The sequence below is a fragment of the Oncorhynchus nerka genome, linkage group LG15, assembly GCF_034236695.1.
Source record: "Oncorhynchus nerka isolate Pitt River linkage group LG15, Oner_Uvic_2.0, whole genome shotgun sequence".
NCBI lineage: Eukaryota > Metazoa > Chordata > Actinopteri > Salmoniformes > Salmonidae > Oncorhynchus > Oncorhynchus nerka.
The window spans coordinates 44,263,266-44,335,354 of record NC_088410.1 but is presented as its reverse complement, the minus strand read 5'-3'; the positions used below and the strand labels follow the sequence as shown (position 1 = coordinate 44,335,354).

General features: G+C 41.0%; 3 protein-coding genes across 5 annotated transcripts; 2 read left to right on the top strand and 1 right to left on the bottom strand.

Annotated features, from left to right (window-relative positions):
• The first annotated feature begins 15,619 nt into the window (after positions 1-15,619).
• LOC115142764 (syntaxin-18) lies at positions 15,620-35,623 on the top strand. 2 transcript variants are annotated; one of them, XR_003865557.2, is made up of 12 exons: positions 15,621-15,837; positions 25,769-25,836; positions 26,970-27,085; positions 32,566-32,643; positions 32,751-32,817; positions 33,137-33,249; positions 33,699-33,796; positions 33,944-34,002; positions 34,131-34,200; positions 34,323-34,403; positions 34,628-35,272; positions 35,355-35,623. XR_003865557.2 is itself a non-coding variant. In XM_029682479.2 (11 exons), the coding sequence occupies exons 1-11, from the start codon at positions 15,685-15,687 to the stop codon at positions 34,721-34,723; spliced, it is 999 nt and encodes a 332-aa protein (XP_029538339.1). In that variant the 5' UTR covers positions 15,620-15,684; the 3' UTR covers positions 34,724-35,623. The 2 variants fall into 2 exon arrangements, 1 of the variants encoding a protein (XP_029538339.1); XM_029682479.2 differs by having other exon boundaries at positions 15,620-15,837; positions 34,628-35,623.
• A 255-nt stretch (positions 35,624-35,878) lies between these two features.
• On the bottom strand, positions 35,879-44,485 carry LOC115142765 (neuronal vesicle trafficking-associated protein 1). 2 transcript variants are annotated; one of them, XM_029682480.2, is made up of 5 exons: positions 44,307-44,485; positions 43,804-43,957; positions 43,385-43,501; positions 41,631-41,754; positions 35,879-36,232 (listed from the first exon to the last, which is right to left on the bottom strand). In XM_029682480.2, exons 2-5 carry the CDS (start codon positions 43,930-43,932, stop codon positions 36,009-36,011), a joined length of 594 nt encoding a protein of 197 aa, XP_029538340.1. In that variant the 5' UTR covers positions 43,933-43,957; positions 44,307-44,485; the 3' UTR covers positions 35,879-36,008. The 2 variants fall into 2 exon arrangements, with proteins under 2 accessions (XP_029538340.1, XP_029538341.1); XM_029682481.2 differs by having other exon boundaries at positions 41,644-41,754; positions 44,307-44,481.
• A 7,129-nt stretch (positions 44,486-51,614) lies between these two features.
• lyar (Ly1 antibody reactive homolog (mouse)) lies at positions 51,615-64,145 on the top strand. Its single transcript, XM_029682478.2, has 8 exons — positions 51,615-52,166; positions 55,341-55,455; positions 55,544-55,651; positions 55,820-55,903; positions 60,407-60,755; positions 60,888-60,953; positions 63,561-63,646; positions 63,888-64,145. Exons 1-8 carry the CDS (start codon positions 52,045-52,047, stop codon positions 64,023-64,025), a joined length of 1,068 nt encoding a protein of 355 aa, XP_029538338.2. The 5' UTR covers positions 51,615-52,044; the 3' UTR covers positions 64,026-64,145.
• Positions 64,146-72,089: the final 7,944 nt, after the last annotated feature.

Sequence of the window (72,089 nt, the reverse complement as noted above, 5' to 3'; positions counted from 1 at the left end):
TGCCTTTGCAACGCTTTTCCTTGTAGTCACATGCCCTGTCCTTCAGGAAACCCTTAGAGGTTGTCACGTCAAAACATGAAGGAAGGGAAACAAACGGCCAGCGGACCTGGTTCCATCTAACCACTAGGCTCTAGTCTAGTTGGTAATCAGGACAAGCTGTGCGAAGACTTGGCCAAGATCCATAAAAGTCCAACCACAATTTCTGGCTCCGGGTGGGAAGATGAGGAGAAATAGTAGAAAGAAAACAGTTGGAAAATAGTAAAGAATTATGCTGGAAGAGCAGAAAAGTAGCCATTCTTGTGATGTTTATGGAGAAGGCAAGCCACAGGTCTAGACTGGGGAGGTGGGGTGGTATGGAGACGTGCATCAATTCATTTTTCTTGCTGACGCAAGCCCCTGGAAAACAGAGAAGCTACTCATCAGATTCTAGGTCAGAAAGAGCCCAAATTGACTGTGTGACATACAGTGAAGGGTAGAGATGGGGGGGGGCAAAATAAATCTATGCTAAAGCCAAAAAGGCGGGTTCCAAAATGGTCATGGTTGAAACTAGTATTCACAGCGAATTTCCGGCCACAGTGCCATGTCTAAGTCCCCTGATTATTTTCTGGTTCAGAGGTTGCTTCATTTCAAAGGCCCTCTCTACCCTCATCTACAATTTGGTATGTTTAAGGGGCCTATAATTCATTGGAGAAACACACAGAGAGACTAAATTAAATTAAAAGTGACTATCAATCACACAGGGTCCACTGTACTCAGTTGCGGTGCAGTGTATACCTCAGTTCACAGTCTGTCTAACATATACTAATACAGGTATTTGCTGAGTGGGGTTTTGCAAGAGAGAGATATAATATATACATACAAAGGCTTAAATTCAACCATGTTCAAATATTCACTAGTGAGAGGGGTGATATATAAAGCGTGTTATAGAGCTTATTTCAGAGGATAAAATAAAAAATAAAAATAGGCCCTATCAATTTTGTCTATTCAGACCTAGGGCCAGATTAGTGGCAGTCGGTGCCGTTTAAGATCAGGTAGGACAATTCTTTTTTTTTATGAGCATGGCCTTATTTTAGGGTTAGTATCACATCCAATACTGCCTTGCATCTAGATGATCTAGGGTGTAACCATTAGTCCAACAGTTGCAAACAAGAGTTTCTATTGGACAAATTCAAGTATGTTCATCCCCGTTTCGTTCCATTTGCTTCTGTTTAAGAAAAGCTTTTTTAAACAGAATCGGCGGAATGAATACACCTTTGATCACACGCAAACAGTTCACTTTCATAACCACATATAAACAGCTTGTTGTCTTCCTTCTCGAATATACGCATTCTCCTCTTCTCACCTTTCCCTTCGCTTGTGGACTTTAATGCACAACCCATCAGCTGTCTGTGACCAGGTGAAAAAACCTTTCCAAGCCAATCCGTCAAATCATAACCGCTACCCACAGCCAGTCCAACTGGCCGTGCTGCTGCTCCAGTTTCAACTGTTCTGCCTGCGACTATGGAACCCTGACCTGTTCACCGGACGTGCTACCTGTCCCAGACCTGCTGTTTTCAACTCTCTAGAGACAGCAGGAGCGGTAGAGATACTCTGAATGATCGGCTATGAAAAGCCAACTGACATTTACTCCTGAGGTGCTGACCTGATGCACCCTCGACAACCACTGTGATTATTATTATTTGACCCTGCTGGTCATCTATGAACATTTGAACATCTTGGCCATGTTCTGTTATAATCTCCACCTGGCACAGCCAGAAGAGGACTGGCCATCCCTCATAGCCTGGTTGTTCTCTAGGTTTCTTCCTAGGTTCTGGCCTTTCTCTGGAGTTTTTCCTACCCACTGTGCTTCTACACCTGCATTGCTTGCTGTTTGGAGTTTTAGGCTGGGTTTCTGTACAGCACTTTGTGACATCAGCTGATGTAAGAAGGACTTCATAAATACATTTGATTGATTGATTGACATCGTTGTCACCATATGAACTAAAGTAACATCATAGTCAACATACCTAATAGATACTTCCGGCGCCGACAGAGATGGCCGCGGACGACACAACAGTGGTAGGCTTGATTACCAACAACGACGAGACGGCCTACAGGGAGGAGGTGAGGGCCCTCGGAGTGTGGTGTCAGGAAAAACGTCAACAAAACTAAGGAGATGATTGTGGACTTCAGGAAACAGCAGAGGGAACACCCCCCTATCCACATCGATGGAACAGTAGTGGAGAGGGTAGTAAGTTTTAAGTTCCTCGGCATACACATCACAGACAAACCGAATTGGTCCACTCACACAGACAGCATCGTGAAGAAGGCGCAGCAGCGCCTCTTCAACCTCAGGAGGCTGAAGAGATTCGGCTTGTCACCAAAAGCACTCACAAACTTCTACAGATGCACAATCGAGAGCATCCTGGCGGGCTGTATCACCGCCTGGTACGGCAACTGCTCCGCCCACAACCGTAAGGCTCTCTAGAGGGTAGTGAGGTCTGCACAACGCATCACCGGGGGCAAACTACCTGCCCTCCAGGACACCTACACCACCCGATGTTACAGGAAGGCCATAAAGATCATCAAGGACAACAACCACCCGAGCCACTGCCTGTTCACCCCGCTATAATCCAGAAGGCGAGGTCAGTACAGGTACATCAAAGCTGGGACCGAGAGACTGAAAAACAGCTTCTATCTCAAGGCCATCAGACTGTTAAACAGCCACCACTAACATTGAGTGGTTGCTGCCAACACACTAACACTGACTCAACTCCAGCCACTTTAATAATGGGAATTGATGGGAAATGATGTAAAATATATCACTAGCCACTTTAAACAATGCTACCTAATATAATGTTACATACCCTACATTATTCATCTCATATGCATACGTATATACTGTACTCTATATCATCTACTGCATCCTTATGTAATACATGTATCACTAGCCACTTTAACTATGCCACTTTGTTTACATACTCATCTCATATGTATATACTGTACTCGATACCATCTACTGTATCTTGCCTATGCTGCTCTGTACCATCACTCATTCATATATCTTTATGTACATATTCTTTATCTCCTTACACTGTGTATAAGACAGTAGTTTTGGAATTGTTAGTTAGATTACTTGTTGGTTATTACTGCATTGTCGGAACTAGAAGCACAAGCATTTCGCTACACTCGCATTAACATCTGCTAACCATGTGTATGTGACAAATAAAATTTGATTTGATTTGATAATACGTTAGTAAACCTGCCACAATCTTGCAGTACAGTGTACAGTCAGTAAGAAGTTCAGCAGTTACACCGATGGGTCCCGGTGGCAATACATTTGAAAATCCAAAAGCTTACCTTGACTTGGAAGAGTTCCAGTGTTGGAAAGTCAAAGCCAGCTAGCCAACATAGCATCCCTCTATTTGAGCTGGGTGTTTGAGTAGGCTAAACTAGCTAGCTGCATTTGCTAGCTAAGTAAGTGATAGTGAAAGTTTTAAAAAATGACGAAATATAGCTACATATCTCTCTTTCTCTCTCTTCACTCTTTTTATTATTTATTATTATTATTTATTATTATTGTTCATGAATGACTCTGACATGACACAGAATGGAGATTGCTCAGCTCTGAGGGACGGCCACGCTATATTGTCACAAGATTAGTTACTTTCTTACCAATACCCATATGGTTCTAGTCACATATTCGGGTTCCTCTCCACTCTCTGCCTATTTATAAATACATTGAGTCTCTAGCAAATATTTAGCCTTGGCCAGAGGGGGCCGGCCTGAGGTTAAGAATGAGAGAAATCATGTAAACACAAATTAGTTCTAGTTAATTTCCCTGTGCTGCAGAGGGCTTTGGTTTTGCAGCAAGCGATTTAGTCGAAAGTGTCCATATAACTTTAATATCAGTCATTGTTTTCTTAATGTTACTTAGGTCATGTTTCATTAAGAGAAGCCTACTGTGCATTCGTGGAAACAAAAGAGTCCTACTTTTACTGACCTCAACATGGGCCAGTTGTAGTCGTGGTAGATTGAAGTGCTGAAGTGACTGTGCTGTTCAGCGTCATGTCTTGACATGTCTTAACTTGTCCCGTCTGCTCTAATGGATCAAAGACTCAACATACAGTAGCTCATAAGAGGGGTGGCAGGTAGCCTAGTGGTTAGAGCGTTTGGTCAGTAACCAAAAGGTTGCTGGATTGAGTCCCCGAGCCGACAAGTTAAAAAAAAAAAAAAATTCTGTCCCTGAACAAAGCAGTTAAACCAACTGTTCCCTGGGTAGGCTGTCATTGTAAATAAGAATTTGTTCTAAACTGACTTGCCTAGTTACATTTTTATATTAATAGAATAGTATTCCATTATCAGAATAGATATAGATTTTATATGCACCTTGTGCTCTGATGTTTGACTACAGTCATACTTTCTGTATGTACGTTTTTGCAGCCATCAATGCACTGAACACTGTAGCTACCTTTTCTTTGTCACATACACACAGTGAAATGTGTTGTTTTACAGGGTCCGCCATAGTATTACGGCACCCCTGTAGCGAATTAGGATGAAGTGCTTTGCTCATGGGCACATGGACAGATTTCTGACCTTGTAGGCTCGGGGTATTTGAGCCAGTAACTTTAAGGTTACTGGCACCATGTTCTAACCGCTAGGTTACCTGTTTCCCATTGACTTCAGTAAATAATCGTAAGTGCCTAAATGAGTTCATATTTCAACTATTTGTTTTATGTGAAAGCTGACCTATTATGGTGAGGCAATGGGACAATCTATGATCCATTCTGTATATTTTTCTGTAGAACAGTTTTCCCTCTAAGGGTATTTTGTCATAATGAATAAACACTGTGTGCTAATTTAGTTGTTATACAGGTAGCTCACCAGAGACCTGTTAAGACGTAGCTGCCCTCCAGGAAAAAAGTGGATTGAGTCAACATTGTTTCAGCATTATTTCAACTCACCTTAGTGAGGCTAGTTGGTGAGAATTTGCAAGTCATCAATGCACACAGGTTTTGTTTAAATGAGATGTCAACCACAAATAAACAATAGGGTTTCAAGGTTTTATTTACATTATAGTTGAATTCCGCAGTAAAACAAACTTGCGGCAATACATGAAATGGCTGCATTTAAAATTGGTACATGAAGGAATGGAGGAATGAAGGAAAGAATGAGACAAACATAAAACTCAATACATTTTGTGATTAACAACTATAATGCGTGGATTAGTACACCACGTCTCTGTAAAACAAGTAAGTGTTGTTTGCAATTGTGAATGAAGGTAGTGCTCTCATACAAAGGCTCATGTCAATTACATGAATTCAGGACCAAAAACATGTTGCTATCGAGGATGTCAGACCATTTTCTCATGATTGCTTGATGAAAGGTATAATTTAGAACTGCCACGGGAACTCAAATTCCCCTAATGTCATACTACCTAGGAATGTGAAAAAAGACCATGCATAAATTCTGCTTTTTATTTGTACATACATTTTTTAAAAACATTATATAGGGGGAAATGATCTATTAGTTTAATTACAAAGAGGATCCCCTTTCATTGGTGGGCTAATTGCTGTCCAGTTTTAGGACTGACTATTCCCATTAAAGATCAAGTAAGGTACAACTGATCTGCTCTGCCTGGATGTATTGCATTGTACACTACCGGTCAAAAGTTTTAGAAAACCTACTCAAAAGTGAAAGTGAAGAGAAGAAAAAAAACGAAATATAGCTAGCTAGCTATCTCTCTCTCTGTCTCTCTCTCTCTCTGTCTCTCTCTCTCTCTCTCTCTCTCTCTCGCTCTTGCTCCCCCTTCATTTTTGAAGAAATTAATTTGTTCAAAACTGTTCAACTATTGTCTTTTTTCTCTATTTGAGTCAACTACTCACCACATTGTATATACTACAGTGCTAGCTAGCTGTAGCGTATGCATTCAGTACTAGATTATTTAATTGGGTGGACAGCATGTCAGTTCATGGTGCAAGAGCTATGATAGGTTGGAGGATGTCCTCTGCAAGTAGTCATAATTACTGTGTAAGTCTATGGAAGGGTGTGAGAACCATGAGTCTCCTAGGTTTTGAATTGAAGTCAATGTACCTAGAGGAGGTTGGAAGCTAGCTGTCCTCCGGCTACACCATGGTGCTACCCTACAGAGTACTGTTGAGGCTACTGTAGACCTTCATTGCAAAACAATATTTTTTAATGAATTATTTGGTGACATTAATATATTATGCATAGTTTCACTATTCTTATTTTTTATGGAATTCACTGAGGAGGATGTTTTTGTCCTTCCTTCTCTGAGGAGCCTCCGCTGATCTGATGGTGTTATTTTTGAACATGTGTGATATGTGACATAGTCAACATATTGCACATAGGACCTTTCGTAGATTTATTTATCGAAAGTTCCTAGAGTAAGATGTGTAGCAGAGGAAAAACTCATGGTATTGGAGACAATGAAGAAATTATCTTCAGGGTTCTTAATTAAACATGGGCCATTGGAAAGTTTGCATTCATATTAAGCATTTTGTTTGTGCGTGTGGTAAGGCATAAAGACACAACCAATAAAGTATAGGCATACTTTGTTGTATAACCTCGTGAAGGTTTTCTTTCATTTCATTTTTTTTCCCTATTCTTGGCTGTCACTGGGGCCAACAAACAAAAAAACGTATAAATTACAGTAAACCCGGAGAGCGACAGCAGTGCGCCTACAGTCTAATTGGTAATGTCTAGTAATCGAAGTAAAGCTAAGCATTTGTTACAGACACCCTTCAATGGAAAATCCTATTTGTGATTGCAACATCTGCTAACCTAAATGGTTAAGTTACAGATTCTTCGTTCATCTGAGCTGCTGAGCGACATGTCTTTTCCTTTCAAATTGTTTTACAGCACACTGTATGTCGCTGACCTTGCTCGCAGAGATTTGTCATACTGTACATGCAAAACACGTCCCAGTTATTGTGACATGACGCATTGTATTATTACATTATACAGTGTTATACATTATCGCGTTGCATTATATTACATTGAAAAACATGTAGACATGCAACAACAGACATGTATTCATACGCGTGGGAAAACAACTCGCAATTGGTCATACACTTTGTTTTTAAAAATAGTAATCAATGTGTCAATATGAACAGTTTGGGAGTTTACAGGGATTGGTGTCTGGGTACCTGACAGCTATGCTCGTGCCAACTCAGTTCATCTATGACCTAACTCTCTGAAATGACTACCATGACTTCCTTTCCTCATCTCCTTGCTGTCATGACAGTTGATCTGAGAGGACTATAGATGGGTTAAATCCCATGAAGGCAGGGCGGAGTCGCCACCCCCGCTCTCACCTGTCAAACACTGTCAGACCATGGGCCACGAAAGGAAGCAGACAGAGAAAGGAGGTCATTGTAAGACTATTGGGACTAAACCAAGAGTTGATTCGTCAGTCGCTGAGGCTTGAGGGGTGTGGCAACTAAGCATCCACCTCAACGTCAGTTGCCTTACCAGGTAATCGGTTACCATCAGATCTAACCGCATGGAATTCTTCAGGAGCTTGCAGAAACGTAAGGAAGCCATTAACTCAAACCAGGGAAGGTGTTGGTTATAGGGATCACTGTCTGCATTCCAGTAAAGGTCTTTGAACACCCATTTCAGTCTATGGACGAAGAAGAAACTCAACTTAATCTTGGGTTTAGATCGTTACCATTGTTTTAGCTATTATCAGGGATTGAAATGTGACAAAAGTGTTTTGGTTGAAATCATACCTTATTCCCAACTCTACCTCTACATGCTAATGTTCTGAAGTATGTCTTCACACAATTACATATGATGCATATATGCAAAATATGAGATGAACCAGCAAACAATATCCATCCCAAAACGTTGAGTTCAAATCCTGAAACCATTCCAACTGGTCAGAAACAGGAGAATATAGCTGCAGGGACCAAAGATAAAGGCCTTTGATATAATCTAGCCACGTTGAAACAGTCAATAGATGAGCCCTCTGAAGATAAAGTGGCCAGGACTGACAGGCCAGATAATAGTCCAGACAAAGAGAAAGTGAAGATTAAGGGTAGGAGTTAGGGCTCCTTTTCAGTGAGTTAAGTGGTCTGCCCAGAGGACACTCAACAACATGGCTCATCTGTCACAGAGAGAGTGACTGAATACTATGACCAAGCTACGCTTATCCCGCTTGTCAAAATAAAGATATACATCAGAGTATTTCTCTATCAAGCATATCACCTACTTTTCTTTTTGGCAGTTTGTGGATTTCATGTCACATGGTACTGTAAATCAGTCCCACTCAAACCTCGTAGAGGACCATTTTTGTTTGGGATTTATATGAAAATACTAGAAGGTGCAATTGATAGAATCCCTTTCTCTATTCAGCGAATCTGCAGTTGATAGCCTGTATATGGAATGTAATAGCATATCTTGATATCCTGCTCTGCAATTCATCAACCTTCTTTACTTAGTCATAGACATGACAAAGGCGGAGGTTGTATGTTGTCATGAGAAATACTTTGTCTGCAATCAAGTCAGATAATTAACAATGGTACAGTAGGTTAGGCTGCCAGTGCTAATTTGTTGCCAAGCTAACCACCCACCCTGACATATAGCCAATCATGACAGAACATAACTGCCACATCTACTATGCTAATGTCAAGCAGCCTTGAAGTTGGGAGTGATCATGTAAATAGTTTTCATTTCATTTTTGTCTTTATGTTCCAGGATGGTTATTTCTCCGCTGGGCATTCTTGACACCACTGAATGGTCAAGGTGGCTTAGCAAGAACTACCATGGCTCTTAAAGAATGCATGAGTTTCCTCTATTTAGAATACCATGGTTGGATACCCCTCCGATGAACATATTGTCACAGTCTTGCGTCCATATAGCCTCGGTTCATTAAAGGACTATCTCTTTTAACAGCTCTGGTTTTCTTTCAATATTTAAATACTTCCTTTTTTATGTGTTCAAAAGCATGACATTCAAAAATGTAAATTCAATCTAATATACTGGGTTTCATTTACTCCGTTTTCGTAATATTTACTCTCAACTTAAGAATTGTACGTTTTTGCAACAACTTTCCATGTGGCTCCGTTTTTAGAGGGTTGTGGGTAATTCAACATTTTTAGACTTTACTATACTTTTACACAACGTTATGTGCACGTTTGAAGAAACAAAAGCATACTTCTATATCAGTATTAAGCAGAATGTGTGCTATGAGGCAGTGTTGTATTACTCGAGTCCTAGACTAGGCCCCGAGTCCGTCTCAAGTCTCGATTTTCATGACTTTTGACATTTGGTGACTCGGACTCACTCGCCTTCCCGTGACTTGTATTTGTACTTGGACTGGATAGGCTACTATGATAAACAGAATATTAGCAGCAGTGGGGTGTGCAGCAGAGCAACAAGGGTTCTGTTCTCTTGCATTCATCCCTTCAAAACGCTAAATGACTTAAATGTTAAATGTTAAATGTTAAAACATCATTAGGCTACCGTTCAAAAGTTTGGGGTCACATAGAAATGTCCTTGTTCAAGAAACAAAAAACAAAAAATGTGTCCATTAAAAAAAACATCAAATTCATCAGAAATAGACTGCAGACATTGTTAATGTTGTAAATGACTATTGTAGCTGGAAACTAAATATTTTTTATGGAATATCTACAGAGGCCCATTATCAGCAACCATCACCCCTGTGTTCTCATGGCACGTTGTGTTAGCTAATCCAAGTATCATTTTAAAAGGTAATTGATCATTAGAAAACCCTTTTGCAATTATGTTAGCACAGCTGAAAACTTGTGTTCTGATTAAAGAAGCAATAAAACTCAACAGTGAAGAGGCGACTCCGGGATGCTGTCCTTCTAGGCAGAGTTGCAAAGAAAAAGCCATATCACAGACTGGCCATTAAAAATAAAACATTAAGTTAGGCAAAAGAACACAGACACTGGACAGAGGAACTCTGCCAGCATCCCGGAGTCTCCACTTCACTGTTGACGTTGAGACTGGTGTTTTGTGGGTACTATTTAATGAAGCTGCCAGTTGAAGACTTGTGAGGCATCTGTTTCTCAAACTAGACACTCTAATTTACTTGTCCTCTTGCTCAGTTGTGCACCGGGGCCTCCCACTCCTCTTTCTATTCTCGTTAGAGCCAGTTTGCGCTGTTCTGTGAAGGGAGTAGTACACAGCGTTGTACGAGATCTTCAGTTTCTTGCTATTTCCCGCATGGAATAGCCTTCATTTCTCAGAACAATAATAGACTGACGAGTTTCAGAAGAAAGTGCTTTGTTTCTGGACATTTTGAGCCTGCAATCAAACCCACAAATGCTGATGCTCCAGATACTCAACTAGTCTAAAGAAGGACAGTTTTATTGCTTCTTCAATCAGAACAACAGTTTTCAGCTGTGCTAACATAATTGCAAAGGGGTTTTCTATTGATCAATTAGCCTTTTAAAATTATAAACTTGGATTATCTAACACATTGGAACACAGGAGTGATGGTTGCTGATAATGGGCCTCTGTACGCCCATTTAGATATTCCATTAAAAATCAGCTGTTTCCAGCTACAATAGTCATTTACAACATTAACAATGTCTACAGTCTATTTCTGATCAATTTGATGATATTTTAATGGACAGTGAGCCCAGTGACCTCAAACTTCTGAATGGTAGTGTAATTATATTAAAATAAAATGTGTGTGAGCCTGTGTATGAAGGACTTCTTTGTTTCATAGGCTATTATTTGTTTGCGGGCAATTATGACCAGAGGAAAATCTTTGCTTGACTTCAATGGTCACATAAAAATCTTCCCGCTAGCCCGCCACTAGTCGTTGCTAAGCAGATTTTCTCTACCAAATCCAGGCCAAATCAATAAAAGTGTGAATCTAGAAACAGACAAGCATCGAACCAGCAAGCCGGCAGTATAAGCAAACAAAAAAACAGCAGTAACCAAACTACCAAATATGTCTAAAGTACACAGAATCAGTTGTTTTGCTTCCAAAAGTAAAAAAATATATATATGTGCACACAAACCAATGCTAATGTGGTATTTTTTGTTAAACAGACCCAGTGACTCAGACTTCAACCATAGAGACTCATGACTCGACTCGTGACTCGACCATTGATGACTCGAAATTGGACTCAAACTTAACCCGGACCCGACTCGAGCACAGGAGACTTGGGACTCGACTTGGACTGGAGGTTTAATGACTCGACTACAACAATGCTATGGTGTAACGGGTCATGATGAATGGATATCAAAACCATCCGGCAAATTGACATTCAAAGATGAGACCCCCCAGTCCCACCATCAACAACAAGCTCATTGGCACAACCACACACAACCTTTAATGCTAAAGGCACATGCAGCATCTTAAAATGCTTTCAGTTCTACCTCCACTGACTACTAGTGGAATGAGAGCTGTGTTCAGCAATGCCTGCTTAAGTGGGGAAAAAAGGCAAATAATTGAAGACAAACATTTTTTTTACAAACATTAAGACATGATCACTGAAATGAACTGATCAAAAAGTTTGAAGTAGATGTTATGAATAATAACAATTTTGGAATTGATCAAATTAAGTTGGATCTCAGCAGCAACAACAAATATGCTGGACTCAATATATTAGTGTTTGTGAAACACCAAAAGCTAAGTATATTATACACAAAGAACACCTTATGTTGGAAATACTCAAAAAGCTGATACAAATTGTTACCAAATTTTTTTTTTAGGTAAAAGTAAAACCAGCTAAATGTTTTTTTTTTACAGTGCAGACTCCTTTAGGGGGAAAAACATATGAGATGTAAAGCAGCTGAATGCTGAAGCTGCAGAAGAGGAGACAGTCGCACCACTCTACTGTTTGGCACAACACTAACAAAGGAAATGAGCAAACCGCACAGCAAATAACAGTATTTTATTCAACACGTTGGGCTCCTACACTTACATCTAGGTGCCAACCCAAGTGAGAAATATTATATACAAATTACTACATTCGTCTAGACAGGACATTCTTTTAGTTTTACTTAACTTGGTAGCGTTGTAGTGTCATTTTTTAAATAAATATCTGTATTGGTGTATGTCAAACATTTACAACGTCCAAATATGCACTTAAGTATACATCACATACCTTAGCAATTAAATGACTTCAGCATTCAAAATTCTACAGTGTACTTAGGTAAGAATCCTACAGCAGCACTGAAACTCTTTGTCAATTGCCTGAATTCCTAGCCTGGTAGCCTGTTAGCCTGGTTGCCAAGCTAGCAACAAACTGGTTACCATGTTCTCGGAACTTAAGATATTAATGTTCTAGAAATGCTTCATGGGTCATTTTGCAAGAACATTTATTTGTCCAAATTAAAGGTTATTACACATCAGGTATTGTTACTGGTAATACACTGATCTATTCATAGCTCCTTGTCAATACTCAAACACAGTGCTTTTTACTTACATTGTGTATGTATTTATTTCTCACTGTGTCCTTCCCTGGGATTTGAACTCACAACCTCTTGATTCACAGTAATTCTGAGCTTCCTGTTTAACCACTATGTCCATGTATCAGTTACTATTCTCATCATTGATTTGATTGACTTATTTCAGCAATTGAGGTGCTTTCTGTATAGTTGTCTAATGTTGGTGGGGGATATGAACCTGTTTAAATGACACTCCTAAATCCATATGATCAATAAAATATTTTTCTGGAGTGTACTTTTAGCACAGCTACGATATACAGTACTTCAAAGTGCATTCTCCCTATTGCTTGCACCTATCAAGCTGTTTCAGATCTAAACAAGTGCCTAAGGAGGATGGTTTCTGGTTTCTTCTGGTTAAATATAGTTAAATAAAGGTTACGTAAAAATTCAAAAAAATACTGGCCCAATAAGCACAGGGCTTAGATATACTGTGTCCCTTATTGGAACAGTGGTTAGGGTGTTTGTTGTTGGTTCTGGTGACCTTGGTTCAAGAGCTACTAGGGGAGTCTCACATTTTGATTGTTTAGTTGGAAATATTATTTATGCATCTTCGTTTATTAGCATAATGTGTATAGATTTCTCTTTTTTTTTATGTATATAACACGCCGGTAGAGATATGCATCTGAAAGTAATATACGGGTTACTTGAAAAAGTAACTAATAATATTACAATATTTGAAGACAGTAACTCGTTATAGCTCTGTTACTCATAAAAGTAATATATTGCCGTAATATATTCTGTTGCAATTTTGTGAAACTCTGTGTTGTGTATTGTTTTGGTATAACTGGTATCATCATTGCTTAAATGGCAAATGTGAGAAAGTACAAATATGCTACTGGAAATGTACACATTTCTGGTATTCTGAGAATATGGCAACCATGTTCTGGGTATGTTTCTATCAGGAAGACACACTACCACCTGGGCCATGTTTCGGCAACAAATTAGGAACGTTACAGATAGAAATGCAATGACGAGAGCTGATGATTCCTTGAGACACATGTTTGTTCTATGTGGTATTTGTGGTGTGGATTTCAAAAAGACGATAGAGTTCTCTGAGATGCTCAGCTATCTAGAATTCTACCAATTCCCATTTTTTTCAATGAGAAACCATTTGAATTATATCAGATAGGTGTGTTGTAACTGTTGTGAAATAATGACATGAACATACAGTATATTGCTAAGAATGTGAGAGTAAGGTGACTCAAACCCAGGCCAACAGCCCCCATGACAAACACCATAACCACTGTGCCAATAAGGGATATCATTAGGGTATGTGCTTATTGGGCCAATATAGTGAGGCCCTGTCCAGTATTAACCCTAACCTCTACTCCTTGGGCACTTGTGTAGATATGAAATAACTTGATAGGTGTAATCAACAAGATGAACACACTTTTAATTCAACCTCAGGTCTGTTAAAAGTACATTCAATATTTTTTTCTTCTGTATTTTATTGATGTTGAATAATAATTACTGTATAAATGAACATGCACAATGTAATCACGTGTCAAAGTCTGTCAAATATGTGTGTGTGTGTGTGTGAGTATCCCTTGCCAACAGACAAAAAGAGCTGTGAATAGATCAGTGGTTCACAAATCAGGGCTTGGCAACAGTAACAAGATGTGATGTGTAGTGAGTTTTTCTGGTGGTGGGGGGGGTTCTTTGGGACCATCAGGCGACGTCCTGACAACCGATACACAGAAATGTTCTTGCAACATTCCCACGAAACATGTCTATTCTCAGAACATTGTAACCACATTGTAGATAAGTTCGGCTTGACATTAAGGCAATGTTCTCCTAACTCTAACACCAAAACCTGCTAAAAAAGCTTCTCAGAAGGTTAGAATAGAATGTTCCCCTAACTAACAGAAAACTGGAGACTCAAACATTAGGGGAACATTACAAAAACATTATCTCCCTAGAATTGTTAGCTTGGTCTATGCTTTAGCAAAATGTCTTCATACATTTTAAAATGTGGTTAATGTACATTCTAAACATTAAGACCACCCTTGCATAATAGTCAGCAACTCTTCCACAGAATATTGGGGTGAAATACATGCTATTCATTTTATTATTGTTCTGTTGCACTTTTGATCCCTCGATAGTCTTTTACTGGAATGCTGCACACGTGTCAAAGATGTTTTATAACTCATTGTTCTACAGTATCTCTGCTTAATTATACAACGGGTGGTTCTAATCCTGAATACTGGTTGGTTAAAACCACATTCCCGCTTATTTACTCTGTTCTATCTGACTGCGCAATCCACTGTCCCATCAGCCCAGCCAGGCAATTTATAAACTTGATCTCCACTATGAAAAGCATCTAGACATTATCTCACATTGCACACTAACATTTAGTTTTCAACAGTGGACATTTGTGTATAAACCTTGCTATCTGTCTCTCCGACATTTGCAACATTGTTTCAATATTCAAATTTGATCTCCAGCTGTCCCATAGTAATGAACGTGTAGGCAGTTTTAATTAAAAAAAGGTAAAACAAAATGAAGTGCAGCTAGTTTGCATTCTTTCCAGCTTCAGTTTGAAGTGATTGTGTTAGCTGTGGATCACATTTTCTATATCAGGCGAAATTGCGCCTCTTTAGCTCATTGTAATGGATGCGTTGAAATAAATCTCACTAGAAAACAGGTTTAAACAAATGCAAATGCAGCTACTGTTGTTATTCTGGCTGCACTGTTTGACATGACTGTAAATTAACTGTAGTTGGCTAGCTAGCAAGCAAGGGATAAGAACGTTGGCAGCCAGTATGGCAATGGAACATTTAGAACGAATGACTGGGTCGCGTCCATAGATACAGAACAAAAAGACTGAACAACTGGGTCGCAGCTCTGGCAACTGAATCGATAGAACGAATGGCTTGGGTAGCAACCCTAAATTTGTGCCAGGACTGTATCATGTGGAAGGATACAATACTATGAATAAATTCAACAAAATAACATTTTTTTAATGAAAATATGTCAATCATTATTTGAATATGTTGGTAACCTTTTGTATAAAAGTAATAATGCCCTCGAACCTGGTGTTTGGAGGATATATTTGCACGGTTTGCCGACCATCGACTTAGTCTCGGGCCTAACAACATCCTGCCAATATATCCTCCAAACACCGGCATTGTCACTAAAGTGGCCAACCATGCATGTTTCGAACGCACCCATACGTCGCAAAAATATGACGTTGAATGTGGTGACGTGTCGCTGTTGACAGTGGCGTGTGCTGCCGTGCTACTGACAGAAATGGCTGTTGATATAACTGTACTGTTCAAAGCCAGTGTCAAAACGGTAAAAACACGAAATAAAGCTATCGGAGTAGGGTTTGATTTGCCTAAAGATGAAATCTTCAAGAAGAGCAGACCCAAACATGGATTTTCTCTCAAGGCGAAGGAAGTGGTGAGTGACATTCACTGCACAGGCTAACGTTTGCCTTGCTAGCTAACGTTAGTTAATGCAGCTAATGTATTTTAATAACAGTTGTGTAGAGATGGAAATTGATAGAGTTCGCGTGCCGTTATAGCTAATGGTAGCTAGCTAGCTCGTCAGTTCGATAACGTTAGCCTGGTCAGAGGCTAGCGTGCTAACGACATTAGTCAAATGTATCTGGAAGTCGTGAAAGTTAACACCTAACGTTAGCTAACAACTAGCCAGCTATCTAAAAAGGCCTAGGTCTATGATGTGCTCGCTACTTATATCGACCTCTAAGTAAACAATAATACTTTGCTCAAAACGTTCAGAACTTGGCATGTAACTTAGCTAACCACCTACTACTTTTTGCATTTGACAGGTTAGTGGTGCGTTCCAGATCGCTTACATACCGTCAGTGTATTCTACTAGCTAGATAGCTACACATTTTCTGCGCAAAAGTGGACAGTCACAGATTGTTGGACTGTTGCCTCATGTCGTTGTGGTTCATGAGACTAATATATATTCTTGAGCACAATTCGATTTACTGAGTACCACTCTCCATATTTTCAAGCATAGGTGTGGCAGCATCAGGTTATGGGTATGCTTGTAATCGTCGTGAATAAAAAATAAAAAAAACGGAATGGAGCCAATCACAGGCAAACTCCTAGAGGAAAACTGTTTACATTTTTTATATTGACTTTCAATTTTTTATATTGAAAGTCGTGTTTTTTGTTGTTGCTTCAATAGAGTTATCGGATGTACAACTATAGTTTTTCTTCACAGAAAATACTTTAGTGCAAGCACAAAATTAGTCTGATGCCGAGCAGAAATTACAATAAGAAGCATTTTAGATCTGCGTTTACAAAACGCAGCAAGATATGTATTATGCGTTTAGAATTTTTTTCCTGCATGAAAAATTAAGAATTCTGCGTTAACATGACCCCTAAATGTTTTACTTACTAGTTAGCTAAATAAGTGGCTGAATTAATAAGGTGTCAGGGCATCATATTGTTTCGTCTTTTTGCCGTGTTTGAGAAGTCAAATCCCTTTAGATAAGTTATCTTTTGATTTCCTTGCGTTTTTTTCTCCTCCGTTCTCAGCCCATCTGCTCGGCTGTAACACAACAAAATGTGGAATAAGTGGAGGGTATATGAGTACTTTTTGAATGCACTGTAGGTAGGGGTAAAGTGACTGGGCAACAGGATAGAAAATAGACAGTACCAGCATATGTGCTGAGTGGGAAAGTGTGTGGAATCAGTATGCATATGTCTTTGTGGGCATACAGTGCATTCAGAAAGTATTCAGACCCCTTTATTTTCCCCACATTATGTTACGTTACAGCCTTGTTCAAAAATGTATCAAGTTGTATTTTTCCTCATCAATCTACACACAATATCCCATAATGACAAAGCAAAAACAGGTTTTTAGAAATTTTGGCAAATGTATATATATATATATTTTTAAAGTATTCAGACCCTTTACCCAGTACTTTGTTGAAGTACATTTGGCAGTGATTACAGCCTCCCGTCTTCTTGGGTATGACGCTACAAGCTTGGCACACCTGTATTTGGGGAGTTTCTCACATTCTTCTCTGCAGATCCTCTCAAGCTCTGTCAAGTTGGATGAGGATCATTGCTGCACATCTATTTTCATGTCTGTCCGGAGATGTGCGATGGGGTTCAAGTCCAGGCTCTGGCTGGGCCACTCAAGGACATTCAGAGACTTGTCCCGAAGCCACTCCTGCATTGTCTTGGCAGTGTGCTTGGATCGTTATCCTGTTGGAAGGTGTACGTTTACCCCAGTCTGAGGTCCTAAGCGCTCTGGAGCGGGTTTTTATCAAGAATGTCTCTATGCTTTGCTCCGTTCCTTTCCCTCGATCCTGACTAGTCTCCCAGTCCCTGCTGCTGATCCTGCCACCACCATGCTTCACCGTAGGGATGGTATTGGCCAGATGATGAGCGGTGGCTGGTTTCTTCCAGATGTGACACTTGGTATTCAGGCCAGAGTTCAATCATGGTTTCATCAGTCCAAAGAATCTTGTTTCTCATGGTCTGAGAGTCTTTAGGTGCCTTTGGGCAAACTCCAAGCAGACTGTCATGTGCCTTTTTACTGAGGAGTGGCTTCCGTCTGGCCACTCTACCATAAAGACCTGATTTGTGGGGTGCTACAGAGATGGTTGTCCTTCTCGAAGGTTCTCACATCTCCACAGAGGAACTCTGGCGCTCTGTCAGGGTGACCATCGGGTTCTTGGTCACCATCCCTGACCAAGGCCCTTCTCCCGATTGTTCAGATTGGCCGGGCGGCCAGCTCTCGGAAGAGTCTTGGTGGTTCCAAACTTCTTCCATTTAAGAATGATGGGGATCTTCAATGCTAAAGAAATGTTTTGGTACCCTTCCCCAGATATGTGCCTCGACACAGTCCTGTCTCAGAGCTCTACGGACAATTCCTTCGACCTCATAGCTTGTTTTTTTTCTCTGACATGCACTGTCAACTGTGGGTCCTTATATAGACAGGTGTGTGCCTTTCCAAATCATGTCCAATCAATTGAATTTACTACAGGTGAACTCCAAGTTGTAGAAACACCTCAAGGATGTTCAATGAAAACAGGATGCATCTGAGCTCAATTTCGAGTCTTATAGCAAAGGGTCTGAATAGTTATATAAATAAGGTATTTTTTTTTAAAATATTTAATACATTTGCAAAATATTTTAACCTGTTTTCGCTTTGTCATTACGGGGTATTGTGTATAGATTGCTGAGGATTATTATTATTTTTTAAATCAATTTTAGAATAAGGCTGTAACGTAACAAAATGTGAAGGGGTCTGAATACTTTGCCGAATGCACAGTATGTAGTGTGTGTTGGGTTGTGAGGGTAAGTATGTGTGGGTGGGTCCAGTGTATGTACATAGAGTTGGTGTAAAAATTGGGTCAATGCAGATACTCCGGGTAGCCATTTAATTAGCTATAACCTGTCTCGTTTGGTAGTCTTATGGCTTGGGGGTAGAAGCTGTTCAGGGTCCTGTTGATTCCAGACTTAGTACTTAGTGCATTAGTACCGCTTGCTGTGCGGTAGCAGAGAGAACAGTCTGGCTTAGGCGGCTGGAGTCTGAAAAAGTTTTGGACCTTCCTTGATTAAAGCCAGTTCCAATGTTCGCCTAATAGGAAACACCCAGTGATGGACCGTCCTGATGAGAGGCTGTCCCCCCCCCCCCCCACACACACACATCTTCCTCTTTTTTTCTTACATGTCATTCAAATGCAGTAGATTGGGGATAGATCCGTGGATCTAGATCTGTGGTCTTCCCGGACTTTCAGACTCTCACCACCACATAGTCGCGACCCATCATTGGTGTAGAAATAAAGAGGACTCCTTGAAAGCGACTGGCAAATAGAATAAGTGCGCCACATGCAGCGTGACCACTATGCAGAAGTGAGTATCATGGATACAAGCCCTATCAAAGGCACCTTGAAGAACTCCTCTGGATTTCCCCAGGGACATCAGCTCTTGATCCATACCTGATGTCCCCACCAACCATAGCCAGGAGAAACAAGCCCAGTCACTCAGCTCCACACAACTATGCTTTGTTATGCCTCTCGCACCCCTGTTGCAACGATATTGGAAATGATGGTTTAATGAAAGCAGGGATGCTGATTTGAGGAAACTCAAACCTAGCCTGTGGTGCCCACCCCCGACCCTGGGCCCCCACCCTCCCGCTGTCTCCCCTGTGCTACCGATATCATCTGAAACGATCTTGGTGAACCAATGTTTGGAGAAATTGAAATGTTGGAATGTCCTCACTGCATACAGTTATGTGGTGGTTTTCATCTGCCCCCCACCCCCCCCATCCTTTTCTATGTAAGACTTCAGATACAGGATCCATTTTTTTTCCTGTGTGCGAGCCCTCTCTTCACATGTTTGATTCCATAAACATGCTGCAATAACATTTTCTTTCAGCTTTCTAACAATTTCTTGAGGAAAGCCGATCCTCCCAAGAGCCAGTGATTAAAGGTGGAAGATCAAAGCAGAGAAAACATTAAATTAGGTCCCAAGTAACAATGTTGACGGCCGGCCCCTAATGCTGAACATATGTGGGCGCCCTCCAAGACATGCACTGCCTTCTCAGTTCCCAGTGACACTTCACAAAACAGATAGGGAGGAAAAACTTCAAAGTAAACAAATATAAAGTAGCATGTATGGGTTGTTTTTTTTTCTCTTAAAACTTTACCCTTTGCAGCAAGTGAACCTTTTTTATGGCGAAGCAAAATGCTTGATGGACAAGTAAGAGCGGCTAGTAAGTGTCTGGGGTGCGGTGATCGGGAGGGAATCTTTTACCTCAGGGGTCGGTTTGGGGCACTGTGATCTCAGTTTCACCGCTCTCCTCCTCATCTCCACAGCAGGCTGCTCTTCTCGTGTTTAAATGCAGGAGGTCACCCCGAAATTGTTCAAATCAGGAGCGCCGTTCCACAATGGACTGTTTTTTACTGTGCTTTCTTTGAATGTCCGAAAAGTGAGGTGATCAGCCAGCACTTAGAAATATGTGTTTATTACCCAACTCGAGCGAGGTAGGGGTTGCCCTCTCATGGCGTATTTTGAAATGGAAATTATAATCTGGTATATTCTCAAAACATTGAGTTACATTTTGATAACCTGGGTGCATTTTCAGACTTTATTTTTCTGTTCGCAAGTGAACTGTCAATGTCTGAGAAATTCCCTAAAACAGTCTCTCCTATTGGGGGAAAAACACTTTCTGTCTAAATCTAAGGATTTGAAGTGCTTACACAGGGCAGTAAATGTGATGCTTTGATGGAATGTAGCTGCTCTAAAAATAGAAAGCCATAGTCTAACTGTTAGGCTAAGAGATAAGGTACAAGCCTAGGCTATATTTGTTGGCCCCATTACCTGAGAATCACACACCTAATTTGAACAAATCTCTTCACCCCATTTGCTTCCTCTTCTCCCTTTTGACACAGAGCAAGTTTTTGCATGTCACCCCACAATAATTGCCATGAACCTGCATCCGCTGTAATGATCAGTGATTTATGTTTTGTAGTCTCACTAGTCTTATCTCCCACAAAGTTTTTATTTTTAAAATTTTTTTAAAATAAATATATCTATATTTCTCTCACTCACTCAACTGCATTCTCTCACCATCAGGTTGGGATTTGAGGGGATTTACCTGATCTGAATGTCCTGCTAAACACTGTCTTTACCAGTTGGTTTAATCCCTGCTCTGTTTTCGCACGCCAGGAAAATATAATTTTGAGGCATCAAATGCAAGTGCGGAATACAATCTTATCTAGCATTTCCCCACGGACATTTCAAGAAAGAGGATTTTGCCAGTTTGGCAAAAAAAAAAAGTGTAAAATATGGAGACGTAAATGCACAAACACAGGTCTGTGGACGAGTGTCAAACTTAGGGGGCAGCGAGATGAAATCCAGATACTTGGCAGACTAAACAGTATAATTGTAACAAAAATACTGTACTGCTTCAGAGACACAGGCTTTATAGGCAAAGTTCAGATTGATATGAGCCATAACGTCATTATTTAATTATGCAATGAGGCTCATTCCTTGACAAATAGGCCTAGGTCACATAAGACAATAAGTAATCAATAGGATAATTGATTACTCAAACATTCTCAATTCAGTTATTATTTAACATATCTGTATTAAAATAGTCAGAAAAATGTCCTCAATCACAAACTAGGGAACATCCACTCTCAGGCTCAGGGACAACCAGAACAAACCTTAGAGGGGAAAGTGACTTTTCTCAAAACAATTGTAAACTAATTTCAGGGCTTTTGTAATAGGACAAACAAAAAGGTGTTGCATAAAAGCTTACTTCGTTTAAAAAATATATTTTCACCTCATTTGTTCCGTACAAACCTTTTTCACAAAGACACGATAAACATTGAACATGTGTCAGAATTAGGCAAACCTAATTACCAGTTAACATTTGCATTTGGGTAGCCTACATTAGTTTAATCTAGTCTGTTCTACCGTGGTCACCATATACACAGGCCTCGAGGGGAATGTGTCCATCTGTGTGTTTCATCAATGAATCCCTGAAGTGCAACAAAACCAAACATTAGTGTTGCTCAACTACCCAACAAACAACACAACATTCAGGTTTGTTAGTCATGTTTTCCATTAAAGTTCAAAACAAAGACTGGGCTAAAATAAGTGAAGGGGTAGAGGTTCTGAGGGGAAGTCTGATGTGTTCCCAATTCCTTTCTTTCTCAATGAAGCTCGAAAATGGACATTGTTCGCATCCATTGTAGTCAGGAGAGAGCGCTGCTTTGAACAGGATTAAACCTCAGAGCCTTTGTTCATCAAGTGAACACGTTCAAAAGGAAAATCATGTTTTTAAATACAGTGATGTGCACAACTTGGATGCATTTGCAAAACAAGATGCTGCTGTTGAGTTTTCAGAAACAATTTACTTGTCGAGGGCAAAAACTCGACATCTGACATTAGAGCAACAGGAGAACGACAGTGGTCTCCTCGTTAAACTTATACTTTGTTCTTTGTTTATGCTGCGTTGAAGTATGTGACTCAAAAAAGTCGGATTGGATGGCATGAAAACTCGTGGACTACCATACGTTGCTTGGCAGTTGGCCTGGCTAGCTGGTTAGAAGAACACGCTAACTTACGGCCAACATTTTTAACTGAATAAATAAAGCACTTTGAACCACAAAGTGGACCCAGTGGATGGTATTTTGTGGCAGAATTTGCTGTCGTCATCTCATTGAAAACAGTGACATCCGGTATCATCCTCCCGCCGTGAGTCTGCTATGGGAACACCGCAGTATTCATAGGCCTAGTTTGAACTAAAACAATAAAACTTATTTAGGTATTTAATGTATTTTTCTCTATTTCTTTTGAAATCTGAGATGTTTAGGAATGTTTGCTGTAGTCCAGATTATTACCCTACAACATGCACATTCTTTGACAATTTCTTTTTTTAAAGCGCCTAGATTGCCTTTGAATGCGAGTGTAGATTATTGACTGCGTTGCTGTGACTGACCAGAAATCTCAATTTCTAATACTCAAGAGTAAATGCAGTGAAAAAAGTCAATCTGGCGACGTCCCCTCCACTGCATAGAGCTTTAAGTGTTTCTCATAGTGTCTTCTTTGAACAATTAGGCTAGTTATAGTCTATAGATCTCAAATCAGATTTGGACAGGCTTCAAAATGGACAGCTCGGGGTCAAGCAATGGAGTCTGGGTGATCATTATCAAATTGTCTCAGTTACCTGGTTTTAGTCAAATAAAGAGCCTACCCAGACTGACTTAAGAAAAAATCAGCTGACTAAGTATTTTTTTACATTTTTATAATAATGGACTGTGATGGTTTGTTTGCGCTTCGTACAGGCTGAGGGGCAGGAGAGAGTGAGAAGATAAAGTGGGGGTCCTTGATGATGATGATGAGATTAGATGTAGCCCGGCAGACTGTCTCCTCCTGCTGCCTCGCTCCAAACACAACATACGCGCACAAGCACATTTCATATACATTCGCATACTTTGGCAGGGACACACACGCACTCTCCTCCAGCCGCAAGCACAAGGCTACCCCCTTCCTCATTGTTTAGGTATTACTAGCTCTTTAGAGTCTTAAGTTACAAGAGCAATTGATCCCGGTGACCCCCTGCAAACCCTGGAGGTTGCAGTGGGAATCTGAGCCCAAATGTATACACACAGGAGACAGATCACCCCCCCCGAACCAGCACTCTTGACATCTTCTCTCTTCTCCTCTGTTCTCTCCTGAAAGCCAGTGGGGATCCAATACTGGCAGCCTATTGCTACCTGCTGGTGAGAAGGTGTGATACAAAAGCAGAATGTAGCCCATTATTTCAAATAGCACATTAGTAATCTAGTGTATGCCAAAATAGCATGATATGGGTTTATAGCTGCGATTTATATAGTCAGTGTCTGGGAGAAGAGGAAAATAAAGACACTCAGGCCCCTGAGGATTGGAGTTGCCCATCCCAGACAGGGCATTCATCTTGAATCTAACGACACAGACAGCAGACAACAACACAGACAGCAGACAACAACACAGACAGCAGACAACAACACACTCCTGCCTTTCAACCATGGGAACATTGTGCTTCACTCAACCCCTTCACAAGTGCTCTGAACAACGATTAACTTTTGACCCCTGATAATTGTATTATTACAAGGGTCGACTCACCGCCACAGCCCTTTACTCGGTTATCTTAAACCTGCTCTGTTCTAATTGCTCTGAAGCAATGTCACACCTCCAGTCATCTATGCTTATTTGCTTCCTAGGAGAGGTGATGGGTTTCAAGCAAATTGTAGCTCGGTATTTAATTTTTTTTATTTTTAACCTTTTCTTTTCAAAGTCCTGTCGTTTCTTCTCGTTGATATTTTTAGAGTCGCCATTAGAGACCAAGACCCAGGTCGTGCTTTTACCACTGCAGCAATTTGGTAATTACGGTCATTAGAAGAAAAAAACTGGACCGAAGACGGCGTAGTTTGGCTTTAGAAAAATAATCCCGCTCGCCCTGGGTCTCTGTCACAGTCGAACTCATTGTGTCATTTTCAACATGGCGCTTGTCTGGATTCTCTCATAAGAAAAAAAGACCTATATTTTCACAAACAGAGCCTGCTGTGTGTGTAGTCTGTCCTTCTTGCGCTCCACTCTGTGGATGGGGAAGCAATTAAGGGTTTTTCGATGTTAACCGAATTATAGGAGCAAATATTGGATTCCACAGAGTTTCCTCTGGTTTTCCTGTGCACACATCTTCCCTGACATTTTATCTGTGATACATAGTCGACAGATTCTACATTTCAGGCGTATTTAAATGTTTTCTGTCAGGGAGCAACAGTGTATAGAAGAGTATAATTTTTTATTTACATGAGCTAGACTAACAAGAAAATTGCCAGTTTGAATTTGGTATGTCCTGTGGTAAACAAATATTAATTTGTCAAATTCAGAATGGATAGAGCGAGACAGATGGACAAGGTGGCCTGTCACAGTCAATGACTGCTAAGTTTGGTCATTTTAAAGGAAGGCCTAACTTGAGACATGCAAGCAGGGCCTGAAACGAACTCTTTGGTCTACCAGTGAATGAATGAAATCCACCAACCTCTCAGACGTCTTTGCAGCATTCGGCTGTGCGAGACATATAATATTGTCATCTTCAACCTAGCGTTGTTCCTATGGATACACTCATAATGGCTACCAGTCCACCCATTATGCCATTATTGACTTGAATGGGGACACCCGTTCTATTCATTCTATTTCTATGGCAGCACATGCAGTCAGGAGTGGAGAAAATGTGTAAAAAATAATAATAATTATATACATATATGCATACAGTACCAGTCAAAAGTTTGGACACACCTACTGAGTCAAGGGTTTCTCTTTTATTTTTTAAAACTATTTTCTACATTGTAGAATAAAAGTGAAGACATCAAAACTATGAAATAACATATAACATATAATTTAGTAACTAAAAAAAGTGTTAAATCAAAATATATTTTGTATTTGAGATTCTTCAAAGTAGCCAGCCTTTGCCTTGATGACAGCTTTGCAAACTCTTGGCATTCTCTCAACCAACTTCATGAGTTCGTCACCTGGAATGCATTTCAATTAACAGGTGTGCCTTGTTAAAAGTTTGTGGAATTTCTTTCTTTCTTAATGCGTTTGAGCCAATTAGTAGTGTTGTGACAAGGGTGGTATACAGAAGATAGCCCTATTTGGTAAAAGACCAAGTCCATATTATGGCAAGACCAGCTCAAATAAGCAAAGAGAAACGACAGTCCATCATTACTTTAAGACATGACAGGGACGAAATCATGAAGAGGAAAAGAGATGTGGCCCACAAATAGAGAGCGAGACATGAAGACATTGATAGACTTCTCTAATGTGTTTTCTCTTCATTGTGACAGATCTCCAACATCACCAAGCTGAAAGACTTTCTGCTGCAGCACAGGAAGGACTATGTGAATGCTGGAAGGTAAATCCTCGTCTCAGGTCACCAAACCCTGCCCTTTTGACTGTCTGTTTTCAACGGTGACTTTCATGTGGCTATAAGATGTAGGGCTAATCCCTTTTCACATGTTTGTCCTAAAGAAAATCCTCCAGGAAAGGTTGGCTCGGCCTCCACGTGGATTGGGATGTATCTAACCTTTTGACAACTTGATTGAGCTTTTTCCTCTTTGAAACATCAGTCTCATAAAGGATCCAAAAAAGGTTTTAACCTTCTCAACCCTAGAGCCTTCATTGTCAAAGAAGTAGATGGCATTAACTAATCACCATAAGCCTAAGCAGTAGTTATATAGGCTTAGGGGCCAAATTGGGCGGAGCGTCTGTCCTGTCTGGTCTCTCTGTCCTGTCTGTCTCTCTGTCCTGTCTGTCTCTCTGTCTGTCTCTCTGTCTGTCTACAGAGTTGACTGCAGGCTGTGTTGCAGGCTCTAAGGTCTGACTGGTCTAATTGAGGTGGGTGGTTGGGAAAGGCAGGCGCTGGCACAAGGTCAGTAGCGAGTGGGGTGGTCTTTTGGAGACTCAGTCTAATTGGGTGGAATAATTGAGCTGCAACCAAGTGAAGAGTAAATCACGCCCTGGGACTAATCATAGGCTTCATCTGGTCAAGGCCCCGAGGGCAGTGTGTGCGCGCTCGCAGGGCGGGCCTTGAAAAACGTTTTCACATTTTCTTGCCTTAGTTTAGAGCCATCAATTTGGATCTATTAGCCCCCCCCAAAAAAATAATTGTGACTAAAAACCTGTCACGTGCATTAAGAATGTAATAAATTAAAACATATTAGTTGACATGGGAAGAAGTACATTATGTGATCTTCCCATAGAATTGACTTAAGTATTTATTTTGATTTTTTAAATGTATTAAACACCGCAAACACAGGAAAGGTCTGGGTGCCTTTTTTCATGTTTCTTTGACAGAAAATGAAAAATGAGCATGTCAGTCATCCTGAACTAAGGGAATGATCTATGAGCTGTAAATTAGGAATCCACTAGAGGGCAACATAGGCTTAGCACTTTGATTTAACTGTAGAGAATCTGCAGACCTTCATTACAGCAAACCTGGGTCCAAATATGATTTGTTTCCTTTCAATTGCTTTGTGTGTTTTGTAGTCTCATCTCGTCAGACCTAACCCGGATGACAGACAATGAGCGAGACCAGATCGACCAGGACGCCCAGATCTTCATGAGAACCTGCTCTGAGGCCATCAAGCAGCTCCGCTCTGAAGGTGTGTGTGTGTGTGTGTGTGTGTGTGTATATGTGTATGTGTGTGTGTGTTTTAAGGCCATGGTGGCGAAGTAAATACAATATAGCAAGTGAAACACTGGAATGGTAGATTTGCAGTGGAAGAATGTGCAAAGTAGAAATAAATAAATATTTCAGGGGAAGAGGTAAATACAATAGGGGAAGAGGTAGTTGTTTGGGCTAAATTATAGATGGGCTATGTGCAGTAATCTGTGAGCTGCTCTAACAGCTGGTGCTTAAAGCTAGTGAGAGAGATAAGTGTTTCCAGTTTCAGAGATTTTTGTAGTTCGTTCCAGTCATTGGCAGCAGAGAACTGGAAGGAGAGGCGGCCAAATGAAGAATTGGTTTTGGGGGTGACCAGAGAGATATACCTGCTGGAGCGCGTGCTACAGGTGGGTGCTGCTATGGTGACCAGCGAGCTGGGATAAGAGTGGACTTTACCTAGCAGGGTCTTGTAGATGACCTGGAGCCAGTGGGTTTGGCGACGAGTATGAAGCGAGTGCCAGCCAACGAGAGCGTACAGGTCGCAGTGGTGGGTAGTATATGGGGCTTTGGTGACAAAACAGATGGCACTGTGATAGACTGCATCCAATTTATTGAGTAGGGTATTGGAGGCTATTTTGTAGATGACATCGTCGAGGATCGGTAGGATGGTCAGTTTTACGAGGGTATGTTTGGCAGCATGAGTGAAGGAAGCCAATTCTAGATTTAACTTTGGATTGGAGATGTTTGATGTGAGTCTGGAAGGAGAGTTTACAGTCTAACCAGACACCTAGGTAGTTGTCCACATATTCTAAGTCAGAACCATCCAGAGTGGTGATGCTGGATGGGCGGGCAGGTGCAGGCAGTGATCGGTTGAAAAGCATGCATTTAGTTTTACTTGTATTTAAGAGCAGTTGGAGGCCACGGAAGGAGAGCTGTATGGCATTGAAGCTCGTCTGGAGGGTTGTTAACACAGTGTCCAAAGAAGGGCCAGAAGTATACAGAATGGTGTCGTCTGCGTAGAGGTGGATCAGAGACTCACCAGCAGCAAGAGCTACATCATTGATGTATACAGAGAAGAGAGTCGGCCCAAGAATTGAACCCTGTGGCACCCCCATAGAGACTGCCAGAGGCCAAGACAACAGGCCCTCCGATTTGACACACTGAACCAAGTAATTGGTGAACCAGGCTAGGCCATTATTTGAGAAACCAAGGCTATCGACTCTGCCGATGAGGATGTGGTGATTGACAGAGTCGAAAGCCTTGGCCAGGTCGATGAATACAGCTGCACAGTAATGTCTCTTATCGATGGCGGTTATGATGTCATTTAGGACCTTGAGCGTCCTAAACTGAGGTGCACCCATGACCAGCTCTGAAACCAGATTGCATAGCGGAGAAGGTACGGTGCGATTCAAAATGGTCGGTAATCTGTTTGTTAACTTGGCTTTCGAAGACATTGGAAAGACAGAGTAGGATAGATAAAGGTCTGTAGCAGTTTGGGTCTAGAGTGTCACCCCCTTTGAAGAGGGGGATGACCGCGGCAGCTTTCCAATCTTTCGGAATCTCAGACGACACAAAAGAGAGGTTGAACAGGCTAGTAATAGGGGTTGCAACAATTTTGGCAGATAATTTTTGAAAGAGAGTGTCCAGATTGTCTAGCCTGGCTGATTTGTCTGGGTCCAGATTTTGCAGCTCTTTCAGAACATCAGCTGACTGGATTTGGGAGAAGGAGAAATGGGGAAGGCTTGGGCGAGTTGCTGTGGGGGGTGCAGTGCTGTTGACCGGGGTAGGGGTAGCCAGGTGGAAAGCATGGCCAGCCGTATAAAAATGCTTATTGAAATTCTCAATTATAGTGGATTTATTGGTGGTGACAAGACAAGAGTTTCCTATCCTCAGTGCAGTGGGCAGCTGGGAGGAGATGTTCTTATTCTCCATGGACTTTACAGTGTCCCAGAACTTTTTTGAGTTAGTGTTGCAAGAAGCAAATTTCTGCTTGAAAAAGCTAGCCTTGGCTTTTCTAACTGCCTGTGTATATTGGTTTCTAACTTCCCTGAAAAGTTGCATATCACGGGGGCTGTTCGATGCTAATGCAGAACGCCATAGGATGTTTTTGTGTTGGTTAACCTCTTGCTTCTACTCGGGACGCTTGCGTCCCAACTAGAGCTCTGGAAATGCAAATGCGCTACGCTAAATGCTAATAGTATTAGTTAAAACTCAAACGTTCATTAAAATACACATGCAGGGTATCGAATTAAAGCTACACTCGTTGTGAATCCAGGCAACAAGTCAGATTTTTAAAATGCTTTTCGGGGACAGCATGAGAAGCTATTATCTGATAGCATGCACCAATACACTACAACACAAAGGCCACGCAGGGGACGCAATAAAATAGAAAACAGTCATTACCTTTCACCATCTTCTTTGTTGGCACTCCTAGATGTCCCATAAACACTATTGGGTCTTTATTTCGATTAAATCGGGCCATATAAAGCCAAGATATCGTTATATGTAGACTGTGTGATAAACGGAAAAAACAGCGTTTTCACAACCTAACGTCATTTTTTAAAATTCAAAAAGTAGACGATAAACTTTCACAAAACACTTCGAAATACGTTTGTAATGCTACTTTAGGTATTAGTAAACGTTAATAAGCGATAAAAATCATCAGGAGGCGATGTAAAAATCATTAGCTGTCGTCTTGGAAAAAATTTCACGAGAGAGCTCTTCCAAATGATCTGGGCGGAGACTGGAGGTAAGTGGTTCCCCTGATTCGGTTCAACCAAGAATCAAAGATGATTCAATTCACAAGACTCTAGACAACATGGGGATGCTGTGGGAGTTGAATCCTCGGTCTTATCTAATTCGGCTCACTGTGAACAATTGCTGGAAGTGGCGCAAGGATATTTATTTCCATTTTCTGTGATCAGGTTTTCCTGCGCTTTCCGATGTAACGCACATTATGTTATAGCCACAGTCGTGATTTAACCAGTTTTAAAAACGTCCGAGTGTTTTCTATCCACACATTCTAACCATATGAACGTACTATATTCCTGGCATGAGTAGCAGGGCGCTGAAATGTTGCGCGATTTTTAACAAAATGTTCAAAAAAGTAGAGGGTAGGAGCAACCGGTTAAGTGCAGTCAGGTCTGGAGAGAACCAAGGGCTATATCTGTTCCTGGTTCTAAATTTCTTGAATGGGTCATGCTTATTTAAGATGGTGAGGAAGGCATTTTTTTAAATAACCAGTCATCCTCTACTGACGGGGTGAGGTCAATATCCTTCCAGGATACCCGGGCCAGGTCGATTAGAAAGGCCTGCTCGCTGAAGTGTTTCAAGGAGTGCTTGACAGTGATGAGTGATCGCTTGACCGCTGACCCATTACAGATGCATGCAATGAGGCAGTGATCGCTGAGATCTTGGTTGAAAACAGCAGAGGTGTATTTAGAGGACAAGTTGGTTAGGATGATATCTATGAGGGTGCCCGTGTTTATGGCTTTGGGGTGGTACCTGGTAGGTTCGTTGATCATTTGTGTGAGATTGAGGGCATCAAGCTTCGATTGTAGGGTGGCTGGGGTGTTAAGCATGTCCCAGTTTAGGTCACCTAGCAGCACAATCTCTGAAGATAGATGGGGGGCAATCAGTTCACATATGGTGTCCAGAGCACAGCTGGGGGCAGAGGGTGGTCTATAGCAGGTGGCAACGGTGAGAGACTTGTTTATAGAGGTGGATTTTTAAAAGTAGAAGTTCAAACTGTTTGGGTACAGACCTGTATAGTAGGACATAACTCTGCAAGCTATCTCTGCAGTAGATTGAAACACTGGTGGTCTTCCTAAGCCAGGATTCAGACACGGCTAGGACATCCGGGTTGGCAGAGTGTGCTAAAGCAGTGAATAAAACAAACTTAGGGAGGATGCTTCTAATGTTAACATGCATGAAACCAAGGCTATTGCGGTTACAGAAGTCATAAAAAGAGAGCACCTGGGGAATAGGAGTGGAGCTAGGCACTGCAGGGCCTGGATTCGCCTCTACATCACCAGAGGAACAGAGGAGGAGTAGGATAAGGGTATGGCTAAAAGCTATGAGAATTGTTCTTCTAGGACGTCTGGAAACAGAGAGTAGGATGTGAATACAGTGCAGGTAAACCTAGGCAGTGAGTGATGATGAGAGAGATATTCTCTAGAAACTTCATTGAAACCAGGTGATGTCATCATGTGTGGGTGGTGGAACTGAAAGATTGGATAAGGTATAATGAGCAGGGCTAGAGGCTCTACAGTGAAATAAGCCAATAAACACTAACCAGAACCGCAATGGACACGGCATATTGACATTAATAAGGAGAGGCATGCTTAGCCGAGTGATCATAAGGGTCCAGTGAGTAGTGAGGTTGGTTGGGGTCACGGCGATTCAGACAGCTAGCCGGGCCATGGGTAGCAAGCTGGCAGAGGATGGAGGTCTGTTTTTAGCCACCTCGTGCGTTTCTGTCGGTAGATTAGTGGGGTTCCATGTGGTAGAGGAGACTAATCCAATTGGCAAAATAGATATAGTTATAGTGACCCAAGAAAATTGTCCGATGGACCTATTCAGATAGCAGCCGATAAGATGGCTAACGATGAGCGGGCCGCAGATAGGCGTTCAGGTAACGTCGGGACGGAGGGGCCAGTTGGATAACTCCCTCGGGCAGATAACGTCGGTATTCCAGTCGTGAAGGCCTGGTGGGGCTCCTCGTCCGTAGTGAAACGGGTCCGGATAGGTGATTGTAGGCCAGGAGTGGCTGATGGAACTCTTCAGCTGGCTAGCTCCGGAATAATTGATGTTTGCTCCGGGACCGACGTAAGCCAATAGTCACTCGGATAGCAGCTAGCTAGCTGCAAGATCCAGGTGTAAATGTCCAGAGCTTGCGGTAGAAATCCGGGGATATGGAGAGAAATAGGTCCGGTATGCTCTGGTCTGAGTCGCGTTGTACCAAACTGGTGATAGCTTTTCGAGCTAAAGGATAGCTGATGACCGCCAACCGTGGTTAGCTGAATACTAACGTTTGCCAGTGAATTGGCTAGCTTCTGTTGTGGATTTCAGATTTGAGGTCAATAATACTTTTTTTAAATGAATTGGTAAGGCGGGTTGCAGGAGAGTGTTTTGAAGTTGAGTTTTTAGAAGAAAAAAAAAAGAAAAAATCCACCATAATTTGCAAATAAATTCATTAACAGTCCTACAATGTGATTTTCTGGATTTTTTTCTTCTAATTTTGTCTGTCATAGTTGAAGTGTACCTATGATGAAAATTACAGGCCTCTCATCTTTTTAAGTGGGAGAACTTGCACAATTGGTGGCTGACAATACCTTTTTGCCCCACTGTATATACACGGGACACGACAAGACGAGGACAAAGGACGTCTGACTGCTATGCCATCTTGGATGATGACGAGACATACGGTATAATACACAATAATAACAACCCTTTTGTCCTTTATTGTCGCCCTTCCAGCCGAGAAGCAGGTCATACCGACACAGATCAGAGAGCACAGGGGGGCGGTCCTCGACCTCATCGAGATATATTTGAGAGGTGGGCTCATTGGCGACGTCACAATATATTTGACGTCAGTGCATATTGTAAGTACTTTGTAATAATGTCGACAATATCGGATTTGTGTTGATCATCCCTGTTTGCAGGAGTATGCAAGCTTTACTCCGAGCAGAGGGCTATAAGAGTGAAGAGAGTGGTGGACAAGAAGAGACTGTGAGTGTTTTAAAGATATTTTTTATTTAAAGTTTAACAAATTGCAATGGAAGGTTAAAAGTAATCACATCTATTATGGAACAAAATACCTTGAGTTATTCATTTATTGACAGAATTCTTGATTTCGGGGACCGTTGAGTTGAATTCTGACAAATGTATATTCATAACACATCGTTTATTTGTGAATGATTCTTCATTCATTGACAACATTTTGGCAGTAAGCTATCTCCATAATATATGCTGTGACCTTGCCTTGTGTTTTTTTCGGGGGGCTTTTAGGAAGCCTGACCTTGTCTTTGGTGTTTTGCTATTACTCCAGGTCCAGACTAGAGCCAGAGCACCACCACAGTAGGGTGGCGGTAGAGAGAAGCTCACCGGCGGAGCAGCACAGCGAGGAGAAAACAGCCAAGGAGGAGAACAGCAGCGGTGGTGGTGAGTACAGAGACCAAGACGAGTTCCCAAAGAGACTCTGGCTGGAAAGAACATCTATTTTGAGTCACTACAGCCGACTATTTACATGGTGTTTGTCTTTTATTTACAGCCCCACACATCTCTACATGTAACATGTTATTCTCTCATGGATTTTCATTTATTTACTACTGCCGGTATAATCATTTGACATTTAGCGCTATTTGCACGTGGAAATCCTAGTGCCTAAAACTCAAATGTTTGAATGAAAATGGTCGACTTCTGTATTTAAAATAAAGCAAATTGGACAGAGGTAAATGGGATGGTTATGAAAGGAGTGGTTTTGTGTGATGAAGGGAAATGGATAGAGCGGAAAGTAAATGGCTATGACAGTCACAGGAGTGAATTGAAGTTTGCGTGAGTTTGAAGTGAAGACGGGGGTGTATTTCTCCCTTTGTGTTTTCTCCCTGAAGAGCGGAGCGTGACGGAGGTACCGGAGAACAACGTGAGCCTGTGGGAGGAGGGCCAGGGCCGTGTGGAGGACGAGCTCTCGCCTGAGGAGATGCAGATGGTATGGAACTATGGAACAGAGATGTTGTGTATGCTTCTATGTGCTCTCCCTCTCTCTCCGTGTGACTTCTATTATTGCCTTTATGTTGTTGTCTGATGGGTCAGATTCTACACAGCATTTACAATACATGCGTTTCACTCTGTCTAGTTTGAACAAGAGAACCAGAGGCTGGTGAGTGAGATGAGCAACCTAGTAGATGAAGTCAGGTGAGTGTCTAATCAGTCCTTCAGACCATTTTTTTTTTACCACTACATTTCTAGATATGACTGAGGTGAAGCATAGATGAAACAAAGGTGAAAAAGATGAGTCAATCTCCTCCCCGAATGTCTTTCAGGCAAATCGAGGGCAAGGTCGTCGAGATCTCGCGACTCCAGGAGATCTTTGCGGAGAAGGTGCTAATGCAAGTGAGTGACCTCCATTTGGCCATCCCTGAAGGAAAATGCCTCTATTGAAAAGAACGCCCATCCCACTTAATAAAGTGTTATTAGTGTGTGTTACTTCTTTCCTGTCAATGCATTGTTCACAGGAAACTGAGATCGACAGTATCCATCAGCTAGTTGTGGGAGCCACTGAAAACGTTAAAGAGGGAAACGAGGATATCCGAGAGGTAATGGCAGGTTATGCTAAACAACCCCAGTAGTTTGCCCTACTCATTATACTGTATATTGTTGTATTTATAGATTATGGCAGTATCCATAGATTTCCATTGGATACAACTTTTATAACCATTTTTAAAACCAAATATTCAGAACTGACTCTTGAGGTTGCTCAACACAGCCAGTGATCTGTTTTAGCTCTGTATGTTTCATTGTACGCTTAACTTGATTCCAGGCCATCAAAAACAATGCTGGATTCCGTGTCTGGATCCTCTTCTTCCTTGTCATGTGCTCCTTCTCTCTGCTCTTCCTGGATTGGTACGACAGCTAACCCCCTGAACCTGGCAGAACCAGGAAGTGACATCAGCCCGGGCCTAGCCCTTCACATTGAAGTATATGGTTGGATGGACAGAGTGTTGGGTATAGGACCCCCCCCCCCCCCAGAAAACTGACCCCAGACCAGTGCTTTGATGACAACTTCACTACATGTCAACCGTACTCGAGCCACTAGAAGTCAGTGTAAATGCATGTTACTAGGTAACTCTTCCTGTTCAGCAAAGCACGCTTTTGGCCGAATACAAAGTGCTGTCATCCACCTGCACTGTGTTTATATGGGCAGTCGGTATCGCATACATACTGACCACTATGCTTGTTATTGCATCAACAGCAACTGTCCTCTGCTGTCTTTCTCAAAAGAAGGAAGTGGTTTCTGAACTATTAGTCTTTCTTTCTGTATTGAGATCTTGATATTGTGTACTTATGCTTTGTTGAGATGAAGAAAATGTTTTTTTAAACCCTTGTGGTCTTTCATATGTATTTATTTCAATGGTATGTACACATTTAGAAGATATGAGATAATTAAGCAATAAGACCCGATGGGGTGTGGGATATGGCCAATATACCACGGCTAATGGCTGTTCTTATCCACGGCGCAACGCGGAGTGCCTGGATACAGCCCTTAGCTGTGGTATATTTTGTCATACCACAGCTTTCAGGGCTCAAACCACCCGGCTAATAATTACTAATATACCAAGAGTTAAGGCTAAGCTTTTGCAGATGGGATATTTTCAAGAATAGTTAGAGTTACAATGAGCGTGTAAGCCTTTTGTTTGTGTGAAGATGGTGGTTATGGTCAATCAATGGGAGTATTTGTGTTGGTATAACATTGCACTTACACTGCTTGTGTAAAAACCTGGTCCGATCACCAATAAAATGAAGCACTACTTATGAATGACATTTTCCATTTTTTTTCTTATTTCCCCAAATTACAGCAAGAAATCCACACTTTCACTAGTTGATATATTATATGGATTGTACTTCAGCCATTCTCTAGTCTAGTTCATGGCAAAACAATAGTATCCAGATTATATACAGATCTAGAAATCTGGGCCTATGGCATGAACCACAATCCAAATAATTGGCTTTGGAAATGAGCATGAAGGAACTTCATTGCTTTTTTTTTAACATATGATGGATTACTCCAAGGTTGATGTGAAATGTGTGCATTTTAATAGATATTTGGTGTACAGTTCAAAGCCAATCCATTTTCCTCAAGTGTCCCCAAAAAAAACAGCATCAAATGTACTTCTGTTTAAGTCATATGGATGATAGCATTCTTAACGTTTCACTTCTCTGAATACAGCCCAGTGGATTAGGCCAGCTTCTGGTGGGTCTCGGTCTCCTGCTGGGTGACCTTCTCCTCTGACATGACGGTCATCCACGGGGACACGGACTGGGTGATGGTCTGCTTGGCCATGTAGTGGTTGATGATGGTGAAGAGACGCCCGCGACCACCAGGGGGGTAGTAGCTGTATAGCCCCGTCGGCATGCACCGACCTTGCTGCAAGAGAGAGAGAGCAATTTTAGCATAGGAACAAGAGGCAGAACTCTACAAATGTTGACAAGATAAGACCTGGAAGTGCTTGTGAAAACCTGTCGCTGAAAAGAAGATAACATCAAGGTACCAATAATATTTTTTAAAAGGAGAATTGATTCAAGTTCTGTCTTGCAAGTGCAACTGTATGCTGCATTTCTTTTGAAAGAAGGTCTTCATTGGTACCTACAAGAGGCATCCCACTGGGCAAACACGGGTTGTTTCAACGTCATTTATCAATGCATTGTGATGTGGAATCAACGTGGGAAAATACATTTAGATTTTTGTTAAATATCATCCGCCAGCGCCCTTTTCATCTTATTTCAACCAGCGTCGTAAGCATTGAAATAAGAGTAAAACTTAATTATATTGACTAAACCTGACGAACAGGTTGTTTACGTCAATCTAATTTCAACATAATCTTCAGAACTATGTATACATTGAAACGTTGGGTGGTTGAAGTTGTTTCATTTTATATTTGATTAGACATTTTATTTGACCATGTTTCAATGTTGAGAGTCAAATTGTATGTTTTAATCAACATCATTGTTTCCATCATTCTTAAATGGAAGAAGTTTGGAACCACCAAGACTCTTCCGAGAGCTGGCTGCCAGGCCAAACTGAGCAATACGGGGGGTTGAACTCTTTGGCCTGAATGCCAAGCGTCACATCTGAAGGAAGCATGGCATCATCCCTATGTTGAAGCATAGTGGTGGCAGGATCATGCAGTGAGGATGTTTTTCAGCAGCAGGAACTGGGAGACTAGTCAGGATCGAGGGAAAGATGGACGGAGCAAAGTACAGAGAGATCCTTGATGAAAACCTGCTCCAGAGCACTCAGGATCTCAGACTGGGAAGAAGGTTCACCTTCCAACAGGACAACAACCCTAAGCACACAGCCAAGACAATGGAGGAGTGGCTTTGGGACTCTCTTCGGGACTCTTCGACAAGCCAGAGCCCGGACTTGAAGCCGATCGAACATCTCTGGTGAGACCTGAAAATAGCTGTTCAGTAACGCTCCCCATCCAACCTGACAGAGCTTGAGAGGATCTGCAGAGAAGAATGGGAGAAACTCCCCAAATACAGGTGTGCCAAGCTTGTTGCGTCATACCCAAGAAGACTCGAGGCTGTAATCGCTGCCAATGGTGCTTCAACAAAGTGCTGATTTAAAGGGTCTGAATACTTATGTAAATGTGATAATTCAGTAATTTTTTTGTGTAAGTTTGCAAAAATGTCTAAAGACCTGCTTTTACTTTGTCCTTATGGGGTATTGTGTGTAGATTGATGGCGGGAAAAACAAACAATTTAATACATTTCAGAATAAGGCCGTTAACGCAACACAAATTGGAAAAAGTCAAGGGGTCTGAAAAAGTCAATACTTTCCGAATGCACTGTATGCACCCTGCTTGGCTTGGGAAACAAGCTGTGTACGTTTCGGCTGAGCTATCATGTCAACATGTTCAGACATTGATCAGCATCCATACTCATTTGCATAGACGACCTACATAACATTGAATAGTTAAAAGTAACTAACTTTTCTTACACAAGTGTATGTGGGCCCAAGCCCTTAGGGGGCCCGAGGCAGAGAATAATAATTTAAAAAACCGACAGGAGCCCACTTTCAATGTTCAAAATACAGCAGAGAGCATAATTTTAAAAAAGAACTGTGGATTAAATCTTATGACAAGCACATACAGGTAACAGCCAAAAAAAGAGCCCCAGAGCCTATGATTTCTTAATCGGGCCACATATAATGAATACCAGAGATAATATCCTAAGGTAAAAGTGTTCTACTAATATCATGAATTGGGTTAATGGTAACTACTTCGAAAGATCCAATCATCCATGGATCATCCATATGCCATGAACCAATGATTGTCCTTTGGGCAAATCAGATGTCAATGTAGCCTAGATAAACCCAACCTCACTCCGAATTTACTTTCACATACAGCTTGTGTAAGAAACGTTAGAAAGAAACGTAAGAAACATCATTCTCGGTGACCAATAATATCCGCCAATATTAACCTTTTACCGATGTATTTGTATCGCCGTTTAATCCACCGAGAATGACCGATATAAAATGCGAATAAATATTTTTTTATATATATAATTAAATGCTTGTTGTTGCATTTTATTATTTGTCCTGAAGAGGGCACTCTTTGCATGGCTATAAGCCTATCTTGCTTTGGTGCGCTACAGCAAGACAGGACACTACCACCCTACACAATGTTACAGCCCTTTCAAGACAGGACACTACCACCCTACACAAAGTTACAGCCCTTTAGTGAAGCCAGCGAAATCTGGTGTTATATTTGCTCTTTGCAAAGGGTCTTCCTCAAGATCTGTCATTCAAATTTTTTCAGAGACACTAAAAAAAACAGCAGGTTACAAAGTAGCGCTTCGTAGCTACGTTTTGATGTATGGACTCATTGTCACTTGATAGGCAGGCACTGGTTCAAATTCACGTTTCACTAATCGCCATTTCCATGACGCGTGCTAACTAACTAGCCAAATAACTAGCTGTGTACTTGACGGCGTTCATGGAGGGTTAGTGATATCTGGGATCCTTAGGACATACATACGTTAAACCCGAACCGTAACCATTTTAAATGTCAACTTCAATGGAGTAGGGACAACCCAAGGATGCCAGATAGCAAGGACCTATCACTGAGTCAACGCTGTGCCAGCGGCGCATTTTGTGATTGATATTTTTCCTTTCATGTGACAACTACCAGAATTCAGTGGCAATAGCCTTACAATCGATGAAAACATAGCTAAATATTAATACATTGAAAATGTGTCCTATGTCATTGCCCAGCATGAGGCAGCTCAGTTTTCAGAGCCTTGAGAAAAAATAGTTTTGCTGGAATCAGTGCAGTTTATCCTCCTTTCACTAGAGTAACAGTTTTTCCATTAAATAATCTCAGCTTTCTGGTGCACCTAAATTCTGTGTGGCACTTACATTAATGTCATTTCCTCAAATTTAAGAAATCAGCTTTCTGAATATTGTCAAAGGGCTGTTTTAAGCACAATCCATACAGAAAAATATTGTATTTTTATTCTAGCTATAATAATAGACATATTGGCAGATATGGGATATCTGCGAATATTTCCACTCTAAAATTTGAATCGATATCGGATCCAAAAATCCCATATCGTTCATGCTCTATTTTCAGCTATGCAGGGTCATTTAGGTTGTCTACGCAAAAGAGTATGAAAGCTGATCATTGTCTAAATGTGTTAACATTATAGCTCAGCTGAATCGAACACAGCTTGTTTCCAAAGCTAAACAGGAAACAGAGGTATGAATCTGGATGGTAGACTTACTCTCACTGAAGTGCATTACTCCTCATATTACAGTAGGAGTCCCTGTTCAGTCAGGAATTATTGGATTGTGGCTTCACATTTGATTTAAATATATCTATTTATTTCGGTTGATAGAATGATGTTGATTCAAATATAATTTTACTATCAACAGTGAAACAAGGTCAAATGTCTAATCAAATATGAAATTCTACAGAACTTCAACCACCCAATATATATTGATGTAGGATTTTTTTTTTTTAAATAAACATTTCTACATGGAATTGTCAATGCAATTTCAACATATACATAGTTCTGATGATCATGTTGGAATTAGATCGATGTAAAAACTTGTTAATCAGGTTAAGTCAATGAATTTAAGTTGACGTTTTACCCTAATTTCAATGTTTACAATGCTGGTTGAAATGAGATGAAAACAATCCTGGGCCCGGTTTCGCAAAAGCATCTTAAGGCTAAGTTAATCGTTAGAACTTCTGAGCCATTTCCCAAAACTGTCTTTATTAACGCTGTACTTGAAATTGCTCGTAATCTAACGCCTGCCTCAGACCCCTCGTAGAACAGCTGAGTGCATCATTAGATCACCATTTACCCACTTTACACATAGAACATCTCAGCTAAACATAGAATGAAGATGTTTATCTGTCTCTCTGTGACCGCCGAAAACGTCATAGTTGAATGGCCTAAAAAGTGTGCAATGTTTTATCCAAGCAAAGCAAGGATAAATGTGCTTTTTTAATGAAAACTGAAATAGCATAATAATCTAGCAATTATATATTTAGGTTAAATGTTTGACAGCACTTTCATGTGCAATTGATAGACCTACCTAGCATTAAGCCATTAGGCTACATCTGAGTCTATTCCATATTCGTATCTATTAGGCCTATAGGCTACTATTATCTAAAAGCTGACGCATTTCGTTGTAACCTAACCAATAACCTAAAGGTCAACATATTAGGTCTATAGCAAAGTCGCTTAACTTGCTACTTCATGTTTAATTATTCTATTTGTTTAATGATTTAATTGTAGAATATCTGTTAGGCCTACTTGAAGCCCAATTCCTGCCTGCCATTAGGCTACAATGATTTGTTGAGCAATTACGAAAACCATTGTCATCATATCCTATTTTTAGGTCAAGCTGATATTGTCTATAGCAAACAAACAACTTGTATTCATTCTGGCTCACAGTTTAGACAAACTGAAAAATTCAGATTTTACTTAATCAAAGATTGCTTACAAAAATGGTACGAGTAAACACTTATAACACATTTTTATTTTATTTATTTATCCGTTATTTTACCAGGTAAGTTGATTGAGAACACGTTCTCATTTGCAGCAACGACCTGGGGAATAGTTACAGGGGAGAGGAGGGGGATTAATGAGCCAATTGTAAACTGGGGATTATTAGGTGACCAACCATGATGGTTTGAGGGCCAGATTGGGAATTTAGCCAGGACACCGGGGTTAACACCCCTACTCTTACGATAAGTGCCATGGGATCTTTAATGACCTCGGAGAGTCAGGACACCCGTTTTAACATCCCATCCGAAAGACGGCACCCTACACAGGGCAGTGTCCCCAATCACTGCCCTGGGGCATTGGGATATTTTTCTGACAAACATAATACAAACACTTACATACATAATAGACTACAGAACATTTATTCTCATGATGGGAAAACTATTGTGTAAAAAAATAACCATAAACAATTTAAGAGCAACAGGGAGCTCTTTAGCCTATATTCTGGAATCATTTTCAGCACAATACAGCTCCTGAAGCGACTCAGTTAAGTTTAACTTTGTAACGAGTGCACTGCGTGGTGTTTTGGGAAACAGGTGTGACATCTTCAGAAGTTATTTCTATGATGCATAGTTAAGCCTAAGGTCCATAAGCCTAAATTCCATCACTATCGGGAAACCGAGCCGAGGTTGATGACTTTTTTCAAATCCAATGCATTTTCCACATTGATTCCACGTCACAATACGCTGACAAATTACATTTAAACAACGTTGATTCAACCAGTGTGTGCCCAGTGGGATGCTTACTGTAGTAGCTTACCGTGTACATGAAGCCATATGTACAGGGCTGCTCATACTGGTAGACTTTATAGACCACCAGAAACATCACGCAGACCAGAAATGCCAAAGCACAAATCACCAGCAGAGTGACCTAGGAAGATGAGAGACACAAACATCATCTCTGGGTTACTGATAGGTCACACTATGCCCAAGCCCAAATCAATCCCTAGACGGCTAGCCACTAGATACTACTCTGTGGTAGACTACTGAACTAGATGGGTGTAAGAAATATGACAGAATCTGCATTTGCCCAACCACAGGGATAGGTGGAGTTATTACTATTTCGCCTCTACCAATCCAATTATTTCATGGCCCGTATTTATAAAGCGTCTCAGTAGAAGGAGTAGGCATGCTGATCCAGGAACAGTTTTCGCTTTTAGATCATAATGAATAAGTTTACATTGACAGGGGGCGATCTGATCCTAGATCAGCTCTCCTACTCTGAATCACTTTATGAATATGGGGCCAGAGGGCTAATTGCACCTATCCTATTACTTCAGCTCTACTGGGACTCATCAAGACATGTCTAAGGGGTTGATTAGGGAATAGGTATTGGACGTTAGACCGAACAGAGTGAGACACATGATGTCTTTAAAAGAGTAAAAGTACATTGCACTGGCATCTCCAGGGTATTATGCAATGGCTACAGGCGTTTCAAGGAACTGAGGAGGCGGGGAGTGGGAGAGAGTTGTCGGGAAAATCACTTTGTCAAATATGCCAGCCTCAGCTATGAGGCCAGGGCCTGTATTCTTAAAGCGTCTCAGAGAAGTAGTGCTGTACTAAGACCAGTGTAATAAAAAAGGCAAAACTGGTCCTAGATCAGCAATCCTACTCTGGAACACTTTATAAATATGGGACCTGATTTTGTCTTGATCACGGGCCCAAACTTAGTGTATTATATCATCGATTTTTATTGACACTGAGGTTTACTAAGAGTTCCTTCTGATTTTCCAGGATGTAGATGATGTCATATTTCTCTATTAGAGTTAGAAACATCTTGCGGAAATCATTAAAGAATTGATATCAAGGGCTGCTCTGCAAAACCAGCATGGAGCCAGACAAAAAAGAAACCAGGTAGGGAATGTCCCTTTCAACTACAGTGTGCATATTGCCTACAGAAAAGTAAATGTCTTGCCCTATCTGATAACAGATTATGCCTTAAGACTTCAGATACAAAGATATCAGCATAGCGAGCTGGAAAATACCACAAAGAGCATTTGAGCACTACAGATTGGGAAATCAATTGTGCTATGGGATGTCATGGAATGCATTCGCACCAATGTTTTTGATGGACCACTCTTAGATAGTGAGCAGGTATGGCTTCTTCAGGTGATCTGTAGCCTAGCAATTTGCTTCTCAAAGACCTCTATGTAAACTCATCTGTTGCTGCCATGCTATGTTGTTGTCTTAGGTCACTCGTTATGTACTGTTGTGTTGTCTCTCTTGTAGTGATGTGTGTTTTGTTCTATATTTTAATTTAATTTATTTTTAATCTCAGCCCCCGTCCCCGCAGGAGGCCTTTTGCCTTTTGGTAGGCCGTCATTGTAAATAAGAATTTGTTCTTATCTGACTTGCCTAGTTAAATAAAGGTTAAACATTTTTTTAAACGGAGAAAAAAAAACTGAGTGAGACATGACAATTACAAGACCGTTGCCATGGCAACAGTTGAATTAATCAAGGGGGGCTTGGGTTTGGGTGAAGAACAAGAAAACATCTCTTACTTTAAGTCGCTCAGATACCCCTTCAATGATGCTTATTGAGAATGCTGCTATCTTGGGGGAGTGCAGCTTGCTCTTCTTGTGCTCCCCATCATAGTCTGTTTTGGTCTTTACCACCACCTGAAACACAATGGCAAATGCCAAGATGTAGATAAATAACGCTGAACATAGGCCTGCACGAAGGTGTAACATTTGTAAGCTATATCCTTCATGTGTGTAATGGTGAATAGATTGATAGATTTTTATTTGAGGCTATTGACAAAATAGTGGTTACATTGACACGTTTATTTCTATTGGATCCTTAGATGGTCACATTCATATTATTTCATCCTGTAAAAAAAAAAACTCCATAAAAACATGGACGATGGGTAGAGTAGATATACTGCACCAATAGGCTTTCAATTCACTCGAATAAATATTACCTTGTCGAGTACAGGGAACTGCAGTTGACTGGCATCTAAGGGTGTTATGAGGGGAATGGTGTCGTATCCATCTTCTGAGACGGTTTTGGCGTTGTTTTTGTCACTTAAATGATTCCCCAATTTGACCATTTTTCGAGACGATAGGGTGTAAAACCTGTTCGGAGAAGGACAGGGCGTTCAATAGTGATTGTATGATGAATACATGTAGGCCTATGCGCCGTCTAAATTATGAATGGCATATGATTGTTTTCGTTTTATCTTAACGTAGCCAATCATTCCTGAGCTGAAACAAAAACACGCCTGCATTTCAAACACACTGCAATTGATAACATAGATATGGAACGTGGATTATTTTGTTAATTTCATTATATGATACCAGAAGGAGCGCTCGCAAATAAAACATCCTTTGTAGTATCCTTTGGATGTTACTTTCAATTAGCACTTTTTATCATAATAAGAACGATAAACTTGAATATGACATTGACTAATACATCAACCCTTACCTGCTAACGTTTTTTATTTTAATCCTTGTTGATGGTCGTATTTTATTGTTATAACTGAGACCGCCGGTGTAGGTGTGACTCAGCCGATTTAAGATGTTGTAGATGCACAAAATGGACACGCTCTAGCTGATGCTCCTCAAATGCGGACCCTCTGAGCGGATGCTGCTGCTGGCAGCCAAGTGATGTAACAACATTAGCCTACATCCCATGCATAGGCTACGCACGAGATAACACATGGGAGCAGGTCTAGGGAGATCATGGTTTTACATCTAAACTTTGAAAGACTATTTTAAATCTAATCAAAAGAAAGAAACATTGATACTGAGCTGAACATTTAATAAAAAATGTTTTCCAATGCCTCGCAAAGAAGGTCATCTATTGGTAGATGGGTACAAAAAAAAACGTTTTTAACCTGACAATGAATTGTAACGCTTGTCGTCTGGGGAAGGAGAGGAGGACCAAGGTGCAGGTGGTAAGTATTTATATTATTTAATGAAATATGCAACACTAGACAAAACAACAAACACGACAGACAGACAGACAGACAGACAGACAGACAGACAGACAGACAGACAGACAGACAGACAGACAGACAGTCCTGAAAGGTGAACCAAAAACACTAAACAGGAAACAACCACCCACAAAACACAATGGAAAACAGGCTACCTAAATATGGTTCTCAATCAGGGACAACGATTGACAGCTGCCTCTGATTGAGAACCATACCAGGCCAAACACAGAAATAGGAAATCATAGACAAACTAACATAGACAACCCACCCAACTCACGCCCTGACCATACTAAAACAAAGGTCAGAACGTGACATGAATATCACTTTGAGCATGGTGAAATTATTAATCAAGCTTTGGATGGTATATCAATACACCCAGTCACTACAAATATACAGGTGTCCTTCCTATACAGTATCAATTGCCGGAGAGGAAGGAAAACGCCCAGGGATTTCCTTGGTGACTTTAAAACAGTTACAAATATCAATGGCTGCGATTGGAGAAAACTGAGGATGAATCATAACATTGTAATTACTCCACAATACTAATCTAATTGACAGAGTGAAAAGAAGGAAGCCTATAAAAAATATTCCAAAACATGCATTGTGTTTGCATCAAGGTACTAAAGTAATACAGCAAAATAATTGGCAAAGCAATTCACTTTTTCTCTTGAATACAAAGTGTTATGTTTGGGCAAATCCGATGCAACACATTACTGAGTACCACTCCCATATTTTCAAGCATAGCGGTGGATGCATCATGTTATGGGCAGTGGCGACCTGTCATTCAGGGCAGGTGGGGAATATTATTTTGGCATTAATACGTGTCACATGTCAGTTTGCAAAAATACAAACATGGTCTCTTTTTTGTTTTACTGAGTAAGGCAGCTCCAAAATGCAGGTGTTTCAGCCTAGCTCTGTGCTTTCTGTGGTGGTGGGGCAGCCAGTGGGAAATACAGAGCGTATGTCACACTTGATCTTTTTCACCTGTCTTTGTGGTTGTCTCCACCCCTCTCCAGGTGTCGCCCATCTTCACCATTATCCCTGGTGCATTTATACCTGTGTTCCCTGTTTGTCTGTTGCCAGTTTGTCTAGTTTCGTCAAGCGTACCACTGTTTTTCCCGTACTCCTGTTTCTTGTTAGTTCCTGTTTTCTAGCTCTCCCGGTTTTTGACCATTCTGCCTGCCTTGACCCTGAGCTTGCCTGCTGTTTTTGACCTTATGGACTCTGCCCTGGATTACTGACCTCTGCCTGCCATAGACCTGTTGTTTGCCTGCCCCCTGTTTTGTAAATAAACATTTGTTATTTTGAACTGTCTGCATCTGGATCTTCTCCTGAAGTCTGATAGTACGGACTGGCCATGACTGACCCAGCAGACTCGGACCAGCTCCGCTACGTCACCTCCTCCCAATGAGTCACCATTGGAAGGCATGAGGAGTTGCTTCTTGGTGTCATGGAAGGTTTATAGAACTTGGCCGAACGCCATGACCGCGCGCTGGATACATTGCTGGAGCAATTCTGCAGGTTGTCTGTTAGGCAGCCTACCACGACGGGTAACCTCCCAGCCCCTCAGTTATCCAGCTGTCAGTAGCGCGCATCTCGGCTTCCGAGAACCCCGCTTACCTCCTCCGGAACACTTCGCTGGAGAGTCAGGAACTTCACCCCCCTAGGCATTTTTCCTATTTTCTTGCCTTACACCCTGGAATAAAAATGGATTTTGGGGGGGTTGTATCATTTGATTTACACAACATGACACTTTGAAGATGCAAAATAGTTTTTGTGAAACAAACAAGAAATAAGACAAAAAAACAAAACTTGAGCGTGCATAACCCCCCCCCCAAAGTCATTATTTTGTAGAGCCACCTTTTGCAGCAATTACAACTGCAAGTTTCTTGGGGTATGTCTCTATAAGCTTGGCACATCTAGCCACTGGGATTCTTGCCCATTCTTCAATGCAAAACTGCTCCAGCTCCTTCAGGTTGGATGGGTTCAGATGGTGTACAGCAATCTTTCAGTCATACCACAGATTCTCAACTGGAATGAAGTCTTGGCTTTAAGTAGGCCATTCCAAGACATTTAAATGTTTCCCCTTGAACCACTCAAGTGTTGCTTTAGCAGAATGCTTAGGGTCATTGTCCTATTGGAAGGTGAACCTCCAGCCAAGTCTCAAATCTCTTGTAGACTGAAACAGGTTTCCCTCAAGAATGTCCCTGTATTTAGCATTCCTTCAATTCTGACCAGATTCCCCAGTCCCTGCTGATGAAAACATCCCCACAGCATGATGTTGCCACCACCATGCTTCACTGTGGGGGTGGTGCTCTCGGGGGGTGGTGAGAGGTGTTGGGTTTGCATAGCGTTTTCCTTGATGGTCAGAGAGCTCAATTTTGGTCTTATCTGACCAAAGTACCTTCTTCCATATGTTTGGGGAGTCTCCCACCTGCCTTTTGGTTAACACCAAATGTGTTTGCTTATTTTTTTCCTTAAGCAGTGGCTTTTTTTGGGCCACTCTTCTGTAAAGCCCAGCTCTGTGGAGTGTACGGCTTAAAGGGGTCCTATGGACAGATACTCCAAATTCTGCTGTGGTGCTTTGCAGCTCCTTCAGGGTTATCTTTGGTCTCTTTGTTGCCTATCTGATTAATGCCCTCCTTGCCTGGTCCGTGAGTTTTGGTGGGCGCTCCTCTCTTGGCAGGTTTGTTGTGGTGCCATATTCTTTCCATTTTTGATAATGGATTTAATAGTGCTCCGTTGGATGTTCAAAGTTTCTGATATTTTTTTATAACCCAACCCTGATCTGTACTTCTCCACAACTTAGTTCCTGACATGTTTGGAGAGCTCCTTGGTCTTCATGGTGCCACTTGCTTGGTGGTGCCCCTTGCGTTGTGGTGTTGCAGACTCTGGGGCCTTTCAGAACAGGTTTATATATACTGAGATCATGTGTCAGATTATGTGACACTTAGATTGCACACATTTTGTAACGGGGTTCTTCCTGGGAAGGAGAGGCGGACCAATACGCAGCATGGTTGAAGTTCATGGTTCTTTAATAAGAAAAACTATACATGAACAAACTACAAAACAATAAATGTGAAAACCCGAAACCAGTCCCGTGTGGTACAAACACTGACACAGGAGACAATCACCCACAAAACCCAACACCAAACAGGCTACCTAAATATGGTTCCCAATCAGAGACAATGACTAACACCTGCCTCTGATTGAGAACCATATCAGGCCAAACACAGAAACAGACAAACTAGACACACAACATAGAATGCCCACTCAGATCACACCCTGACCAAACAAAACATAGAAACATACAAAGCAAATTATGGTCAGGGTGTGACACATTTGGACTTTATTTAACTAATTATGTGACTGATATTACTGTTCTAAAACATGTTCTTGGGTTTAAAATAATAAATACTGAAACTTTCAAATTAAGTTTGTGAGTGAGTTAAAAAATTGCTTTCATTAGCTTTTTCTCTCACTGCCCTGAGTTTGGCTGTTTTGGATCTACGAACATTTCCATTAACTTTTTGCTTAAGGAGAAACATAGAAATGTCCAATAACCTTTTTGAGGAATAGCAACTTTGCTTAACTTCCTTCTTAAGTCTATAGTTAAGGAAAAAATGGCTGTTAAGAAGTTATTTCTTCTTAACCCCCCTGTTGTTTTCCAGTCGAATTGGACCTATTTACATGTTTTCTCTCTGAAAAATGTAGTTGATTTAATCTGATTGCCATAAGGTTCAATGACTTTGTCCACACAGGGCATCTGAACACACAAAATACATTTAGATGATTTTCACTACATTTTGGGTTTTATTTAACTTTTGTACACCTGTGGTGTTCCCGGTCAAAAATGACCAGTCATTAGAAATGAATTGGTGAGACTACAATTAGTGTATAAAATTGAGTTCAGGCACATGCACATTCATCAGATGGACACACTTCTTCTCCCAGACCCCCACATGCATGTGTGTTTGAGCACACACACACACACACCTCACTCCCCTTCTTGGCTTCCATGGCAAACCCCAAGGGGACCTTTCCCAAAAATAATCTTTCCCCCACGGGAACCACACCTGTTGGCATTCTCACAAACAATCGCAACATTGTTTCAATAATATATGGAACTTTTCTCGCAGCTCTGGTATATAAAGCTTTTTTCATGTCTTGCTCACAATTAATTCTGTGGCAGCCCAATGACCAAACGATATACTGTATGTGAGGCTCTTGATCATATCTTTGATCATGACACTGGTGAGGAGGAGAGAAGCCAGGAAACTGACAGTGGAGATGCATTAGAGGAAGAAGTGTCAGAAGTTGAATGCAATACCGAATATGATCAAGACCAAGAGACTACCGATGTGGAACAATCCAGTGATGAGGAAGAGGGCCCTGCTGAGGTTGTTGTTACATTCCGGTCAGAGAATGGGAATTTGTCCTGGTCTTCATCCCCACCTGAGAGGTCGGCTGTCGGCTGAAAATGTTATCAGGATGACCCCAGGGCCATCGAGATACGTCATATCCCAGGTTGATGACATAAAATCCTGCTTCGAGCTGTTCCTGACAGAGTCCATCGAAACTATAGTGATAAACATGAGAAACTTGGAGGGGAGACACGTTTACAAAGACAACTGGAAGGAGGTACACCGGACAGACATCCAAGCATACGTGGGTCTCTTGATTTTGGCTGGTTGGTACAGATCCAGTAACTAATCTACCACCAGTTTATGGGATGCAGAGTCTGGTCTGCCAATTTTTTGTGCCACTATTTCACGTGTTGTCACGGGTGATTCGCTTCGACAACCGTGATACAAGACCAGGCCTCCGTCAACAAGACAAGCTGGCAGCGATCAGAGAGATTTGGCACAAGTGGATGGAGTGGCTGCCACTCATCTATAACCCAAGTCCAGACATCACAGTGGATGAGTGTCTGGTCGCTTTTAGGGAACACTGCCAATTCAAACAGTACATGCCAAGCAAACCGTCAAAATATGGAATAAAGATATGGGCAGCATGTGATGCCAGGACAAGTTATGCCTAGAACATGCAGGTTCACACCGGGATACCTGCTGACGGTGTTCCCGAAAGGAACCAGGGGAAGCGGGTGGTCCTGGAAATGACTGCAGGTCTCCAGGGGCACAACATAACGTGACAATTTCTTCACCTCATATTCTCATGGTCAGGAGCTACTCCCCCAAACAATGACCATGGTGGGCTCGGTCAGGAGGAACAAGCCTGAGTTGCCTCCTGCCTTATTCACTACCAAGGACAGGGATCGTTTTCCCTCTCAATTTACCTTCACCGATACACACACTCGTGTCCTACTGCCCGAAGAAAAATAAGAACGTGCTTCTGATGACAACTCTGCACAGGGATGTCGCTGTGAGTACCAGGGAGGACAAGAAGTCCAACGCTGTCCTGGATTAGAACAGGAACAAAGGGGGAGTTGACAAATTTGATACGGTATGTTACTTTTTATCTTTCAAGTCTCATGTACTTTTTTTCCTATTACCAGATTGTTTTATCTGCACCATAAAAAATAAGACATGTTGTTGTTTGGTGAAATGCTCATTGAATTTGTGAACAATATGGAGTGAATTCTATTCATTTGAATATGTAAATATTCGCTTGATGCAATTTTTCACGTTACCATGCAAGACATGAAGTATCAATTGCATGTAGTCATTATTTTATTTACTGATTGTTCTACTTTTACAGGTTACTGACACATACTCTTGTAAGAGGATGATGGCACGTTGGCCCATGGTGGTGTTCTTCAACATCCTAGATGTGTCGGCCGACAACGCGTTTGTGGTGTGGATGAAGGTGAATCCAGGCTGGAAGCAGGGGAAATTCTTCAAGAGGAGACTATTCCTTGAAGAGTTGGGGAAAGCCATGGTGGCACCCCTCATTCAAAGGCGTCAACATCTTCCTCAAACACCATCCTCGGCTGGATTGGTGAGAAATATACAAGGGCCAGAAGCAAGATCTATGGCCACCAGAGACAGAAGAGACAAAAGGAAGAGGTGCAAAAGAGATGTCAAAACGAGCATTATGTGCCATAACTCCAGTGCATATATTTGCAAGGCACATGCAACAACCACCAGGGATTGTCCAACATGTGCACGAGAACACACAAAATGTAACCACCATTGATTGACAGCTTGTGAACATTTGAATGTTTTTGTTATTGTTAGTAATACTGTTATTGTTACTGTTGTTCTTTAATGTGTTCAGACATTCATTTTGTAATATGGTAAAGTTGTCATGTGTAGTTTTGGGCCTATGTCCTTTCTTTACTTATAAAATCATACCGGTCAGTTTTGACCGTGAACACAACAGATGTTATTTTGTGCCACTATTTAAACATTTGAAATGGTTTCAAAACAAATGTCCTTATTAAACGTTGACACAAAGTAGTCTATGATAAATAGCACAATATATTTCATCTGAGTATTTTTATAGTCAAAATAATCCATACATTATGCTTTTTTTACTCAATGAGGTCAATGAGGTCTACAGGCCATAAATAGCAAATAGAAGTTCAAAACTTGTAATGTTCACAATAACTTAAGTTGATTAAAAAGATCTAACACAACATTAGGTAATAATATATGTATCATTATAGATTTATAATCAGCTATAATGGGGCGGTCATTTTGGACTGGGAACACAGAATTAATTAACATGAAACGAACACAACAGGAGGATTAATTAAGAAGGTTTTGTCAATCTGGGCCTTCATGCCATGAACTGGAACTCCTCAAAAACATCTGCCGCCTTTCCGGAAGGTAAATAATGTAACACTTCCTGGCTTGAAAGAAGTCGCGTGTTTTAAAACTTTTGCACTGACGAACCTACATGGGTTTTTCTCCAACGTCTTAGTATTGCTACTACAGCTAATGACCTGTGTAGTAGCTTCATATAATTAATATGACACAATGTTCGTTTGAAATGCCGTTGTAACTTAGTAAGTAACAAGCTTGTTCCTTGCATGATTAGAGTAAGCTAGCTAGCCGGCTAACGTACGTAAGTTAGTTCAGGAATTGTTGGCCCATGCCATGTGTCTCACTCTGTATCGATTAAAACGTCATTTGGAATAGTATATAGCAAGCAAGGCAACGTTGTCCAAAAGGAATTTGTTTTGTTGAGTTCATTGACTTGTGTTAGTTGGTAGTATTCATTGAGACTTAAAAGAACGGTAGTATCAGCTAACGTTAGTCCAACATGGTCTTCTTCACGTGCAATGCGTGTGGTGAATCACTAAAGAAAGCCCAAGTCGAAAAACATGTGAACATGTGCCGTGGATGTGAAATTTTGTCATGCATTGACTGCGGGAAAGACTTTTGGTAAGTGCTTGTGAATGTTTTTTTCCCTTCTTGCTGTGTTGGGTACATCGCAGTTTGGTTGCTTGCTTTGCATAGCCAACATTGAACCAGTATCTGTCTGCGTTTAGACACCTCTAACGCCCAAAAGGCTCCGATTGAAGCTCTCATTCACTAGCTGTGTAAGCGTTATAACGTTAAAATACGTTCGTTGATCACTACATATGGAGTTTCGCTGAGTAACTATCTTAATTCACTCCCGTTACGGCTGATATGTACTTTCAAAAAAGGTCACAATAAAAATGTATGCATTGGGGCTGCCGAAGAGGCACTTTTTAGGTTGCTTGTGCATTTTTATTTAGACCTTATTTGGAAGTACATAAAAGTCTAATTGCATTCATCAAATACTTCGTAAAACACAGATGTAGACTAACAGTGAAATGCTTACTTACGGGCCCTTCCAAACTATGCAGAGAAAGAAAGTATACGAAATAATAGAAAGTTAATAACATGTAATAATAAATACACAATTGAGTAACGATCACTGGCAATATACACCAGGTATCAAATCAAGCTGTATTTATACAGCACATTTCAGACATGGAATGCAAAGCAATGTGACTCACAGGCAAAAAATTGAGGGGGGAAAAGCTCTATTACCTCAACAACAAACTTAATTTAAAAAAAAAACGTGACATATGGAAAGCAAAGCTAAACAAGATGAGTTTTAAGATCTCTTTTAAATATTTCCAGTTTTGTCCCCCCCCTTAGGTTCTCTTGCAGGTTATTCGAGAGGCTGAGGGCATAGTAACTAAAGGGTGCATTGTTGTGCATTTTGGTCCTAGGCTTTGGGATAGTTAAAAGGCCAGTGCCAGAGGGACCTACTGGGTGCATAACTTAAAAGCATATCTGACATGTATTGGGTTGCACAATAGTGGATTGATTTAAAAACCAATAGAAGAATCTTACAATTAATTAAAACTCACAGGCACCCAGTGAAGAGACCTTAAAACTGGTGTAATGTGTGCTATCAGTCTGGTCTTGGTCAGGGCACTATTATGTCCACTCTAAGGAAATGGGAGACTGTCACAAACACGATGGTGTGTCACGGGACTAGTCTGAAGGTAACCGTTACTGGTTTAAAAAACAAACAAATGGAAGTATGAAGGCAGTGTTGTGCTACCTTAAAAAAGGGTTAAATATGTGTTTAAAAAATATGTGTATATGTTAGAGGCCGACCGATTTTTCAATACCAATACCGATTATTGGAGGACCAAAAAAAGCCGATACTGATTAATCGGACATTAAAAAAAATATATATATATTTGTAATAATGACAATTGCAACAATACTGAATGAACACTTAACACTTAAGAATTATTATTTTAACTTAATATAATACATCAAATCAATTTAGTCTCAAATAAATAAGTAAACTTGTAAAATTTGGTTAAATAATGCAAAAACACAGTGTTGGAGAAGAAAGTAAAATTGCAATATGTGCCATGTAAAAAAGCTAACATTTAAGTTCCTTGCTCAGAACATGAGAACAAATGAAAGCTGGTGGTTCCGTTTAACATGAGTCTTCAATATTCCCAGTTAAGAAGTTTTAGGTTGTAGTTATTATAGGACTATTTCTCTCTATACCATTTGTATTTCGCATACCTTTGACTATTGGATGTTCTTATAGGCACTATAGTATTTCCAGCCTAATCTCGGGAGTTGATAGGCTTGAAGTCAAACAGCGCTGTGCTTCAAGCATTGTGAAAAGCTGCTGGTGAACGGAGGAAAGTTTGGTTTGAATGAATGCTTACGAGCCTGCTGCTGTCTACCACCGCTCAGTCAGACTGCTCTATCAAATATCAAATCATAGACTTAATTATAATATATAATCACACAGAAATACGAGGCTTAGGTAATTAATATGGTCAAATCCGGAAACTATAATTTCAAAAATAAAAAGTTTATTCTTTCCGTGAAATACGGAACCGCTCCGTATTTTATTGAACAGGTGACAACCCCAAGTCTAAATATTGCTGTTACATTGCACAACCTTCAATGTCATGTTATAATTATGTAAAATTCTGGCAAATTAATTACGGTCTTTGTTAGGAAGAAATGGTCTTCACACAGTTCGCAACGAACCAGGCGACCCAAACTGCTACATATACCCTGACTCTGCTTACACTGAACGCAAGAGAAGTGACACACTTTCAGGCACCGCATTGATTATATGCAACACAGGACAAGCTAGATAAACAAACTAGTAATATCATCAACCATGTGTAGTTAACTAGTGATTGTGTTAATAAGATTGATTGTTTTTTATAAGACAAGTTTAATGCTAGCTAGCACCTTACCTTGGCTCCTTGCTGCACTCGCATAACAGGTAGTCAACTTGCCATGCAGTCTCCTCGTGGAGTTCAATGTAATCGGCCATAATCTGTGTCCAAAAATGCCGATGACCGATTGTTATGAAAACATGAAATCGGCCGTTTTGATTAATCGGTCGACCTCTACACCAGATACTGGGAGATTTAATTCAGCAGGACAATAACCTAAAACAAAAGGCCAAATCTACACTTGAGTGAATTGTTTTTTAACCTAAATGTGCTTGAAAATGTATGTGAAGAGTTGAATGATTTCTATCCATGATCAACAAATATGACAGGATAATTTTAAAAAGAATAATGGGCAAGTATTGTACAATCCAGGTGTGCAAAGCTCTGAGACTTACCCAGAAAGACTCACAGCTGTAATTGCTGCCAAAGGTGATTCTAACGTATAACGTGTATTATCTCGGGTTCACATTGTCATTATGGGGTATTGTGTGTCGTTGGGTGAGGGAAAAAATCTATTGAATCCATTTTGAATTCAGGCTATAACACAACAAAATAAATGTGGAATAAGTCAAGGGGTATGAATACTTTCTATAGGCACCGTATAACTAGGACTAAACTGATTAGGTATTGGGATAGATACCAGCCGTAATTGGAGTAAATGAAGATGGCTGCTTAGTGAAACTCCATATTTTGCGATCAACAAACGTGTTTTGACGTAACACTTGCAGAGCTGGTGAATGGGAGTTTGAATCTGTGCTTTGTCTCAAACACATATACTGGTTCCAGCCAACATCACACGTTGAACAGGTAAATGATTATGATGGGTACATAGCTATTCTATGTCTTCCCCCAACAGGGGAAATGACTACAAGAACCACATCAAATGCATCAGCGAGGATCAGAAGTATGGGGGCAAGGGCTATGAGGCTAAGTCCAACAAAGGGGATGTCAAACAGCAACAATGGATTCAAGTGAGAAATTGATCGTTCATCTGAGTTCCCTCTTTTGTTTCTCAGCACTTTGTGGAGTAGATGATTAATGGATGAGATTTTTCCATAGAGGATCCAAGAAGCCATGAACAAACCAGGAATTGGTGCCAAGCTGAAAGATGTTCTAAATCAAGTCAGTTCGTATGACAACGTCCCACGAAAGAAGTCAAAGTTCCAGGTTGGTTATTTCTATGGTTGCTAAGGATATGATGGTCCGTTTATTGTCAGTGGTGCGTGACTTTGTGCTGGCCCGCAGTGTCCGTTTACTGCTATTTTATTTTTGGCTTGCTGAAATGTTAAATCACTCTGTTGTAATAATGCTGTCACGTGGTGCTCACTCCATCAGAACTGGATGAAGAACAGTCTGAAGATCCACAATCCCACGCTGCATGACCAGGTGTGGGACATCTTTTCAGCAGCAACCAGCAGCGTGAGTATCTCTTAAAGGAAGGGTGTTAACATAATTAGGGTCATTTAGCAAACACTTATCTAGGGATGCACCGATATTATAATTTTTGGCAGATACCGATATTTTCCTTGCCAAAAACCACAATACCGATACCCAATATTACATTTTTAAGCAGCCTTTTAAGCATTCTAGTACAGTTAAATAGTTGAAACACACACACTGGCCAAAGGTTATTTTGTTGGCATTTACGTATGTCCCTATTACCAGTAAAACATAATCAAAACCTATTTCTTTCACTTACTTGCTGTGCTGTTTCGTTGTTCATTTGTTCAGTCGTTTCATTCTCAACCAGAATTTCATCATACATGTCAAGCAGTGATGTTTCAGCTCTGTCTGTCTGTGGCCTCTTCTGTCGTGGGTCCTCTTCCTCGGTGTGCACTGTCACTGTGTCCTTTTCCATCTTGTCCAACTGTCTGTAACATTTCACGTAAACCCTGTTTCTTGTCTGCTTCGAAGTAGTGGTCCCTGTACCTAGCATCGAACATGGTGGCGACACAGTAAAGAGGCTCAGAGAGAATGCCACTGAATCGCTTGTTCACAGCCTCTTGTAGAGTACTTTTGCAAGTTTTAACAACACGGTCTGTGTTTTGTTGAGCAGGCTTTTTAATGCCATGTCAGAGGGTATCACGTCTGCTGCAGATGCAGTTGATGAGCATATTTCTCGAGTCAGTGGAGCTAGGAGTGTGTTCATGTTTCCAAGGTTCAAACTAGAGGTCGGCCGATTATGATTTTTCAACGCAGATACCGATTATTGGAGGACCGAAAAAGCCGATGCCGATTAATCGGCCGATTAAAATAAAAAAAAATATTTAGAAAAAATATTTAAAAAATAAACATATATATATATATATTTTTAATGTATTTGTAATAATGACAATTACAGCAATACTGAATGAACACTTATTTTAACTTAATATAATGCATCAATAAAATCAATTTAGCCTCAAGTAAATAATGAAACATGTTCAATTTGGTTTAAATAATGTAAAAACAAAGTGTTGGAGAAGAAAGTAAATGTGCAATATGTGCTATGTAAGAAAGCTAACGTTTAAGTTCCTTGCTCAGAACATGAGAACATATGAAAGCTGGTGGTTCCTTTTATCATGAGTCTTCAATATTCCCAGGTAAGAGGTTTTAGGTTGTAGTTATTATAGGAATTATAGGACTATTTCCCTCTATACCATTTGTATTTCATTAACCTTTGACTATTGGATGTTCTTATAGGCACTTTGGTGTTGCCAGTGTAACAGTGTAGCTTCTGTCCCTCTCCTCGCTCCTCCCTGGGCTCGAACTAGCAACACAACGACAACAGCCACCCTCGAAGCAGCGTTACCCATGCAGAGCAACTACTAGAAGGCTCAGAGCGAGTGACGTTTGAAACGCTATTAGCGAGTGCTAACTAGCTAGCCATTTCACTTCGGTTACACGAGCCTCATCTCGGGAGTTGATAGGCTTGAAGTCATAAACAGCGCAATGCTTGATGCACAACGAAGAGCTGCTGGAAAAACGCACGAAAGTGCTGTTTGAATTAATGTTTACGTGCCTGATTCTGCCTACCACCGCTCAGTCAGATACTTAGATACTTGTATGCTCAGTCAGATTATATGCAACGTAGGACACGCTAGATAATATCTAGTAATATCATCAACCATGTGTAGTTAACCAGTGATTATGATTGATTTGTTTTTATAAGATAAGTTTAATGCTAGCTAGCAAATTACCTTGGCTTACTGCATTCGAGTGCAACGAGAGAGAGGCAGGTCGTTAATTGCTTTGGATTTTTTTTCTTTTTTTCTCCTTTATTTAACCAGGTAGGCTAGTTGAGAACAAGTTCTCATTTGCAACTGCGACCTGGCCAAGATAAAGCATAGCAGTGTGAACAGACAACACAGAGTTACACATGGAGTAAACAATTAACAAGTCAATAACACAGTAGGAAAAAAAGAGAGTCTATATACATTGTGTGCAAAGGGCATGAGGAGGTAGGGGAATAATTACAATTTTGCAGATTAACACTGGAGTGATAAATGATCAGATGGTCATGTACAGGTAGCGATATTGGTGTGCAAAAGAGCAGAAAAGTAAATATAAACAGTATGGGGATGAGGTAGGTAAAGTTGGGTGGGCTATTTACCGATAGACTATGTACATCTGCAGCGATCAGTTAGCTGCTCAGATAGCAGATGTTTGAAGTTGGTGAGGGAGATAAAAGTCTCCAACTTCAGCGATTTTTGCAATTCGTTCCAGTCACAGGCAGCAGAGAACTGGAATGAAAGGCGGCCAAATGAGGTGTTGGCTTTAGGGATGATCAGTGAGATACACCTGCTGGAGCGCGTGCTACGGGTGGGTGTTGCCATCGTGACTAGTGAACTGAGATAAGGCGGAGCTTTACCTAGCATGGACTTGTAGATGACCTGGAGCCAGTGGGTCTGGCGACGAATATGTAGCGAGGGCCAGCCGACGAAAGCATACAGGTCGCAGTGGTGGGTGGTATAAGGTGCTTTAGTAGCAAAACGGATGGCACTGTGATAAACTGCATCCAGTTTGCTGAGTAGAGTATTGGAAGCTATTTTGTAGATGACATCGCTGAAGTCGAGGATCGGTAGGATAGTCAGTTTTACTAGGGTAAGTTTGGCGGCGTGAGTGAAGGAGGCTTTGTTGCGGAATAGAAAGCCGATTCTAGATTTGATTTTAGATTGGAGATGTTTGATATGAGTCTGGAAGGAGAGTTTACAGTCTAGCCAGACACCTAGGTACTTATAGATGTCCACATATTCTAGGTCGGAACCATCCAGGGTGGTGATGCTAGTCAGGCGTGCGGGTGCAGGCAGCGAACGGTTGAAAAGCATGCATTTGGTTTTTACTAGCGTTTAACAGCAGTTGGAGGCCACGGAAGGAGTGTTGTATGGCATTGAAGCTCGTTTGGAGGTTAGATAACACAGTGTCCAAGGACGGGCCGGAAGTATACAGAATGGTGTCGTCTGCGTAGAGGTGGATCAGGGAATCACCCGCAGCAAGAGCAACATCATTGTTATATACAGAGAAAAGAGTCGGCCCGAGAATTGAACCCTGTGGCACCCCCATGGAGACTGCCAGAGGACCGGACAGCATGCCCTCCGATTTGACACATTGAACTCTTGTCTGCAAAGTAGTTGGTGAACTAGTTAACTGTAAGGTTGCAATATTTAATCCCCTGAGCTGACAAGGTGAAAATATGTCGTTCTGCCCCTGAATGAGGCAGTTAACCCACCGTTCCTAGGCCGTCATTGAAAATAAGAATGTGTTCTTAACTGACTTGCCTAGTTAAAGAAAGGTATAAAAAATATTTTCTTTAATTCATTAAAAAAAAATCTGGCTTTCCTCAGTACGAAATTCTCGTCGACCCACTGTGCTGTCAGACTCAGCATGTTCATGGGGCTGACGTCGCTGGTCCAAATGTCAGTCATGAAGCTAATAGCAGTGACGCCCATAGCAAGTAGCTCATGGCTGTGTGTTTCAACAATACTATCTAACTCTGGTAGGGCAACATCTGAAAAATAGCGCCTACTTAGATGTGTGTACCGGGGCTCGAGGTGCTCAACCAGTCGGCGAAAGCTAACATCATCCACGATAGATAACGGTTAATGTTTAAGGGTAATGAATTAGGTTATCTTGGCGTTAATGGATTTCGTCTTTGAATTGTCTCTTTCTAATGACTGCTCGACTTGAACTTGTTTAGTTGTCTGGGGGTGATGCACTTTCAAATTAGTAATTAGGTTTGTGGCATTGACAGATTTCACTTTCTCCCCTCCTCGGGAAATAATAGCAACACAGACGTTGCATATGGACATTTCGTCATCTTCCTTTGACACTTCAAAAAAATAGATCCACACAGCAGACGTGGGCTAGGTTAGTCAGCTTTGACATTGGTTTTGCACATCGATGTTAATCTAGACGTCAGGCCGATGTTGGCATTTTTAGCTAATATTGTCCGATTCCAATATGCTTACCGATAAATCGTGCATTCTGAGGGTGAATGAGCAAGACAAAAGATTTAAGTGCCTTTGAATGGAGTATGGTAGTAGGTGCCAAGCACACCGGTTTATGTGTTAAGAACTGCAACACTGGTGGGTTTTTCACACAACAGTTTCCTGTATGTATCAATAATGGTCCACCACCCAAAGGACATCCAGCCAACTTGACACAGCTTTGGGGAGCATTGGAGTCAACATGGGCAAGCGTCCCTGTGGAACGCCTTCGACACCTTGTACAGTCCATGCCCTGACAAATTGAGGCTGTTCTGAGTGCAAAGGGGGGTGTAACTCAATATTAGGAAGGTGTTCCTAATGTTTTGTCCACTCAGTTTATATGATATATTAAACAGAATCAATGTGTATTTTTACAAATCATGTGACGTTAACTAAAGCAATTGATTTAATTTTCATAATTCAAAGCAATGTTATATGAATAAACTTTTGATTTTAGCTGGCTCCCGAAGCCCCGAATCAGACTGAGGAACCCAGGCAGTCTGTTGCTGAAAGCAAGACCGAGACTAATGAGAGCCATCAGAATGGCGCATCGGAGGAGCCACCACCAGAGAAGAAGAAGTTGAACAAGCGTGAGCGCAAAGAGGCAAGACAAAAGAAAAGCGGGAAGAAAGAAAAGAAAGCCCCGGAGAACGGTAGCACCGAGGAGGAGGAAGCAAGCGCAGGCAAACGAAAGGACAAGAAAAGGAAGAGGAGTTCTGAGGAAGATGGGGAGCAAAAAGGCCACGATGCTGGAGGAGAGGTGACCACCAAGAAACGGAAGACCAGTAAAAAGGACAGTTCCGAAGGTATATAACACATTTTCAGGGGGTTCTTTTCTCAAGTGAGTGTGACACTCTGCGTTTCTGCTCTTCTTCACACTTGCTGTTGGAAAATGCACATTAGTCTTTGATTCCGTTTCTTTTTATTCTACCTTCCAGATGACCAAAACACAGAGGCGGCTGAGGAGGAGGCAGAGGGTGCTGCAGGAGAAGCAAGTTCCAAAGGTACCAGTTATTCTGGGAATGTGCTCATTGTCCTGCATAGTTTTCATAGTGAGAAAAGACTTGGGCTCCATCCAAATTCACCACATTGTTTTCCCGAAGTGTGCACTTGCACATGGCCCTTTCATGGATTGAAAAGCATTGGCTGGAGGGAGTTTTCAACTTTGTTAAATCCATGCCCGAGAAGGGTGCACACTTTGAGAAGAGTGGAGAATTGGGACGCACATTGGACTTAGGTCATTACCTCAGTTTTTTACATTTTCAAAATGTTGCCACCAGGGGACAGTGTTGACACATCCCTTTGCTGCAGAGTAGGCATACATAAATGTGCTTTCAATAATAGTTGGAAACAGTGATTATTAGATATCAGACAAAAGCACCTTTAATTTTAAATTGTCATGCATGTAGTAAGACTCAAGCCACCCAAGTCATAGACTGTTCTCTACTACCGCACAGCAAGCGGTACTGGAGCGCCAAGTCTGTGACCCCAAAAGGCACCTGAACAGCTTCCAAGCAGTAAGACTGCTAAACAGTTCATCAAATGGCTACAATTTACATTGAACCTCCCCCTCTTATTTATTGCTTTATCCTCATTGTTTTACATTGACTCCATTGCACTGGCTATATGCACATTCACTAAGGACACTTACTAGACTACGCACACACTCATTGACACTCCAACACAGACACTACATACGCTTACACACACAAAAGACACACTCATATTGACGCCACATACACTTTCACACTTCACATACGCTGCTGATACTCTGTTTACTATATATCCTAGTCACTTTTACCCCTAACCACATGTACAGTGCATTAGGAAAGTATTCAGACCCCTTCCCTTTCTTCACATTTTGTTACGTTATAGCCTTATTCTAAAATGGTTTAAATGCATTTTTTCCCTTGTCAATCTACACACAATATCCAATGGCAAAGCGAGAACAGGTGTAGAAATTTTATCAAATGTGTTAAAAAAATGCAAAAATGGATACCTTATTGACATAAATATTCAGACCCTTCGCCATGAGACAAGAAATTGAGCTCCGGTGCATCCTGTTTCCATTGATCATCCTTGAGATGTTTCTTCAACTTGATTGGAGTCCGGCTATGGTGAATTCAATCGTTTGGACATGATTTGGAAAGGCACACACCTGTCTATATAAGGTCCCACAGTTGACAGTGCATGTCAGAGCAAAAACCAAGCCATGAGGTTGAAGGAATTGTCTGTAGAGCTTCGAGACAGGATTGTGTTGAGGCACAGATCTGGGGAAGGGTACCAAAAAATGTCGGCAGCATTGAAGGTCCCGAAGAACACAGTGGCCTCCATCATTCTTAAATGGAAGAAGTTTGGAACAAGCAAGACTCTTCCTAGAGCTGGCCACCGGGCCAAATTCAGCAATTGGGGGAGAAGGGAGGTGACCAAGAACATGATGGTCACTCTGGCAGATCGCCGGAGTTCCTCTGTGGAGATGGGAGAACCTTCCAGAAAGACAACCATCTTTGCAGCACTCCACCAATCAGGCCTTTATGGTGGAGTGGCCAAACGGAAGCCAATCCTCAGTAAAAGGCACATGACAGCCTGCTTGGAGTTTGCCAAAAGGCACCTAATGTACTCAGGCCATGAGAAACAAGATTCTCTGGTCAGATGAAACCAAGAGTAAACTCTTTGGCTTGAATGCCAATCGTCACATCTGGAGGAAAACTGGCACCCTCCCTACGGTGAAGCATGGTGGTGGCAGAATCATGCTGTGGGGATGTTTTTCCACAGCAGCGACTGGGAGACTAGTTAGGATCGAGGGAAAGATGAACGTAGCAAAGTACAGAGATCCTTGATGAAAACCTGCTCAGGACCTCAGACTGGGGTGAAGGTTCACCTAAACACATAGCCAAGACAACACAGGAGTGGCTTCGGAACAAGTCTCAATGTCTTTGAGGGGCCCAGCCAGAGCCCAGACTTGAAGTCGATCAAACATCTCTGGAGAGACCCGAAAATAGCTTGTGCAGCGACGCTCTAACCTGACAGCTTGATAGGATGTGCAGAGAAGAATGGAAGAAACTCCCCAAAACTGGTGTGCCAAGCTTGTAGCGTCATACCCAAGACGACGTGTGGCTGTAATCACTGCCAAAAGTGCTTTAACAAAGTACTGAGTAAAGGGTCTGAATACTTACGTAATGTGAGATTTCGTTTCTTTTGTGCAAAAACTTCTAAAAGCCTGTTTTTACTTTGTCATTATGGGGTATTGTAGTAGATTGATGAGGGGAAAAAGTACAATTTAATCAATTTTAGAATAAGGCTATAACGTAACAAAATGTGGAAAAAGAGAAGGGGTCTGAATACTTTCCTAATGCACTGTAAATACTGTACCTCAACTCCCTCGTACCCCTACACATTGACTCTGTACTGGTACACTTTGTATATAGCGTCTTTATTGTTTTTGTTCTACTATTTCCTTTTTTATTTGTCTTACTTTTTAACGCTGCACTGTTGGGAATGGGCTCGTAAGACAGCATGTAACTGTGAAGTCTACACCTGTTCTAGTTGGCGCATGTGTCCAATACAATTTGATTAGTCATGATCAGCTAATGCTCTTGTTTGACTTCCAGGCAAGTTCAATTGGAAAGGAACGATAAAGGCAGTCTTAAAACAATCTCCTGAAGAAGGACTTGCGGTGAAAAAACTCAGGAAGAAGGTATGTTCATCTGAATCAGACATCTATGAATATTGTGTGTCACACAAGATAGTTATAGGTCAGCTTTTCTGGCATCTCACTTTTATTTGTACATTTGATCAAATATAGTTCATACATACTACTGGAGCAGCATGTTTAACAATTTTACATTATGCCTGTAGGGCTAGAATAGTGATATGACATGGTCATGATTGTAATTGTCACTGTTTTCACTAATGGCACAATTCATTTTTCCTTCCAGGTTTTGTCAGCTTACTACTCATTCAGCGGAGAGGGGAATTTCAAATCAGAAGAGGAGCTGCTCGCCCTGTTCAACAAGAAGATTAAAGGCAACCCCAAGTTTAGAGAATTAAAAGACAAAGTTAGACTTGTAAAGTAGATGTGAAGTAGATCATGAATTCCAGCATGGCTGTTTTAACAACTCACCGTCGTCTTCAGTGGTGTATGCGTGTCATTTTAAAGACGTCATCTGAAAGATTAAATCATTTTTGAACACCAAGTCATAACCCTTTACTGACTTTTAATTGGACACCAATGTTGTCTTGTTTCTTTAAGACTAGAAACAATGCAGGCTTTAGTGTAAAGAGCCACCGAACATGCCAATTTGCACATGTTTTTCTGTTGCTCATTAGGAAAATGAGATTTCAGTCTTGGAGGTGTGCTTCCTGAAAAATTCCACGTTTGGTTAATGATGTTTGTCCCCTATGAGACACTAGCCTATTTCATGTCCTCAAAATCCCCAGAAAGAATCTATAACTCAAGAACTCCGTAATAAATGTTAACGCTTTTGCCGAGGATGTTTTAGTTCAGCAATTTTACATTTAACTAAGGTATTTAGTGCAGTATTTCTGAAGTTAGAAAATATGAGACATGTTGTCTTATGTAAAGAAAGTCAGAGCTGCTGGGCAGGTCTGCCTCACTGTCTATGCTATTGGTTAAAGCGCAATCACCGTAGCTGGTCATCCCATGTTAGTGGGAAAATGGACATTGTCAAATCAGCACCCAACCTTAATTTACCCATTGTGACGTACGGATGTTCCAAACTCTTTTGGACATGACTGACGATTTAATATGATTATTTACACTGTAGTCAATTCTGACACTAGAATAACTGTTTCTGACTCGTATCCATGCCAAATAGGCTGTTTTCAAGGGGATTTGTTGCTTTTTAAAAGCAGTCGCTCTGTTTGCAACATGTTCATTTGAATAGAGACACTTGTTTAATGATTGGTGTGAACGGACCTAATGAGTGTTCTGTAAAAGCAAGACTGACAAATGGAGGTGGTTTAGAAGCACCTGTGTGATAAGGGCTTACCAAGAAAAACTTCCAAACGGACTTATTCGAGACAAAGAAGTTGGAGCACTTAACAAAAAAGGCAGAGATTAATTAGTTGAATTATTTCTTTTGGAAGTTTTTCTTGGTTAGCCCATTCGATGGATGTTTGTCATTGTTGTCTAACACCCCTCCTATTTTCCTGTTTGCTTTAGTGCGGAGGCCCACCTGGACTCACCCCAGGCTAATACTTAGGCTTTAGTTCAGCAAGATAAACACTGTCTTGTTGCATGCTTTGTTTGTTTAATCGTTTGCATCCTATTAATTGAGCAATAAGAATTTACAAAAATGATTTTCATGTGCTTTAGGGTTAATAGTGGTTGTGGAGGATACTGGCTCTTTCACATTCCAACCCACAGTACGGCTGTGAAACGGTACCTTATCTCTGGGATTGGATGTGGAAGGGGAGGGGTGCACCTGAGGTGAATTTGACTCTCACACGGGACGGGGCTAATGCACATTCCTCGGCACCCAGAACGGGGTTCATTTGGCCGGGTACACAGAAGCGCCATAGAATCAAGACATTGGTGTCAGCCTCAGGTGAAGTTTTAATGCTGTCTGATTTCCACCACTCAAATGTTACCTGCATACACACACTCACTGCACACAAACACCCACGGCCACAGTCACTAGGAGATGCTGGAGGAAATATCCTCAGCTTTATGAAGCTCCTGCTAATCCTTCCAAGTTTAACACTGATCCTCATTCATCGCTGCGCTTACCTGTAATTATATATTGCATACTTTGGGTATTAGCAAAGCTGTTACTCAAGTTTGCAAGTATTAAAATGGTGTTTTCTGGACAGTATTGGGGTTCAAGCTCACATTTTTAAATTGTTTTTCAGTGCAGACCTTACAGAATACTCCAAAGCATAAATGTCATTACACGAATAGTCTTTATTTCACTAAATTGTAACATGGTCATAAAGAGCACATGTTTAACTTCTTAATAAATATGTTTCCCATCTCAAGAGGTTTGAACTTGTTAAAACATCTCTAGCCATCTATATGGGTAACAGAGTTGATATGTTATGCTCAGCGCGCTCAGTTTTCCACCACAAAACACCAGGAAATTGGAAAAAAAGTAGAACCACCGCACCTGCTTTTTATACTGTAATTTGACTATTAGATGTTCAATATGTTTAAAATTAAAAGATTAAGGAATAGTTTTACTTCAGTTCGTGTTAGAGGGTTGACATTAAACCGGATGGACAGATGTAAATTAATCAATAATCACATTTAATAAGTAAAAATCTTCAGAAATGACATTCCCAAAGCAACAAAATAACTAGGGCTTTCCACTGATGGTGAAAACCGGGTTTAACCTTGGTGTTAACTTGGTTAAATTATTCCTAGAAGTTGGACAAATATGACCAGACATGCCGAAACAGGGATCTTCAGATAAAACAAATGGTTTAGTTAGAGCATAGATGGGTTATCCAATTGTTAATAAATAAAAAAATGTAAGACAGGTTTACACACTTATTTGTCTAAAGAACTTAAAAGGCACTATTTGTGGAGCGACCCACAAGACCTCGCATGATATTGGCTTTGGACATTTCAAGAATACTGCTTGCTCAAGCTGTAAGTATTGATCCAAGTAATAGTACTGAAACATGATTACACATGGTTAGCTGATGTTAATGCGAGTGTAGCGAAATGCTTGTGCTTCTAGTTCCGACCATGCAGTAATATCTAACAAGTAATCTAACCTAACAATTTCACAACTACCGTATACACACAAGTGTAAAGGAATGAATAAGAATATGTACATAAAAATATATGAATGAGTGATGGCCGAACGGCATAGGCAAGATGCAGTAGATGGTATAGAGTACAGTATATACATATGAGATGAGTAATGTAGGGTATGTAAACATTATATAAAGTGGCATTGTTTAAAGTGGCTAGTGATACATTTATTACATACATTTTTCCATTATTAAAGTGGCTAGAGTTGAGTCAGTATGTTGGCAGCAGCCACTCAATGCTATTGATGGCTTTTTAACAGTCTGATGGCCTTGAGATAGAAGCTGTTTTTCAGTCTCTCGGTCCCCGCTTTGATGCACCTGTACTGAACTCGCCTTCTGGATGATAGCGTGGTGAACAGGCAGTGCTTGGGTGGTTGTTGTCCTTGATGATCTTTTTGGCCTTCCTGTTACATCGGGTGGTGTAGGTGTCCTGGAGGGCAGGTAGTTTGCCCCCGGTGATGCGTTGTGTAGACCTCACTACCCTCTGGAGAGCCTTACGGTTATGTGCAGAGCAGTTGCCGTACCAGGCGGTGATACAGCCGACAGGATGCTCTCGATTGTGCATGTAAAAGTTTGAGTGTTTTTGGTGACAAGCCAAATTTCTTCAGCCTCCTGAGGTTGAATAGGCCCTGCTGCGCCTTCTTCACCACGCTGTCTGTGTGGGTGGACCATTTCACTTTGTCCGTGATGTGTACGCCGAGGAACTTAACTTTCCACCCTCTCCACTACTGTCCCGTCAATGTGGATAGGGGGCTGCTCCCTCTGCTGTTTCCTGAAGTCCACGATCATCTCCTTTGTTTTGTTGACATTGAGTGTGAGGTTATTTTCCGAGGGCCCTCACCTCCTCCCTGTAGGCTGTCTCGTCGTTGTTGGTAATCAAGCCTACCACTCTAGTGTCGTCTGCAAACTTGATGATTGAGTTGGAGGTGTGCATGGCCACACAGTCGTGGGTGAACAGGGAGTACAGGAGAGGGCTGAGAACACATCCTTTTGGAGCCCCAGTTTTGAGGATCAGCAGGGTGGAGATGTTGTTACCTACCCTCACCACCTGGGGGCGGCCCGTCAGGAAGTCCAGGACCCAATTGCTCAGTGCCGGGTCGAGACCCAGGGTCTCGAACTAAATGACGAGTTTGGAGGGTACTATGGTGTTAAATGCTGAGCTGTAATCGATGAACAGCATCCTTACATAGGTATTCCTCTTGTCCAGATGGGTTAGGGCATACAAATAGGTTTGCATGTGATATCACGACACGGGTTATCTAGCCAATTTAGTGAACTGGCCACCAGAGGCAGCACCTTCAACCTTTTTAAATATACAAACATATTCATACAATATTCATGAATAGATTTCACTGGAGCTACAAAACCAGTGAGGTGCTCAGATGAATTTCAAATGTTCACTTGAATCTCATACATCCTCGAACGGCAGCTGGCATCTACTGTGCATGTTTATCAAGCTACGCTGTGGTAGTGTCATTATGGGGAAACAACCCGAAAACAACTCAGGTGTGTCACTACCCATAAGCTGATGAGTGATGGACTTACCCAGTAGCACACTATGTTACTAAGAGAGACAAATGTAAAGTTATTTTGAAAGGCTATGCAAACAAAAGCAATGCCTGAGTAACAAATGAGTTGCATAACTGACATGGAGAAACAGAAAGACAACAAGCCAGAGACAATAGGGGCTTACCTAAATGAGTGTTACAAAATAACTTGCCATAATTACCATATTTTAGCTGCTGTCAACATTCACATTTGACTGCAGTCAAGGAAACATGCCAAATTGGACTAATGTAAACCAAACTAAAAAAACGCACTTAACTGAAAGCCCATATAAATAGTTAAATATAATGTATGTCAACATCAGTTGAGGGAAGTTTCAACAATTTTTTGATAAGGCATCAAAAAGCATAATTGCACTCACAGATACAAATCCCACCTGGGAATTGGACTAGACTTAAGTTGTTGTTCAGTGTAGAATTCAGGCCAAGTAGCCTGTATGTAAAAGTATACTTTTTTAAAACTAGGCAAGTCAGTTAAGAACAAATTCTTATTCACAATGATGGCCTAGGAACAGTGGTTTAACTGCCTTGTTCAGGGGCAGAATGACACATTTGTACCTTGTCAGCTCTGGGATTCGATCTAGCAACCTTTCGGTTACTGGCCCAACACTAACCACTAGGCTACCTGCCACCCCAAAATATATAACAGATAAGCTTCTATACCTGCCACTGAGAATACAGTACTGTATTTCCCAATTAAGTGTGCGATGAGCAGGTTTTTCTCCACACTTGGATTCATCACCCTAGGTAGACATTTCTGCAGTCTGTCTTTTAAATACTTTTCTTAACATACTATTCAATGTCATATTGTGAAATGTAGGCTATAGGCATACCCATTCAGATTAAACCTAAAGTTAGTGCTGGGCTAAAAAGCATGCTCAATGGAGAATCTTCATTGAAAGCGTTTTAGTCCAGGACGAGGCTTCATTTTTGTCTTGGAAACTAGCCCTTAATAAATCAAGCTTCATTTTTTTTTTTTACATCATTCCAATTTGGATTTGAGACTGGATCTCTAGGTACCCTCTCAGCAAGCACACGTAAAGATATGTTTTTTTATTTGTATGAACCATGTTATTAGTCTGTGATTTGTGCATTTTTTACGTGCAACACTGTAAAAACAAATACATTGCAAGTACAACAGAGTACACACTGATTGGCATACACTAATAAAACCATTGTTGACAATATCCAGTCAATATTGATACTGCATTATCCCACTGAAGCATGGCATTAATGAAACATTTTCTAGAATTGATTCGGTCATGTCTAAAAAGCCCCTTGCGAAAACAAGAGTGCAGTATAACTGCAGTATGCTGCAAGTGCTATGTTTGTTTTTCTGTGCGACTGCGGCTTACAGTGCAGTATAACTGCAGTTCATTTGCAGTACACTGCAGTTATTCTGCAATTACTGCGTCCAAAATACCATAAACGACTGCAGTTACTGCACTTTTACTACAATATTTTTTGTAATGGAGGATACAGCTTATTTCAAATTGACATCAAAAGTTTTTTTTTTTTATTAAAAAAATATCCTTTTAGCTAAACCTTTTCCTAAACATCTACTTTCCATCTCCTAACCTGCTGTGTAAATTATCCTAACCTATTATGAAAAATCTATTCTGACTAACTGTATCCTTTCTAGTCATAACCAATTGATTCCCCCAGAGAGAAAGAAGAGCAGTGAGAGTGGTTCACTCCGCACCAAATCTCTCAACGAAAATAAGGCCACGAAATTAGGATTTTTTTTTAATGGAGTTCAATGAGTGTCAAATTTGGTCAACAAAAAATGTAATTGCTATTGCTATGTGAGGCTTATTGATCGAATATAAGTTTCATAATGTTTAGATTGTTACCAATGCACTGATATGGCATTTCTGCAACTTGGCATTTCTGCCTGCATTCCATCTTTGAGGACATGTATTTCCATTGTTAAAGAGGTCACTGAACTATCTTGTCAATAAAGCTTGCCAGCTTGTAGTCCTAAAAAACTGAAATGAGTTAGCGTTTTCTACTTCTGGCTTGTTAGCCATTCCTATGAATGGGGAAATTATTGGGGTTTTGGTATATACACAGTAAATTAGGTCTGAGGTTAACACAGGCTTAGGAGATCTTATACATTTTGTTCTATGGGATAATATCAGTCAGTTAACATGACCTTTATGAATTATAAAGCCTTTATGTGCTCAAAGTAAGTCAGTTGCTAACGAGTCGCTAACTGTCAGAGTCGCTAATGAATTGCTAACTGCCACAATGTATTTATGCACTTTTGTAGATCACTTGCTTTGACCCAAATGATAAAAGATCCCACCAGGATATGTGAAACAGTGCAAAGTACGATTGACTTAATATTGGTGTCTGATAAATCTAAAATATCACAGAGTGGAGTAATCATATATGGAATCAGTGATCATTTTATTACATTTTGCACAGGGAGAATTTTTAAGGATATATTTAAGTGTCACAAAATCGTTAGAATCAGAGGACTCAAAAAATACTGTGTTGAAAAGTTTAGGGAGGAAGTGGGTAAAATTGACTGGTCACCTGTGTTAGATAGTGTAGGGGTAGACAGTGCCTGGGAAGTCTTTAAATGTAGATTCTTTGATGTGGTGAATGTGATGGCTCCCATTAGACGGTTCAGGGTAAAGCAGAGATCTAGCACTTGGTTTAATCATGAGATTCTAGAATCTATCCAAGCAAGGAATAAGGCCTTTAAAAATTGAAGAACTCTCAAGAGCAGCATGAGTTTTTGTCCTATATAAACATCACAGAAATGAAGCACAGAGCATGATGGATGAGGCTAAGAGGGGTTACTTTGTTGAGAAAATAATTTTGAAAAATTACCCTAAAAAGAAATGGAACTAGGCTGTAGTAGTACTACCAAAAACAAACTAAACAATATTGGACTGAACATCAAGGGGGAGATATGGTATATGAAAAAGCAGAGGTTGCCAATGAATTCAACTCTTTTTTTTACTTCTGTTGCCAGCAAGCTGGTTAGCAAGCTGCCCACCAGTTCTGGTCTGTATGGAAGCAACCAAGTCAATAAGTATTATGTAGAGTTAGGGGTTCAGCCAAACTTTTTCTTTTGCAAAGGTAGAAACAGCCAAAATAGTCTGTATGCTTGCAGAGCTTAAATGCTCCAAAGTCACAGGCCTGAAGCCTCCTCCCTAAGATGCCATGCATGTTAACATTAGAAGCCTCCTCCCTAAGTTTGTTCTATTCACTGCTTTAGCACACTCTGCCAACCCGGATGTTCTAGCTGTGTCTGAATCCTGGCTTAGGAAGACCACCAAAAATTCAGAAATTTTAATTCCAAACTACAACATTTTCAGACAAGATAGAACTGCCAAAGGGGGCGGTGTTGCAATCTACTGCAAAGATAGCCTGCAGAGTTCTGTCCTACTATCCAGGTCTGTACCCAAACAATTTGAACTTCTACTTTTAAAAATCCACCTCTCTAAAAACAAGTCTCTCACCGTTGCCGCCTGCTATAGACCACCCTCTGCCCCCAGCTGTGCTCTGGACACCATATGTGAACTGATTGCCCCCCATCTATCTTCAGAGCTCGTGCTGCTAGGCGACCTAAACTGGAACATGCTTAACACCCCAGCCATCCTACAATCTAAACTTGATGCCCTCAATCTCACACAAATGATCAATGAACCTACCAGGTACCTCCCCAAAGCCTTAAACACGGGCACCCTCATAGATATCATCCTAACCAACTTCCCCTCTAAATACACCTCTGCTGTCTTCAACCAAGATCTCAGCGATCACTGCCTCATTGCCTGCATC

What these genes read in the sequence shown, in the direction of transcription:
- LOC115142764 (XM_029682479.2), top strand. Translation starts at nt 15,685, where the DNA reads ATGGCTGTTGATATAACTGTACTGTTCAAAGCCAGTGTCAAAACGGTA. An exon ending in CAAGCAGCTCCGCTCTGAAG is followed by an intron (nt 27,086 to 32,565) that starts GTGTGTGTGTGT and finishes TCGCCCTTCCAG; the next exon opens with CCGAGAAGCAGGTCATACCG. An exon ending in GGAGAACAGCAGCGGTGGTG is followed by an intron (nt 33,250 to 33,698) that starts GTGAGTACAGAG and finishes TTCTCCCTGAAG; the next exon opens with AGCGGAGCGTGACGGAGGTA.
- LOC115142765 (XM_029682480.2), bottom strand. Translation starts at nt 43,932, where the DNA reads ATGGTCAAATTGGGGAATCATTTAAGTGACAAAAACAACGCCAAAACC. An exon ending in AGTTCCCTGTACTCGACAAG is followed by an intron (nt 43,502 to 43,803) that starts GTAATATTTATT and finishes ATTGTGTTTCAG; the next exon opens with GTGGTGGTAAAGACCAAAAC. An exon ending in GTACACGGTAAGCTACTACA is followed by an intron (nt 36,233 to 41,630) that starts GTAAGCATCCCA and finishes TCTCTCTTGCAG; the next exon opens with CAAGGTCGGTGCATGCCGAC.
- lyar (XM_029682478.2), top strand. Translation starts at nt 52,045, where the DNA reads ATGGTCTTCTTCACGTGCAATGCGTGTGGTGAATCACTAAAGAAAGCC. An exon ending in GAAAGAAGTCAAAGTTCCAG is followed by an intron (nt 55,652 to 55,819) that starts GTTGGTTATTTC and finishes TCACTCCATCAG; the next exon opens with AACTGGATGAAGAACAGTCT. An exon ending in TTTCAGCAGCAACCAGCAGC is followed by an intron (nt 55,904 to 60,406) that starts GTGAGTATCTCT and finishes TTTTGATTTTAG; the next exon opens with CTGGCTCCCGAAGCCCCGAA.